General features: G+C 32.0%; 7 protein-coding genes across 8 annotated transcripts in view; 2 read left to right on the top strand and 5 right to left on the bottom strand.

Moving 5' to 3' along the window:
- Nucleotides 1-3,250: 3,250 nt before the first annotated feature.
- LOC100782179 (homeobox protein knotted-1-like 7-like) lies at nt 3,251-8,696 on the top strand. Its single transcript, NM_001255349.3, has 6 exons — nt 3,251-3,590; nt 4,092-4,212; nt 6,992-7,182; nt 7,307-7,438; nt 8,158-8,294; nt 8,385-8,696. Exons 1-6 carry the CDS (start codon nt 3,309-3,311, stop codon nt 8,398-8,400), a joined length of 879 nt encoding a protein of 292 aa, NP_001242278.2. The 5' UTR covers nt 3,251-3,308; the 3' UTR covers nt 8,401-8,696.
- A 2,836-nt stretch (nt 8,697-11,532) lies between these two features.
- LOC100781643 (bifunctional dTDP-4-dehydrorhamnose 3,5-epimerase/dTDP-4-dehydrorhamnose reductase) lies at nt 11,533-12,877 on the top strand. The gene is made up of 2 exons (XM_003549820.5): nt 11,533-12,161; nt 12,249-12,877. Exons 1-2 carry the CDS (start codon nt 11,709-11,711, stop codon nt 12,702-12,704), a joined length of 909 nt encoding a protein of 302 aa, XP_003549868.1. The 5' UTR covers nt 11,533-11,708; the 3' UTR covers nt 12,705-12,877.
- A 17,154-nt stretch (nt 12,878-30,031) lies between these two features.
- LOC100781096 (transcription factor TCP9) lies at nt 30,032-31,610 on the bottom strand. The gene has a single exon (XM_003549819.5). The coding sequence runs from the start codon at nt 31,240-31,242 to the stop codon at nt 30,220-30,222; it is 1,023 nt and encodes a 340-aa protein (XP_003549867.1). The 5' UTR covers nt 31,243-31,610; the 3' UTR covers nt 30,032-30,219.
- A 4,080-nt stretch (nt 31,611-35,690) lies between these two features.
- On the bottom strand, nt 35,691-40,580 carry LOC100780554 (hydroxymethylglutaryl-CoA synthase). 2 transcript variants are annotated; one of them, XM_003549818.5, is made up of 12 exons: nt 40,260-40,580; nt 39,694-39,800; nt 39,011-39,143; nt 38,426-38,569; nt 38,076-38,234; nt 37,782-37,855; nt 37,620-37,695; nt 37,392-37,447; nt 37,217-37,304; nt 36,886-37,026; nt 36,642-36,791; nt 35,691-36,186 (listed from the first exon to the last, which is right to left on the bottom strand). In XM_003549818.5, the coding sequence occupies exons 1-12, from the start codon at nt 40,320-40,322 to the stop codon at nt 35,995-35,997; spliced, it is 1,383 nt and encodes a 460-aa protein (XP_003549866.1). In that variant the 5' UTR covers nt 40,323-40,580; the 3' UTR covers nt 35,691-35,994. The 2 variants fall into 2 exon arrangements, with proteins under 2 accessions (XP_003549866.1, XP_040867126.1); XM_041011192.1 differs by having other exon boundaries at nt 37,217-37,447; nt 40,260-40,508.
- Nucleotides 40,581-46,407: 5,827 nt separating this feature from the next.
- On the bottom strand, nt 46,408-48,914 carry LOC100779853 (molybdenum cofactor sulfurase). Its single transcript, XM_041011191.1, has one exon. It carries the CDS (start codon nt 48,395-48,397, stop codon nt 46,523-46,525), a length of 1,875 nt encoding a protein of 624 aa, XP_040867125.1. The 5' UTR covers nt 48,398-48,914; the 3' UTR covers nt 46,408-46,522.
- Nucleotides 48,915-54,922: 6,008 nt separating this feature from the next.
- On the bottom strand, nt 54,923-60,289 carry LOC100780028 (protein HOTHEAD). The gene is made up of 6 exons (XM_003549817.4): nt 59,920-60,289; nt 57,572-57,911; nt 57,031-57,332; nt 56,162-56,547; nt 55,489-56,054; nt 54,923-55,259 (listed from the first exon to the last, which is right to left on the bottom strand). Exons 1-6 carry the CDS (start codon nt 59,999-60,001, stop codon nt 55,190-55,192), a joined length of 1,746 nt encoding a protein of 581 aa, XP_003549865.1. The 5' UTR covers nt 60,002-60,289; the 3' UTR covers nt 54,923-55,189.
- Nucleotides 60,290-69,229: 8,940 nt separating this feature from the next.
- LOC102668195 (uncharacterized) overlaps nt 69,230-72,089 on the bottom strand; it is a 4,052-nt gene continuing 1,192 nt past the window's right edge. Inside the window, exons 2-3 of the mRNA XM_006601385.3 lie at nt 70,596-70,725; nt 69,230-70,467 (exon numbers count right to left, since the gene is read on the bottom strand). Of these exons, the coding sequence (XP_006601448.1) occupies nt 69,914-70,467; nt 70,596-70,725 (684 nt within the window). The 3' untranslated portion in view covers nt 69,230-69,913. The remainder of the gene's footprint in view (nt 70,468-70,595; nt 70,726-72,089) is intronic.

The raw sequence follows: 72,089 nt of genomic DNA, 5'->3' as shown, positions 1-72,089 counted from the left end.
TATATATATATATATATATATATATATATATATATATATATATATATATATAAAAGAAAATATGTAATGCACACTTATTATTTTTTTATCTATCAATCAACTTTAATTTAAATATTTTTTTTATTTTTTTACTCTTTCATTTAAATTAATTCCTTCTTCACGGCCAAACACAATGTTAGTAAGATTTTGTTGATGGAGTTAGTATTTATTAAACACTTCTCAAGTAATAAGTGCTTAAATAAGCACCAATTTTTTTAATCTTTTTTAATTATATAATAATATTAAAAATAACTAATAAAAATTAAAATATTAAAAATAAAAAATGTAAAGTAATTTATAGAATTTATTTAATAAAAAATTTAAGTTTTTAAATTGAAGAAAAAACAATTTAAAATATAAAGAATAAAATTTAATGATATGTAATAATGATATTCGATTAAGATGTATTAAAAAAAAATACAGAGATAAATGAAAGAAAGAAAAAAAACAGAAACCCTCATGTCACAGACGCAGCTTTATCATCTCCTTTTCCCGAGTTCGCTTCCAGGCGTCCCCTTTGGTAGTAATTTATTTGTTGCTTCGTCGCTCTCCCTCACTTTCGCTCCGAAATCTTGATAAAATAAAATTTAAAGAAAATAATGTTTTAACTTTATTTTAGTTTAATTAATTATTAATTTCTATATTTCTGTTAACTTTTCATTTTACTTTAGTCTTTGAATTTAAAAATTGTACATTTAATCTATATACGAGTAATTTTAATGTTTCAATACTTGTTAGCTTTTTATTGTGTAAAATTGTTATAAAATACAGTCATAAAAGACTGAAACATAAAAAAAGAGCACTAATATATAAGGGACTTTTTTTATATAAGAACATTAAGTTGATATTTTATGTTTTTTTATATTTTAATAGCATTTTAATTAATTATTTATTTTTCATTTTTTATGAGAATAAAATATTTAATTATTTTTATAGATTTTTACACGATTTATCTTATTTTATACTCCTTCAAGTCTTTTATGTAAGATTTAAATTAGAAGTTTGGCTTATTCTTTTTTTTTATATAAGATTTAATCTAAAATATCTTTTATATTAATTACTTTTCTTAATAACAATATTAATTATGAATTATTTTTTAATTCAATAAATTGTAAATAAAACATATTAGTATTTTAAACTTTTAAAAAGTCTAACTTTATCTTGTACTATAAAAAATATATTTTAAAACCCTAATTTAACTGTTCAGAAGCATAGTTAATAAAAATTAGATCAATAAATATATTAATAATGTGACAGATTAAAAGTATTAAAACTAATAAAAAAATTTGAAAATAATTAGAGTATGTTGCATTAATATTAGGAGTAATTTTAAAAAATATATACTTTTTTTAAAAAAATTCGATACAAAATTAATATATGAACTGAATTATTATTATTTCTAGTTCTGATAAATTAATCAATTATGTCTTATAAAAGAAGACATTGTATTTTATATTTCTTTTCACTAAAAATTTATTATAAAAATAGGATAAATGATTTATTTGATCCCTAGAAAATGTACTTGACATCAATTTAGTCCATAAATATGTAAATATTACAACAAATTAGTCATATCATTAAGCCAACATCATCTCTTTTCAGTGACATGTTGTTACTAAAGAGGAAATTTTCCACATGCAAGGAATTTTTTATGTTAGTAAATGGTATTTTGGACTAAATTGTCAAAGAAAAAGATTATGTTTTGACTGTTGCATTTAATGTTAATGAAGGTAACAACTCTTTGAGTAGGAAATATAAACAAGTTTCTTCTTCTTCCTATCATTTAATAAGCTTCTACTTTGATTCTCCTTCATCCTTCGTCTTCTCCGATTTAAAGTTCAGTATCCAAAGCAATTGTCATAAACCATATTGAATGGGTGGTAGGTCAGACTCAACAAAAGTTATAAATATGAAGAAAATGAAAGGTGAATACAAGTATGCTTCTTCTTCACACGACAATGGTGGTAATGTTGTTTATTGTAATTGTGAAAAGACGAAGATTGTGATTCAAACTTCAAAACAGCTAAGAATCTAGGGAAGTTGTTTAAAACATGTTCATTGCTAAAGTTTTGGAATTTTTGGAATGAATGTCTTTGGTTACCTTCCAGATTTTTGCTTTTTTGTTTTATAATATGCAACTTTTTTAATAAAAAAATCAAAATAATGGATCATGCAATTACTTTGAATGGGTTCATATTGGTGATGACGAGAAGTGGAAGGAAGACCTTATGATGTATATTATTTTGTTAGTCTCTAAAGTGAAAATTAAGAAGTATTATTTTTGTTCTGTTTTTTTATGTATTTGTTAAATGAAATGTTATCCGTTGTGGTTAGATGCTCATAATGTGTTGTGACTCCATGAATAATGTTTTGTAGTATTGTATTCAATTGAATAGAAAGAATGTTCCATTGATTTCAATTTCAAAGATTAGGTAGGGCGGATTGTGATGAAGATGGTCTGATAAATGAAAATCAAATGAAATTGGTTGAAAAAAAATAACTTTTGCAAGTAATTATAAGAATGATCTCAATAAGATATAATTATCTGACAAAATAGTCCACATGATTAATAAACGTGTATCAACACAAATTTGTTGTTCGTCTTCAACGAATCATTGTCTTTTATCTTCACACAGCGGCCAAAAAACATTGACACCGACCGTAGACACATCGTCGTATTTCGCTACTCGCAATGCAAAACACAAAAAGGAGTAATGATCAAGTTTTCTCCTATTGTTGTGAAGGTTAACAATGAGTTAATTACCTTCTATGAATGGAGAGATTAAGAGGTATAAAAAAGAAAAAAAAGAGAATATTTCATCGACAAATTCATGGTTTCGTCACCATTAATATTAAAAGAAATAAACTTAATAAAGATTAGTTATGACAACATTTACATTTATGAACTAAATTGGCGATTTTCAAAATTGAAAGATAAAATTAACACCAAATACATCATTTATCCTTAAAAATAGGGAGTGAGAACATGATTAGTTATTAGTTACCCAAGCTCAAATTACCCTTCTCTCCTCTCTAAAATAAACACATCATTTTCAGTGCTTTAGCTTCCCCATGTCTCCGTCTATGTAAAATCATTGTTCCTATCTCAGGGGGTTATAAACACATGCCGAAAACGAGAGAATACAAGTGTCAGCTCTTCCATCCTACTTCACCCTCTCACAATAAAATCATTGCAATAGAGAAGTCCCTTAAATAAATCTGAATTTCCCTGCTTTGCTTCACCACCCCCCTTGCTTGCGTGGGTAGAAATGCAAGAAGCAGGGCTGGGAATGGGAATGGGAATGATGAGCGGAGAAGTATCCGCCGCCGGGGACCACCACCGTCAAGTGAAGGCGGAGATAGCCAACCACCCACTCTATGAACAGCTTCTATCTGCACACGTGTCATGCCTCCGCGTCGCCACACCTATCGATCAGTTGCCGCTCATCGACGGACAGTTATCGCAGTCCCACCATCTCCTCCGCTCTTATGCCTCACACCATTCCCATTCCCTCTCGCCCCATGACCGACAAGAACTTGACAACTTCATGGTACATTTTTTTCCCCACTCTCATCTCCTTTTTGTCCTTATATTCCTATTTGTAATTATAAAAATAATAACTGAGACTCTAATTTCGTTTTAAAAAGATATATGAGCAAATCGTGTTTATATATATATTCACTGATCAATTTTTTAAAATTTTAGAAACTATTTTTATATTTAAACAAAGATTTATCCGTTTGCAAGCATCGAACTCATTTTACAAGAACATGAATTTGAATTCCTTATCCAAAATTTTATTAAAAATACCGTGTATAAAAAGTAATTTATGAGTTAATTTTATATAATTAAGAAATACTCCAAGAATTAAACGTGATATTATAAAAATATTATTACTTAGAATGTTGCCAATTATCTCGGTACGTTTTGATTTTTAGCTTCAATTCTTCAGAATTTATTTGTTTATGCCAACAAAATGCAATAATGAAATAAAAGTTAACGAATTGATGTGAATTTTATGATTATTGTGACAATTTAATTATTACTGCAGGCACAATATTTGATTGTGTTATGTACGTTCAAAGAGCAGCTTCAGCAACATGTGAGGGTGCATGCCGTGGAGGCTGTGATGGCCTGCCGTGATATTGAAAGTACCTTGCAAGCTCTGACAGGTACTCTCTTTCGTTGGTTTCTTCTCTATGCAGTAAATATTTATTATGATTCACAACATGGTCTCAGGAATTTTTTTGTTCAATTTAGTTTTTATTTGTTTTCTGACTCTTTTGTTGGCTTTAATTATTATGCGAACAAGGGAAAGGCATAACTTTATAGCATCATCACTAGTGTATTAATTAAAAGCAAATAAAATCGTTAGGCATGCAAGCTATTCCTGGTAAGTGGTGCGGTTTCCTTTGGTTATTTCTTTCTTGTGTTGGAAGCGATTTGAGAAAAAGGAAAGATGCTGTGTAATACTAGCATTAACCGATATGTGTTTTCTGGGTGGGTTTAGGCTAATATTAAGAGGAATGAGAGTGGTTGTGTTACTACCAGTTGTCTAGAGAATTATACAGAAATAGGAATATAAAGAGTCGGTTAGTTTGGTGGAGGGTGGTACTCTCGCCCACCATGCCATTGGCAACAACAACCTCTGATGCCGTAACCAACTCTCTTTTCTTTTTCTTTTTTTTTTTGTTCCGAAATCGAACCGTTATATTTGTATAATTTTTCTAGTATTAAAAACTTGGAATCATATATATAATTATAATTAGTTTGTAAATTTTTTGTTAACACCAAAATACAACTCTTGTATATATAATGATTTAATTTCAGAAACCAAAATAGATAAAGATACAAAGTTAGTGGCAAGATTCAGTGGAGTCTCTCAATCAATTCTTTTATTCATAAGACTCTAACCAATATCAATACTTTTTTTTTTTAAGAATTTAAGTTTATTTCTACTCATACTAACATATTAATAATTAATAATATAAAGTGAGTATAAAATTGGAGTGTGAAGATTTTAAAATTGTTCATTTTATAATAAAATGGGTTAAGTTTAAAAGTATACTAGTCAAAATAGTGACTAAACTTATACTGTCAATTCATAATATTTTGGACAATAATCAAAGACAATTTTTAGTATTCATGATCAAAAGGTCAGGGTATTTTGGTAATCCTAAACAAAAATCTAGATAGTTGTAGAAAAAAAATCAAAATTATTTTAATATTATAGTCATATTCTAAGTGTAAAATAAGTATTGTTTTTGCAATTGTACTTTGGCTTAAAATGAAATTCAGATTAGTTTGATGTCATGGGGGGCATTTTGGTAATTTTAAGATCTTGGTCTAAAAAAACATTTAATTTTCATATTTGAATATATAGTAATTGACAATCTGAAGTCAATAGTGTGTGTTAGAATTATCAAACTCAAATTAGAGTGTTTCATATTAGTCCCTATTGACATGAATGCAAGAAGAGAAATAAAATAAAAGATATATTTTATTCATTATCATTTTGGGATGCAAGAAGAAATAATTAAAAAACTATTATTATCACTTTAACCTTTAAAAGTTTCATTTTAATCTTTATTGATGTGAACTCACATGACATGCCAACATAAATATGACATGATAGGACACTTAACATTTTACTTCATTTGTTAATAGTGGCACTAAAGATCCAAATGTAATTTTGGGAATGTTCTTGCTAGTTTCCTGCTTTTAGGGAGAGAAAGAAATATTACTAGTCGTAGTTTTGAAAAACAATATAGAGAAATTTAGAACATTTATTCTTATCAATTAAATTTAATTATTTTCTTTAATCTTGATAAATTAGTTAATTAAGTCTTATAAATGAGACTCAAAGAAATATTAATTATAATTGATATAGGTTTAATTTGGTAAAAATTTTAACAAATACCCGTGAAGAAAATAAGTAGGAAAAATAAATTAAATCACTTTTTGTGAATAAGATAATTTGAAAAAAAGTTGAATAAGGTAGTTGAAAAAAAGTTAAAGCATGTAAATTAATTTTAATTTATGAAAAAAGTTTGATACACTTTATTATTATAAGAAATAAGAAATTTCATCATCACTTGTTCAATAATCTTTGAAGACTAATTTGATTGGGACTAGTGTTGGAGGAAGCATGAGACTCTTCACTCTTGTGAGAGCTGGAAAAGTCTGAGATAATAACTGATAATAAGGTCACTAGTACCATAGATAGGCAACCTCAATGACCCCATCTTCCCACTGGTAAAGTCTACTTACATCTTCAAGCATTGTCGCTTCCACTACTAGGGATACGAGGAAGTCTCAGTCTCATTTAAGGCTATTAGAGATTAGGATAATTTCGTCTTAAAAATTGCCTTTAAATTGACGTGAGTTATAAATGGTTTAAAGTTGACTTATAGTTTGGCAGGAGTATTTACAACCTCTTTGGACCCTTTCTTAGTGTGAGGAGTTTGAAACTAAGTTAATGAAGACCTCTTTCTCGAGTTGTCTCGCTTGTAATTGTAACAATGATTGTAATTTTCATACCATTCTTTACGCTATCTTCATTATAAAAATAGAAGTAAAGAAGATGAGGTGAAATTGTTGTAGTTGATTAGTTAATTTTCAACTTCTAATAAAGACAGCCACGAAGGGGACCGTATTACTACTTTTCATAGCAATACTTATTTAAAATGAGTTATAATCTTTTGTCATATTAAGGCAGCTTCTAAAGAGTTCGTGCAATGTGTAGTGTTTATTACCACAAAACTAGCATCTTGACCTTTAGTATTGAGATTAGTTACATCAATACTTAATCCTTAATATTCAACGGTTAGTTAATGATGATCATACAAGTATGTATGTGCTCAAATCTTGCTATTAAAAACAAAAAATTGGAACACCTTTTTCCCCTAAACTTTTTCAAACTCAACCTATCTGATTCACTATGTGACTCAGGAGTCAGTTTGGGAGAAGGAACAGGTGCAACAATGTCAGATGATGAAGATGATTTGCAGATGGATGGCTCTTTAGATCAGTCTAGCGCTGACGGGCATGACATGATGGGATTTGGTCCATTGCTTCCTACAGAATCTGAAAGGTCCCTGATGGAAAGAGTTCGTCAGGAGCTTAAGATTGAGCTCAAGCAGGTCATTCTTAAAAGTCAATATAATCAATGTGCATGCTGTTAGTGCAAGTGTGTCATAGTCATTGACAATTTCTGTTTTCCTTGGCTTTGAATCACAAACCAGATTTAATATCTTATATCTGCAGGGTTTTAAGTCAAGAATTGAAGATGTTAGGGAGGAAATATTAAGGAAGCGGAGAGCTGGGAAATTACCAGGTGACACAACATCGGTTTTAAAGGCCTGGTGGCAGCAACATGCTAAGTGGCCCTACCCAACTGTAAGTAATGAGTAAACCATATTCTTCGTGAGCTATTGAGCATAAATCATTGTGTAAGCCAATTAACTTATTTCTGTCCCTTTATCTTTCGTCAATCTTATAATTTATTTGTGTGTTTTGGTGAAACCAAAACTAGACTATTAAGGTTTATTATTGCTGCTGCATACCTTACATACACATTCACAAAAAAAACATGTTTATTATAAGTTAACAACAATAGTAACAACAGCAAAATCCTTATCACACTAAGTGAGGTCAGCTAGCCAATGGAGTAGCTCTAAGCCTCAAACTCATTTAACATTGTACTTGAACCATACAACGAGTTACTTTCAAGTAATGACCTAAAATTAGTAAAAATCTGTCTTGAGTGATTCATGTTCAACATGTTGACCTTGACCAAATTTTATATATGGTGGTTGCCAAGGGCCTAATACAACCCTTCTCCTTTAGTCGGGCTTGGGACTGACTATGAAACCATAAGCAGAGTTGTTTCTCATAAGTTAACGATTGATAAATTATGCTGTGAAGAATTCATTCTATTATGATCCTGCTAATTAGTGTGACGTACGTATGCTTCATAATTGGTGGTCATTAATATTATTGACATTGTGCAAACCAAATCATAGTGTCTTTTAGGTTTTAGCTCGCGACACACTGATCATTTGATGATATGGTACCTCTGGCTTAATTAGATTGTCGCTAAATTGTTATTCTTTCAGGAAGATGACAAGGCAAAACTTGTGGAGGAGACAGGGTTGCAGCTGAAGCAAATCAATAATTGGTTCATCAATCAAAGGAAACGCAACTGGCACAGCAACTCTCAATCGGTTAACTCTCTGAAGTCCAAGCGCAAGAGGTAGAGAGATTTAGTTCCAACCTGGTTGGAACAGATATAGCAACATTTATGTATATAGACTTTTAATTACTTTATGCTAATTGCTGACAGAGAGTATGCCCACTAAGGATTCCAGTCTGGTGCAGAAGATAACAGGTGATGCACTACAACATAAGATGGCTTACAATAGTGATGGTTGTAAATTCTTGGAATACATAACGGATACAAACTATTCTTGTTGTGCACGGTCGCCTCCATTTCTTTCAAGTGTTTTTTTATTTGTAAATTTGTTTGCTATGATTTGACTGGCTGAAGAAGTATTTTTAGCAGCTGAAAGCCTGAAAGTGTTTCCTATACTTGATATGTTTGCATGTACTATTATGTATATTTTGTGTTGTGCTTTATATCAGTTGCATTTACAAGTACTAACATCTTCATACTTTGGAGGAGATAACTATAATTTGTGAGGATGCAAACAAAGGAATTTTAAAGGACGAATCGACTAATGAAATCAAAGCGTTTTGGTTTCCCCGCTCAGCGGTTACATTGAGATACAGATATTTATCAGATATATAAAAGCCGAGACAACCAATTAAGCATGATAAAACTTCTAAGAATTACAGGAATCATACAGGGTGAAAAAGATGATATTTGAGAATTTAAAGATGGAATGTTCTGCTTTTAACCTTGAAACTTCTTTTTCAAATTCAGGAAAATTTTAGTCAAGTGACAGTAAAAATAGATTTAAAAGATAGAAATGCAGATTACTTTTACCAAGTAAGTTTGATCCTCTTTCGTGACAAAAGTTAAAGAACTATCTTATGGAATACAAGATGTAAATTGTAAAACGAATAAGAGATAGAAAGACAAAAGATAATAACGTGGATCCAAATTCCAAAATATAAATATATATTACTATGCATGGTAACCGGTTTTCTTATGTTTCGTTTAATGGGATATATATGGTCAATTTGATGGCAGTAATTTTGGTTGGCTTAAGCCTACCACTGTGGTTTGTCGGTGGAAACAACAGAATGTGATTCTGAGGTTTATGGCACTGCTGCTTTGGTCTACTTGTTCCTAATTCTAGGGTTGATGTTTGATGTGTATATTTTACTGGTCGATTAAGACTCCATCTTTTGATGCATGCTGTAAAAAGAACAGAGATATAAAAATAAAAAAAAACTAAAAGAGAAAAAAGTGAGAAATATAACAGATGATGAGATGAAGCATAAAAAGGAGAGAGAGAAAATGAGGTGAAAGAAAAAGTAGAACTACTATTCAATATATATGAATATGATTATTAATGACAATTAATAGCCATTAACCGTGAACAAGCAAGTGCTTGTAGGTTGACAGGTTGATGCCACTTTGGAGAGAAATTATTAGATGGTTCATGTCTAGCTATTTCATATGATTATTGGTGGGAAATGTGGTGATTCCGGATCACCTAATAATTTCTCCACCTTTGATGAGCAGCTTATAAGAAAATTGCAACAATTGACAAGTCAAGAAAATTAACATCAGCGCTATATAGCAATTTTTCTTTTCGTATTTTATAATTGACCCTCTGTTTTGTTAAAAAAAAAAAAAAATCATACTGAAGAATGTGGTACCATCTAGCAAAAATTTGGTACCATTAAACTGAAGAATTTGTTACATCCCTCAAATCCACATAACCAGAAAATTGAAACAAAGCTTACTGGTGTACTGTGTATATCGTCGTTCCTCTGTGGCTTACTTACTAGTTACTAGTGTATTGGAAATATGCCATAAATGATGAGGCATAAACATGTCTGTGGCAAGAAAAATATTTGGATAGTTGGTTCGTATTAAAATATTGATCTTAACTGCGAAGCCAGGTAAGAGCCCAGGTAAGAGGGTGGTAACATGCTAATTGAGTGTCAGGCACATGCACATAGTTGTTCCCGTCAAGTGGTTAATAAACTAATCACATATATTTTGAGATTATATTATTTTACTATTTGTAGATTATCTTCTCTTAAAATATTTATAAGAATATATAAAAAATTGTTTAAAATTTTCATGAAAGATTTAAATATTTTAGTTATCTTGAAATATAATATAATAAAATAATTCAATTATCTTACCTGTATATTGTAAATATTTTTTTAACATTAGAATATTTAAATATAAAATCAATTAAATTAGATATTCTTTTTATAACTCAGTGTCGCCTAGAGTTTATGAGACTTTGGCCCACAGTATTCAACTAAATCAAATGTAATATACGTTCCAAACTTCATGGGGGTTCTTATTCATAGGACTCTCTTCTCTCTTTCATAACGGTCACCCCCTCCTCTTTGTTACTCATTAATCCCATTATTATTGATGTCTCATAATGGTGCTTTTTTAATGATTATTTTGACCTCATAAAAGAGTGGTGTTACGGGAGTGATGTGAGTTATTATTTCTCAACTGTTGATATCTGACCACAATGAAATATTTTAATTAGAAAACGTGTAAATAAAACTAGTAGTAGATGAGGATCGGTCAATGGCGATTGAAACGGTATATAATCCTTTAGCTTTGAGTGCTTAAATATTAAGAACATGAGATTGTCGGGGAGCGGCCAAAACGGTACATATATAAATTATTGAAATCAAATATTGCTTAAAATAAATAAATTATTATCTTCAAGATGTGGTTATAATATTTTAGACATTTATGCACAATATTTCACAAGTTTTTTTTTTTTTTTGTAAAAGATGTCATTGTGATAAATTTTCAATTGAACCAATAGACAAATCTATAATATTACCAAATAACGAAGATAATAAATTCAAACATGAGTGTCATTGAGAATATGTTAATACATGAAAGACTAACATAACTTTAGATATATGAATAAATACTACATAAGAGAACATAAATCTATAATGAATCAGCTTCCTTTGAAAAAAAATATTTAATCAATTATCTATTAAAATATTAATAAAAGTTGTGATGATTTTAATTTTTTTTATTCATCCTTTATCATTTATTTATTATATTTTTTCATGAATTACTGTACTTTTGAATGTTTTTTTAAGAGTGATGGAAAGACAGTCTAAAATGACAAAACCATTAAACATTAAAATAAAATCTTATTAATCGTAATATTTTTACATAGTTTTTTTAAAATTCAAAATACTTGGGCTATATGTACAAAAAAAACATATTTGTCAGCTGAAATTTCCGAAAACAATGATTTTCCAAGTAGTTATACTCTGAGAGCAATTTTGCAAAAATATAAATGAGTCTGAAAAATTAAAACGGAATATTGAATATTGTGTGTGTTCCATTGAGGCACACATGCGTGGCAAATAAATGGGACAAGGGACGAGGTAGAGGGAGAGGCAGACACAAGAGACAGCAGAGCAGAGATCTAGCGTATTCTCTCGCTCTTTCTTTCACTGTCACAGAGCCACATCCATGGGCTTCCCAGCCAACGGCGCCTCTGCGGCCCAGCCCCTAAACTTCCTCATCTACGGCCGCACGGGCTGGATTGGCGGCCTCCTCGGCTCCCTCTGCCGGGCCCAGGGCATCTCCTTCCATTACGGCTCGGGCCGCCTCGAGAACCGGGCCTCCCTCGAAACCGACATAGCCCTCCTCAAGCCCTCCCACGTCTTCAACGCCGCCGGCGTCACGGGCCGCCCCAACGTCGACTGGTGCGAGTCCCACAAAGTCGAGACCATCCGAACCAACGTCGTCGGAACCCTCACTCTCGCCGACGTCTGCCGCGACCACGGCCTCATTCTCATCAACTACGCCACCGGTTGCATTTTCGAGTACGACTCCGATCACCCCCTCGGATCCGGTATCGGCTTCAAAGAAACCGACTCTCCCAATTTCACCGGTTCTTTTTACTCCAAGACCAAGGCAATGGTAGGAGTGTATAAAGAAGCCACAGTTTATTTATTTCCCTTGAGATTTGAATAACACAATTTGTATAATAATTCTGATCTGTTGCAGGTAGAGGATCTGCTGAAGAACTATGATAATGTGTGCACATTGCGAGTGAGGATGCCTATCTCATCCGATTTATTGAACCCGCGCAATTTTATCACTAAGATCACTCGATATGAGAAGGTTGTGGATATTCCGAATTCGATGACTATATTGGATGAACTGCTTCCAATTTCAATTGAGATGGGGAAGAGGAATCTGACTGGGATCTGGAACTTTACTAACCCAGGAGTGGTTAGTCACAATGAAATCTTGGAGATGTACAGAGATTATGTTGACCCGAACTTCACCTGGAACAACTTCACTCTCGAGGAACAGGCCAAGGTGATTGTTGCTCCGAGGAGCAACAATGAGCTTGACGCTGCCAAATTGAAGAAGGAATTTCCAGAACTGTTGTCTATTAAGGATTCTCTTATTAAGTATGTCTTCGAGCCAAACCAGAAGGTTAAAGCTCAAGTCTAAAGGTTCAAGCTTTTCTCATTTTTATCATCATCATTATTATTATTATTATTATTGTCCTCGTTTGATTTAAGTTTGTGTGGATTTTGTGTAGATGTCACTCTCCCTTATTTTTATTTGTATGTTGTATTTTTACCGCTCGTGATTGAATAAATTTCTTGTCGTTTTTAAGTGCATCTGAGTTTGAGCATGAAGATATTAAGGAGTTGGCAGTTATAGTTTTTCTCATTCCAAATCTGATTTTGTACTTTTCAAGGGGTTGTCAAACACACAAACTTAAGGATTGTAATCATAGTAACGATGACCAAAAGAAGCGTTAGTACTGCCTTCAAAAATTGAAAACCAATTAGTTGATACTTGATAATGCCCATAAATATTGAGGTTTATAATGGTTACATTACACATTGCGTGCTCACCAAGTGGAATTTGATTTTCTGCGGTAAGACTTGGAAATCTTCAGTCCCATAATAACATAACATGACGAGTGAAAAATACCCTATTCTTATTCTTATGATCTTTAATTATATTCTTTCGGGTTCCATAAGGGTGATGATGCTTGTCTGGATAGTCTCACGGGGTTTGTTACTGAGAAAGTGAGAAAGGGAAAACCATTCAGTAGGAAGCGCCTGCACACCTTAATGCTCAATAGTGTTGTTATTCACTGGGAAATATAAGTTGAGTTGGATAAAGGAGAAAGAAAGAGGAAAAATGTTGCTGAGTTTAATTTTTATTACTAACGAAAATTAACATTTTAATAAATTAATATTTGTCTATTAAAAAAGAAAATAGTGATATTTGGTTATCACTTATCAGTTCAAAGTTCAGACCAAATAAGCCCATTGTCAATGCCAATGATACAGGGTTCCCAAACATGCTTTAACCCGTCACCACACGTCCACGATTTTCGTTTCTAATTATATTCACACTTCATTCTTTTTAGATTATCATTTGTAAAGTTACCAACATTTCCTGATTTAAATTCACTTGGGGCGTTTCATACCCCTTTCTGCACTCCCACTCCGGAATTAAGAAAGGGAAAAGACCAATTTTTGGTATTGTTAAGTTAAAATGTGTGCTCTACTTTTTGTTTTTGGTCCCGAATATATTTCTATTGTGAGAGACTAATTTCTCAAAGTATCATAAGGAGTTAAATCAGGGTCCTTTCCACCATTTTTTTTCCTATACACTTGAATATTAAAATCAAATCAAAGGTTACATCTTTAAGAAAACTCAGTTTTTCAACCAAAACAACACGTTCGTATATGTTCGCCAGTTTTGACTTTCAATATTATGCAGACCCTTAAAACCTTTTTTTTTATTATTTTTTTTCACGTTTAATTGTTGACTTGTATTAATATTTGAATTGAATGAATGATGCACGTGTAGGAAATAAATTAAAGAAAAAAAAATCATCTTTAAAAAATCTAATTAAATGTTCTCGTAAAGACGTAAACAATGTCAGGAAACGAGGGCATAATTTGCTATTTTACGCCCATGAACAGATTTATACGCGTGTAAAGATTAAAAAAAATAAATTTTAGTGATTCTATTTTATCCACTATGAAGTCATTCCATTTTTGTTTATCACTCAAATAATTAATGGAAACCAATGTTATGAAGTTCTGAACACAACGACTCGATCGAAGTATTGGATGAATGAATTATTGGTTTAAATGTTTACCAATAAATTATCGATTATAGAGTAAGTTGACGAGGCTCAATCACTTCTTGTGCTCTTCTTGTGGGCATGAAATTTGGGAAAGCATCCAAAATGTATAAGTTAAGTCACTTGATTCAACAAGGTAAAAAGAGCTGAAAAACACATCCTATTTAGAAAGCCATTCCAGGAGGGAATTGTATGAAGATAGAAGAGTATAGAATAAAGAATGAGAAGACCAAAAAGAGTTCCCATACAAAGTTAAGTATAAGAGAACTCAGCGTAAAGGGGGATCTGTCGTGTAATTTACCTCACATTGCTGAAGTTCAAAGAAGCCTAAGGAAGGGTTTCTTATATAAATAATAGGAGTCAACAAACTCTGACACTTTTTAAGTACAAAATTTCTTAGAACATGGACAATGCTTATATTAAGCAATTCATTTATGAGAGAAGTTATTAGGCTTTGAAGAAAGGAGTTGCTACGTGCACCCAGCATTATTGCTGAGGCACCCAGCAAACATTGAAGTGGCAAAATTGCCCTTCAATAATTCTTCTTCCGGAAGAAGTATTTCCGGAAACTTTTCGGAAAAAGCTTTTCCGGAAAGTTTCCGGAAAAAAACATCTTCCGGAAGAAGAATTTGTGAATTCCGGAAGTACCCACAAACTACTTCCGGAAGAACGTCATCCGGAAGTTTCCGGAAGAACCTTCTTCCGGAAGTTAACTTTTTTTAAAAAAAAAAATTATTTGATAATATAATTTACTTTTAATGGATAAACTAAATTATAAAATAATTAATATTATTATACATAAATAATTAAATAATTAGTGAACGTATGTAACGAAATAAGAATTTTCATTTTATAATAATAAGTAAAAATAAAATAATATTTAATGCGTATGTAATGACGATTTTGCCCTTGTGTAATTTTCTTTAAATTAACGCGTACACGCTTCTTTCTACTGCGCTTTCGCTTTTTTCGCTTCTTTTTACTGTCTTTCGCTTTCTTCTGCTTTGTTTCTTCCGGTTGCTTGGTGTTCTTTCGGTGGTCCCTTTTGCAGTTTCAATTGGTGGTCCCGTGAAGTATTTAGAGATTCGGTGGTCCCGTGTTCGGTATTCGAAGTTTTGTTAGTGGCTGTACTTCCTATTTTGTCGGAGGTACGCTTTTATGGGTATTTTTTTTCTTTTCCGGCAAGTTTTTAGAGAAGAAAAGCAGTAAAAAAAAGTGTATCCGGAAGAAATTTTAGGCACTGAGGCCTTTTTCAGAAGAAGTGTTTTCGGAAAACACTTCCGGAAGAACTTCTTCCGGAATGGGTAACTTCCGGAAGACCTTCTTCCGGAAGTTACTGAGGCCCATTCCGGAAGTGTTTTCCGGAAACACTTCTTTCGGAATAGGTCTCAGTAACTTCCGGAAGAAGATCTCCCGGAATGTTAAATTATTAGCATTTTTTTTATTTCTGTTTTATAATTTATATATATTTCTGTTTTATAATTTTTTTTTATTTCTGTTTTATATATGTTGTGGATTATTGATTTAATTAGGTATAATGGTATAATATTAAATGATTTAGGTAACTTAAATGTATAATGGTACAAAAATGTTTTATTAGTTGTTTATTATAGTGATAAGTTTAGTTTAAGTAAATAATGTAGTTATAAATTTAGAATATATTTGTATTAGTTGTTAGTTAATAAGTAGTCAATTTATCGATGTGGTTATATGATAATTTTAATATAGTCGTGTATGATGCATATGTGCTATTAATATATTTGTTATTTAAGGTGTAGTAAATTTTTTGGATGTGGTTATATGATAATTTGAATGTACTTGTGTATGATGCATATGTCCTTAAGATGGACGAAGATCAATGGAGGTATGACTTTGCGATGTCACAAGAAGTTCATATGGATTATGATTATGATAATCAAGAAGAATGTGGAGTGAATGAACCACATGTCGATTGTTCAAATGCTTTTAATACATCTCAGGTAATCATAGATAATTTGAGTCATTGGTTTAATTGATGATTTGTATGAAAATTAATATGTTAGGGTTGCGTTGTAGGTATTCGCTACTCGAGATGATGTTTTGCAATGGGCTCGAACAGTTGCCCATGAAAATGGATTTGTTGCAGTGATTATGAGATCTGACACAGAGACCGCTAGCAGAGGAAGAAGTTCATTTGTATTAATTGGGTGTGAAAGGAGTGGTACGTACAAGTGTAGAAATAAAGAATTCGTTAGAAAAGACACCGGGAGTAGGAAATGTGGTTGTCCCTTCAGGCTTCGTGGGAAACCAGTGCGTGGAGGGGAAGGTTGGATGGTGAAGTTGATCTGTGGGATTCATAATCATGAATTGGCGAAATCCTTAGTTGGACATCCATACGCCGTGCGATTGACTAAGGAAGAAAAGAAAATTATTGCTGATATGACAAAGTTGATGGTGAAACCGAAAAACATCTTGCTAACGTTGAAGGAACACAATGCCGACAGTTACACCACGATAAAGCAAATTTACAATGCAAGAAGTGCATATCGTTCTTCAATAAGAGGAGCTGATACCGAAATGCAGCATCTGATGAAGCTTCTCGAACGTGATCAATACATTCATTGGCATAGATTGAAGGATGAAGTTGTGGTGCGTGATCTGTTTTGGTGTCACCCAGATGCAGTAAAGTTATGCAATGTATGTCATCTGGTGTTTTTTATAGACAGTACCTACAAAACAAACAGGTACAGACTCCCACTACTTGACTTTGTTGGAGTGACACCAACGGCGATGACATTCTCTGCTGGGTTTGCATATCTGGAGGCTGAGCGTGTTAATAATATTGTATGGGCTTTGGAACGATTTCGAGGCCTATTTTTAAGACACGATCGCCTCCCTCTTGTTATTGTCACTGACAGAGACCTAGCACTGATGAATGCAGTGAAAACTGTGTTTCCCGAGTCTACTAATTTGTTGTGCAGGTTTCATATCGATAAGAATGTGAAGGCGAAGTGCAAATCTTTAATCGGGGAAAAAAAATGCGTGGGACTATGTAATGGATAGCTGGGGTACTTTGGTTGATTGTCCGTTCGAATACGAGTTCCATGAGTCACATCAGAAGTTTCAAGTTGCTTGTTCGCCTTGGCCGATGTTCGTTGACTATGTTAACGACACATGGATTATCCCCCACAAGGAAAAATTTATTACAGCATGGACGAATAAGGTCATGCACCTAGGCAACACAAGAACAAACAGGTATTAACAACTGATTTTATTTTTTAGTAACGATTAATATTAAATGGTATTTAATTGTTGTATATTTTCATGTTTGTTGTGTATTTTAAATATAGGGTTGAATCAGCTCATTGGGCTCTCAAAAGAGTACTACAAAATAGCGTTGGAGACCTATGTAGTGTTTGGGATGCCATGAACAACATGATCACGCTGCAACACGTCGAAATTAAAGCATCCTTTGAAACCAGTACGCATGTGGTTGGCCATGTATATAAAAAAACCTTATACAAGAGGCTTCTTGGGATGGTTTCGAGGGATGCTTTAAATCAGATTGCTTCTGAGATTGACCGTCTACGTTATCTCGGCAACAATTTCTCTTCTTGTGGTTGTGTGATGAGAAGCACGCACGGGCTTCCTTGTGCATGTGAGCTTTCTAGGTATACTGCTAGCAGCATCCCATTGGAGTCAGTCCATCTTTTTTGGAGGAGACTTTGCTTTTCAGACCAAGGGTTATGTGAGATGGAAGTCACCATCAAGGAAGAAATAGAGGTCATATCTAAAAGGTTTTATGAACTTGATGTGGCTGGCAAAGTAACTCTGAAGAGTAAACTTCGAGAAATCGCATACCCTGATCATAACTCTATGTGCCCTCCTCCGTCAAAGGTGAACACTAAAGGTGCACCGAAGAAACCGATGAAAAGAAGTCAAACATCCACAAAGCGTGATCCGTCTTACTGGGAGTATGTTGATGCTTTTCATTCTGTTCAAAGCAGCAACTCTCCAGTGAAACGAAGTGCATCATGTTCTCAACCGCGTCAGCCAGCAAGGATCATCCCGATGTTGGATCAATTTGCGTCATTCTTTCAAGGTTTCATTCGTGACGTTGTGGATGTGAAAGCGGACGGTAACTGTGGATATCGGTCCATTGGCGCTTTATTAGGTATGGGGGAAGATTCGTGGCCGTTAGTGCGTAATGAATTGCTTAAAGAACTTGGCAGGTGGTCGCATGAGTACATCAACCTCTTCGGTGGCACAGAGAGATTTGAACAATTAAAGTTGTCCCTACTTGTTGATGACTTTTCAAAGGTATGTTTTTAGGTTAATTTTTTTTAATAACAATGTTTAAATTACTTACATGTGTATGTTTGGTTCATTCAGGTTAGTGTGGACAAGTGGATGGATATAACAGACATCGGATATGTGATTGCTTCACGGTATAACGTAATCCTTGTATCGTTGTCCCAACAACAAAGCATGACATTTTTTCCTCTTAGAAGTCAACCACCACCTGACTCTTCTGGCCACCGCATCATATGTGTCGGTCACGTGTTTGGAAATCATTTTGTTCAGGTACATTGAATATAGTTAGTGTAACAATTATGCAATGACTTCGCTGGTTCGTTTGGCACGGTCAGCGCATGATATAATGTTTGTTCATGTACAACAGGTTTATTTGAAAGACCATTGTCCGTTGCCGCCCCCAGCGCTGTTGTGGTCAAGCAATTGTTATTCTCAGGCAAAGCAATGGGCAATTCCATATATTAGTAGAATGCAGCAATACACAAGCTTGATGTCATTCAAAACACACTATATAGACCTAAATGAAGACTAAACATTGTTTATTTAATTGTATTCATTATGCGATATAATTTGTTGTAACCCGTTACTAACCAATTAATATTATCAACTACTCGTTTGGTTAAGCAAGGAAATTGTTGGTCCAACAAAAATCATTTACGCGTGCAGCATACATCATTGTCATAATTGACAACACATAATGACATGCATGCGTATTACAGTTTGAGCGTGACAACACATTGGCTGACTTCAGTACACATTTTGAAACTAGCAGTCGCTCGACAACACATTGGTTGACTTGACTACACATTAGCGACAACACATTGGCTGGCTTGACTACACATTTACGGGTGTCTATTTTTTTGTAAACAAAGTTAAACAAAGGCTCGGTCACAACCATCTATATATATGGCAGACTAGGCTACTAAATCACACAATATCTTGCTTTCAAATAATCTCCCAACTGATACACAAACTATGACATTTCTAGGAGAAACTAGCAGTCAGACGATTGTCAACTCAAGGTTGGCTTTCATTTATCCAAATGGATCGATTATTCACAATGATACTGGGGTTTACTTCCAAACTTCAACTCCAGTGCCCATTCGAGTACCAAATAAGTGTGATTTTGCAAGCCTAAAAACCAGAATACACAATACCCTTCAGCTATCCGACAAACAATTTTTGGATGAAATTCACTACCGGAAGCCATTCACCGATACAGGTAACCAAATTCGCTTTGAGTGTATCAAATTGATAAATGATAACGATGTCAACACAATGTTAATGTGTAATGATCAATTTTCTTGTGTTGGTCCGATTGAGTTATTATGCACCGTTGGAAGAACACCAGATGGAATAATAAACTTACTTGAACGCACTATGCCTCGTATTCATGACGCGATCCTGTATTACAACGGGAAATGGAACATGCCACCGCAGAACAAATTTGTTGGATGCGCGTTCACAGGAAAAAATCCTAAGAAATTTCAAATTCCTTCAACATGTACCATCGATGAACTGAAGAATTTAATCAAGCAAGTTGCACCTAAAGGGATTCCCCCTCTTGGAATTCACGAATCACAAACGGTAAGACGATTGTTTTTCCGCCAACCAGCTCGGTTTGAGTATTCAGATACGGTTATAAAATATGAAATAAATGAGCTGATCACCAACGAAGAACTGCTGAAGGTGTTAGTACAATCTAACTACTGGAAAAAATATGGACCAATAGAAATTTTAGCTGTCTTTACTAAATATGTTGAAGACGAGGTCAGTGGGACGTCGCTAAACAACTGAATGTGATGTTTAATTTTTTGTTTTTTCGTTGATGTAACCTTTATCTGTTTACGGCGTGTTTAATTCCCATAATAAAGTTGAATGTGTTGTTTCAGTGGTCCAAAAAATAAATTGTTAAAAGGGTTCATTTCCTATTTTTTTGGATTTTGAGGCTTTGTTTTGACGTGTTAGTTGATGGAACCGGGGAACGAGACTATTTTTTTTGGATTCTTTGACGTCCAAACATGAGAAATGACCGCCCTCCATTGTCTCAGGGCACAGGCACACCCACACAAAAAAATCCCAAACATGAGTACTTGAACATGGAAAAAGGGTTCATTTCCTATTTTTTTGGATTTTGAGGCTTTGTTTTGACGTGTTAGTTGAAGGAACCGGGGAACGGGACTATTTTTTTTGGATTCTTTGACGTCCAAACATGAGAAATGGCCGCCCTCCATTGTCTCAGGGCACAGGCACACCCACGCAAAAAAATCCCAAACATGGGTACTTGAACATGGAAAAAGGGTTCATTTATGTAATTCTTACAAACAAAACTCATGATTCTAAATACTTATGTTTTTTATGTAATTCTTACAAACATGGAAAAAGGGTTAATTTATGTAATTCTTACAAACATGGGTACTTGAACATGGAAAAAAGAATTCACTTATGAATTATTAACCATTTTAAAAACTTTTATTTTTTATGTAATTCTTACAAACAAAACTCATGATTCTAGGTTCCCTTTTTTTAAAAATAAATTTAAAACAACCGTAAACTTCGCTTAAGGACCACAAACAATCGGAATAACAAACTATATTATAAAATAATAAACTGTGCAAAACACGTCAACTATATTAAACAAAAACTGTAATAATTACAAATATTCATGTCAACTACAACACAACAAAATAAATACAATGATCAATGGTCCGTGCGGCGTCTCTGACGAGCCCCGACCGTCCCATCAGCACTGGGTCCCCCTCTCGCGATCGTCAGGCAGTCCTGCATAATTTCATATAACTTTGTGCCTGCAGTGACTATCCTAAGGTTGAGCACACGCTCCAACCTCTGTGCAATCGCCTCATATCCCTCGTAATCATCCTGTCAAAGTCAGTAAAATCATTTATTATGAAATTCAAAATAAACAACAACTCATAAAACATTAAACGCGCAAATAATCTTACCACATATGGAGGGGGGTCAAATGCCACTGGAACCTGGGGGCTGGGCGGCTGTATGTAGTCCTCAGGGTCTGCAGCTGGTGCATCCCTCTGCTGGTCAGCTGCCTGGGTCGGTGTCATGAAAGGGTGAGATATGCGGAAAAACCACTCAATGTAATCCGCAGATACTTGCTCAGGCACTAGACAAGGCTGACCCGCAGGTAGTAAGTGATCCGCAAACTCCATCCACCTGTCATATATCTGATCGTGTGACAATCGTGCACTAACAGGCGGCGGAGGGATGCTCTGGATGTAACCGAACTGGCGTACCACCCTCTCCGGTCGAACTGTGACGATCATAGGACCCCATCTGAGCTGACCCTGGAACGATGAAATCTCCTGAAATGCCCTAACACCCCGATGCTCCGTGTACGGCAACCAGGATACATCTGTGACGGTCAAACCATCACAACGTGCCCTGTAGGGTGCTCCTGTGATGCCCTTCATGTGCGTCGTCGACGTCAACCACCGGGAAGCACATGGGGACGTCTCCTGGTATGTATCGTCAGTCACGCACTGATGCACACTAGGGAAGTGTTCATAGATGCAGCACTACACAATAATTGAGGTTAACATAACATAAAAACATGTTTAAATCATAATCGAACCTAACATATTAATAAACACAAAATTTACCTGAAGTAGCGTCAAGTACCCCGCAAGCTATCGGGTGGTGGTCCTACAAGCCTCATCTAACTGGTCATACATATGAACCAGCGCGGCAACCCCCCAAACGTAACCACCACTATGAGCGAGGTCCCGAAAAGCGTCAAGGTGGACCACATGCACGTATGTTGCACTCTTATTAGCAAAAAGAGTGCAACCGACAAGGTGCAGCAGATAAGCGAGAACTGCGACAATCCACCGCCGGGCCTGACATCTGGTCTCATAAATGTCACGAACCCAGCCTAATCGTACATATGCTCCACGTGTGAGTGTTGTCTCGGCTCTGGCCTCCTCCTCAGACACTTCCAACAACTCCGTAAGCCAGAATCTGGCCTCCTCCGTAGAAAGAGCGTGGAAACTGTGCAAGGCGCCAGTGATGGGCAAATGTAGAATGGACGACACATCATCCAATGTGATCGTCAGCTCTCCTACAGGAAGGTGGAAGGTGCTAGTCTCACTGTGCCACCTCTCCACAAATGCGGATATAAGTCCAGGATCGCCAGTAATAACTGAACAATCTATCAGTGGACTTAAGCTTGTGGCAGCCACCAGGCCTTCAATCTCAGGCACTGGCCTCCCAATCAGTGTCACCTTCCTCCCATGTGACACTAACTTCAAATCATGACGTTCCTGATTTGAAGTACAAATTATACAATTATTAAAAAAAATTAATCATAAACAAATAAATAAACAATGACAAATAATTAACAAATTAAAATACCTGTCCACTCCACACGGCATGTGCAACATGCTCGGCAAATGATGTGAGCACTGACGGGTCACGTGGACCACCAGGGAATCCCTCTGCAGCATCATCACCATCTGACCCCTCACCACTATTAGCACCCTGTGCGTCCGCACGCATCTCAAGTGCCTCCGTAGACTGCTCAGGGACATCATCAGTCATGTCAGCGACGTCCTCAGCCATATCACGTCCCTCCGTAGTCATCTGATGAACGCGTAGCCTACGGGCTGAGGCAGTGGGCCTACGCCTCTCGGGAACATCGCCAGCATCCTCGTCAGCAGCTCTATCTCTGCCTACAACTCTACCTATGGCACGACCTAAACCTCGTGTTCTGGCCATGATCTGTAAATCATGTCAAACACGTATTTTTTTCGGTCAAAATATACACAATTTTCTTTATAAAAAATCAACTTTATTTATAAACAAATAAGACTAACTTAAATCAAATTATTTTCACACATACACGACCTAATTTTAAAAAAGAAATTAAACAACTTCATTTATATAAAAAAAAACAACTAATGTAAAAAAAATTATTAATAAACATGCACAACTTAATTTTAAAAAAAAATTAAACAACTTCATTTATAAAAAAAAACACAACTAATATAAAAATAATTCATTACTAAACATCCACAACTTAATTTTAAAAAAAAATTAAACAACTTCATTTATAAAAAAAAACTCAACTAATGTAAAAAAAATTAATTAGTAAACATCCAACTCTTAATTTAAAAAAAAAATAAGAAACTTCATTTCTAAAAAAAACACAACTAAATTACTTAGTAAACATCCACAAGTTAATTTTTTTTTTAAAAAAATAAACAACTTCATTTATAAAAACAAAACACAACTAATATAAAAATAATTCATTACTAAACATCCACAACTTAATTTAAAAAAAAAATTAAACAACTAATGTAAAAAAAATTATTTAGTAAACATCCACAATTTTTTTAGTAAATAAAATACTTCATTTATAATAAAATAAACTAATTAATTATAAAAAATTAGTATTTTTATAAAACTTCCAAAACACACAACTTTAATTATAAAAATAGACAACTTCATTTTTAAAGAAAAAACACTAATTTAAAAAAATAAACAATAAACAAAAACAAACACAACTACTTTTATATAAAAAAAATTAATTTACAAATTAATATTTAGTAAAAATACACAATTTAAATTATAAAAAAAATATGACATCAAAAATCCAACCTTCATTTTTCATAAAATCTAAAAAACAAAATAACCAAAATAAATAAAATAATTCATTTAAAAAAAAAAACAAAACAATTTCTGTTTAAAAAAATTTTAAAAAAAAACACAAAAAAAAACAAAAAAATCACTTCCGGAAGAAGTGGTTCTTCCGGAAACATTCCGGAAGAAGGGGTTCTTCTGGAAAGGTCTTCTGGAAATTTGAAAGTTATTCCGGAAGTGTGCGTCTTCCGGAATTCTTCCGGATGAACCACTTCTTCCGGAAAGTTCCCGGAAGAGGTTTTCCGGGAGTCTTCCGGAAGAAGTGTTTTTCCGGAAGACGTTTGGTTACTTCCGGAAGAACCCTTCTTCCGGAAACTTTCCGAAAAATGTTCTTCCGGAACTTCCAGAAGAACCCCTAACGGGTCTTCCAGAAGGCTCCGCCGTCAGCCTCCTTTCCCCATTTTTTCCGGCATCCTCTCCTCTCGTCTTCTACCCTAAGGTTACTATCCTAAGGTAACTATCCTAAGGTTCCACTGCTACAAGCTACAACAATGTTGTATCATACAAGCAAAGGGGAGTTAGGGAGACTAATCTCGTTCGCGGAGAAGAAGAAGACGAGGTTCGCGCTTGCCTTGCGGAGAAGAAGAAGCAGTTCACGGAGAAGGGAGAAGAAGCTTCGCGGAAGGAATGAGCAGGAGCAGAAAAGTTTCTTCCGGAGAGGGGGGGCTTTTTATAATTTTTTATTAAAGGGCAAAATTGTCCATTCATAAAAGTTGCTGGGTGCACCAGCAATATTGCTGGGTGCACCTAGCATCTCCCCCGAGTTTTTACTGCTCCGGACCCATTAGCAACGTAGAATATTTTTTATTTTCCTGCCTCCGCAAAAAACACGCGGAAGTTATTTTATTACGCCCATTATTGTCACCGTAATTGACATTTGACTTTGAGTTTAAAAACATGGACAATGCTTCCGTCACGCAATAATTAACAGAAATACAGCATATAATCGAGATTACCTCAAAGAAAAAGAAAAAGAAAATTCGGGTTCGATTGACTTTAGAATTTGGATATCCAAAGAATATATTCTCTATGCATAACTATGGGTATACCGATTGATACGACAGAAATTGAACTTGAAGACTACATAAGCAATGACAACACATATATTATTTAACCCACAAAAAAAATACAAATATTATTTACTTTTGCTTTTTTTTATTTTTATAATAATTATTATTATTATTTAAAAAATTAAATTATAATATTAAAAAAATTAATGGGCCAAGTAAAATAATAAAACAATAACACAAAAAGAAATTTAATTTAATGAAATAAATGAAATTAAATGTTTGTATAAATAAATTATAGTTTTACTATTATTTTAATCATTTTAGTGATATGTTTTGGTATTATTTATTATTTTAAAGTAATATCATATTATAATTATTGACTCTATTTTCTTTTCTTATGATATTAAGTATTTAAATTCTATGAATTCTACTATATATTAGGTTTCTATAGTTTAAATTATTATATTTTCCATTTCAATAAGTATTACTATTTATTTGAAATATGTAACTACCTATTTGGTCTCTTGAACATTCACTTGGCTGGCACCAATTTCACTTTTTAAAGGTTTGTGATATCAAATAAATGTTTCAAAAACAAAAAGACTAATAATATTGCATCTATGTATTCTTCTATCCTCATGGTATTAAAAAAATAAGAATACAAATATATTAAATATATAAACCTAAGAAAATAAATTATATTCATATTATTTTCTAAAATGATTAATTTGTAATATGTGTTTTAAGTGTACAGTAATATAATAATGAAAGTACAAAATAATAACAAATCAAAACAATATAATAATGGTTTTTTAATTTATATGAATATAAGTAGAAGTATAATTATTTGCACATTTCTTTTGAATTTGAATATTGGAAGAATCATTAAAGGAAACATCTGCTTTTATCTTATCTTGAAGTTCCACGCTTTTATCTTTGTAATCAGATTTGTAATCAAACATGTATTTACTTACTCTATTGTCAATATTTTGTAAATAATTATCATTCTTCTTTTCGATATTAAATGTTAATAAAAATGTTGACTTCTCACTTTCTTTGCCATGATAAGATGGATCTTTTTATAATATCGGTGGCTATACACTCTTAAAAATGATCATATTTATGACAATTATAATATTTATCATTAGATTTATCATACATCTTTTCATTTGTTCTATCAAAATTATCTTTATCCTTTTCTCTTCCACGATCGCTAAGGGATAGTTGACTCTTTTTATTATTATCAAAATTGTCTTGGTCTCTTCTTGCTTGACGACTTTTGTATCATATTTCATGATCATGGTCTTTTTTATTTCTTTCTCTTAAAAAAATTTCAAAGAAGATTTGGTTTTGGGAACTTACCCCAAAAGCTTATTATGTCTTTTCTTAAACCTTAGTATGCTTAAAGTGAACTCATCACCCATTAATTGGTCCATGAAGATCAAATCTAAATCCTTTAACTCTTTAATTATACAAATCATAAAATCACTTTTCATGGTTAAACAATGAAGAATCTTTTGTATCATATCACACGAACTTCTTCCACCTTTTCTTCATTATGTTTCCTTGATTTACAACCTGTTGGGAAATTAACGTTTTGATACCACTGTTGGGTAACCAACACTTCCTCAAATAAAATTATCTACACCTACAAAGGATCGTGAGAACACACACAAAGATTACACCGTAGAAAAATAATAACAAGCACAATAATTTAACGTGATTCGACACGTCTTGCCTACATCCATGGAATCATCTCAAAAATAATTTCACTAACACAAAAATGATTATAAGATTATAACTCATCACAAATAGTGTATTACTCTACAAACTCGAGTATCTCACTCAATGGTTACAAGAAATGATAACACTCTCACACAAAGACACTTTTCTCTCAACAAAGTGACTTTGTTTCACAATCTCTCTTCATGTGTTGTGTTTTTCCACTAATTATCTTCTCTATTTGTAGTGAAGATTGTCATCAACTATAATAAAAAGTTATCTTGAAAGTTGAAACAAAAACAACTTCCAATGCATTCATTCAACTAAGGTTCATCTAGTAAAATGCAATTTTCTAATTACATTTAAGTCACCTAAACCTTAGTGATAAAAATTTAATTCCTAATATGCATGCACATTATCTTTTAACTTGAAACTCTACACAACCTTCATCAATTTATGTGCAAAATCAAATAGAGTTGAAAAGGAAACATTTGCCTTTATCTTATCTTGAAGTTCCACAATTCTATCTTTGTAATCAAACATGTGTTTACTTGCTCTATTGTCAAGATTCTGTAAATAATTATCATTCTTCTCTTGGTTATTAAGTGTTAATAAAAGTGTTGACTTCTCACTTTCTTTGCCATGATAAGATGGGATCTTTCTACAATATTGGTGGCTATACACTCTTTAAAATGATCATATTTATGACAATTATAATATTTATCATTTGATTTATCATACATCTTTTCATTTGTTCTATCAAAATTATCTTTATCCTTTCCTCTTCCACGACTGCTAATGGATAGTTGATTGATAACTGCGAAATTTGAGTTAATTTGATAGTCAATTTTGGCTAAGAATAATTGTAATTTTTTTACTTTATTGTTATTTTTAATGAAATAATAAAGAAATTAATATATTTGTAGTTTTTGATTAGCATAATTTAAAAGAAGAAGATTTCAAGTGCTTTGAAGGAAAATTGATGCAAAAACTTAAAGAAAAAATTGAAGATTGGGACAACTCGCTTAGCACGTCTTCTTGCTTAGCGCGAAGAAGGCTCACAAAGAAGCCTAAAGGCGCGCGCTAACTAAGCGTGAGGTCGCGTGAAAATTAAACTATCTTAGGCCTATAAAAGGAGTAAGAAGCAAAAGGAAAAGATACTATACACTAAGATATCAATCAATAGACCACACCAGAGAGACTCAGAGTTCTCTAATGAATACATCTTAAGTCTGAACATCTCTAATAGGAAAAATCTTCCTTCTATGTCTATTATCCCTTTTTCTTCCCCTATGTGCAAAATCAAATAGAGTTGAATCACTTTAGCTCAAGGATTTAAACTTCACATAGAGTTTGTAGGAATACACTCTTTTCACCATCATAACACCTTTAAGAGAAGTCTTCAAAATCTCTCAAACTTCTTTGGAGGTAGATGCATCGAAGGCATGTCATACCTCCATAGATGAAGGTAAGTGCTTATTTGTTAAGTATATAATTTAAGTTTATCTCTCCGTTCTTATACCCTAAACTTTGAAACTACAACTTTTAGCAATTAAAGAGAAAACTATATATGCAAATTTAAGGAAGTTTGTATCTTAATGGATTAATAATGTGCGTGAGTTATTCTAACATTTTAATAAGAGTTAAGTTGATCCTATTTATAATAGAATAACCCATCATCATTGCATAAATTCTCAGTTGAAATACTAAATAAACACAATGTGAATGATAAAATACTTAATAGTTACATAAAAAAAAAAACCAATACCCTTTAAACAAAAATACAATCCGTTAATGTATAATAACTTACAACCGTACGTTCATCTTCAATGAATGTAAAATTAATGGACTCTGGTTCTAGCAGCAGGGTAAAGAAGGGATCTGTCTTTGAATAGTTTGCAATTACAATGATTAGCAGCGGTTTTGGTCCCAGCTAGCAGAATGAGTGACTGGTCCTGTTTTGCTATATTTTTATTTGGCTGCTGAAATCAATATTTTGACTTTATTTTCCTAAAATCTTTTAAAGACACCACGTAGTCGCAATGGTAGTCATTTTTATTAGTGGTCCAGTGGCGAACTTAGAGGGGCCAGGCGTACGTTGGCCATGCCCCCCTTCCCCTCTTTTAGTGTTATTTTTTTTTATAAAATAATTAATGTAAGTAAACTTGTTTAGGCATTGGATTTGGTATGGACTTCTCCCCCTTCCCCTCCTTTATTTCATTTTGGTCTTCTCAGGAGGCGTGGGTCATACCCCTCCCTTTCCTTTCATTTTTCTTAGAATAATATGTGCTAAGTTGTTTAGGCATTCCCTATTTAATTTTGACCTTCTCTTCTCATGCTCATGAGTAAATAAAAGGTGGGCTTTCAAATATGTTATCATGTTATGTTTGAAAGAGGTTAAAGTTGTAAAATTGTTTGTTAACAAGATTTAACTGTTTTCCCATCGCCCAGAGGCTCCTTACCATATATAAAGAGACTGTTTTCAGATTCGAACCCATGACCAACAAGTCACAAAGACATAACTTTACCGCTACACCAAAAAATAAATAAATGTATAAAATATTAAATTAGCATTAATATAAATTATGAGGTATTTTATTTTAATTAAAAGAGAAGTTGAAGTTGGGGGTAATTGGAGGGCACTCAAGCCTAGAAGAGAAAAGAAGCGCGTGGAGCCAATGTCTGGAATGCAAAACAGGATGGGACGTAATGGACACACTCAGACAAGTAACTGTGTGCGCAAACTGCAAGAGCAGCTGCCGGCTTTGAATTTTAGGCCACCCACCCGCTACTATTACAGAGCCTTCAGAAATTCAAAAAAATGAATTATTTCTATTCTTAGTAGCTAGAGTGAAAATATGAAGTGGTTTTTTTTGGGGAGACCCATCTCCATTTGTAGGTGGGCCCCACTCCCCACTCCCTCAGTCCCCCCTCACCACACGTGGTGGTCGAAAGATGAATAAATCTGCAAATATTCAGCCAGAGCAGTTCCGGACTGATACTATTTCATTTCCCATTTCCAAATGATATTATCACACATGACATCTTTCATATCTTCCACAAGTCGCAAAAACAGCACAGACATTTCTCGTTTATTTGCACATGGTCACATTTATTGAACTGGACATAAAATAAATAAAAAAGTTGCTAGCAGCTAACTCTGCGCGTGAGTCCCAGAGCGGCCCAAGAACTGCAACTCTTGCTTATCGTAAATTTGGAGCGAAAAATCCCTTAATAGCCGAGTCCTGGCACTCTTGGTCCCACTAGAACTAACACTGGGTGCCATGCTGGACTCCGTTGCCACCTTAGCCCCCACCGTGCTCGTGCTAACGGCGGAGTTGGAGTCGTTACTGCACGCCGTCATAATGGGCCATGCTTCTGGAATATTTGTTGTGACCAGAGGCGATATGGGCCTGGCCGCGACGTTGAAGACGGAGGGAGATAAGGCCCATAACTGATGCTGCTGGTTTGCGGGTCCCATGGGGGGGTTGGGTGTCATCCAGAAGGCGTTAGCGGGGACCACCATGCTGGGGTTAGTCACGGCCCAGACCGGGACCAGGCCATGCGCCACATGAACCGGGGCCAGACCGGACGACTGCGAAACGCTGTCGTTTATGTTTATGTCCACGAACTCGCTGTTTGAGGGGCGTTTCCGCTTCTTGTTTGAGGCGTCGGCGACGGCTTCTTTCTCGTTCGATGAGGTGGTTGGGATTTTGAGCGTGCCGCCAACGGAGACCGCGATGGCCGGAACTGTACCGGTGCCGGTGGCCTCGATGATGGCCGGCTCGGCGTGCTCCAGGAGCCACCGGACGGTCTCGCCGTCGGACTTGTGGCCGAGCTCTCGGGTCAGCTGGAAGATCCGGGCGGCGCAGGTGGCGGGTATTCGGATCCTGCGGCCGCGCCCTTCCACTTTCGTGTGGCGGTCCTTCGTGGAGGAGCGCTTTGCCGGTTTGACCGGAACCTGCATCGCGACGGGAGTAATCCCCATGTTCGGGTCCGAATATGTTGGCTCCTCCTTTTTCAGCGGCAAGACTTGAAACCCCGTTGTTTCTTCTTCAAACGCGTTGTGCTGTTTGGGGACTCCATTGAGGTTGGTGGTGGTGGTTTCGGCGTCGCTGGTGCTGAGGTCGGTTGCTCCTCCGTCGTCGTCTTGATCCATCTCGTGGTTCGACGCCATTGAAGCACAGAGTAACGGAAGGAATTGGAAATGGTTTTTCTTGATTTGTGAAAATAAAATAAAAAATTGTAGTAAATGTGTTCGGCTTTATGGCTTCAGTGAAATTCAAGGAAGGAGCCGGGAACTTTTTTAAGGTGTGCTGCTGGCTAGAACACCCAAGTGCAATTCAACAAAGGGAATGTTATATAAATAATGCTAATTAAATACACGGATAAAAAGGTAACATACTGCTTATTCAAACAGTGGTTTGTTAATTATTGAATTAAATATAGAAATAGAGTGATATTTATCTTTAGTTTTCAAAAAATGAGTTGTCTCTTTTAATAGTATTTTATTTATGAAAATATATTATATGTAGTTCTTATTTTTATAAATTAAAGATTGAAAGGAGGTTTTTTTTTATATGTACAAAAATTACATTTGATATATTTTTATTAATGAGAAAAAGCAATTTATTTTTAGGGACTAAAAATAAATACTACATGTATTAATAATACAAATAATTTTTATATTATTATTTAATTACATCATGTCATTTATAATATATTTTTTAATAGACTCCCATAAAAGACAATCTTATTTATCTTGTTTATATGGAATAATATCACCATGTATCATATATATATATATAAATTAAACTCTTGTTTTATTCCCATACACTGAAAACAAATTTAACCCTCAATTATTTATATTATATCCTCTCTATTTCTTATCTTTGCTGGTTTTATAACTTTTATACAAAATTTATATACTAATACAATATCTTAAAAGATACTTATGTGTTTGTTGATTAACGTAAAGTTTCTACTTTATAATATCATCATCAAATTGTGTGGTAATATTATTAGTTGACCTGGAGTTCTTGTTACCTGTAATTTTTATTTTCATAATTCGTTGTATTTATAATTTTTTTTAAACGATAGTATGAATAAGGAAAAAGAATTTTGGAAGGTGTGGGGACGAGGTATAAATGTCCAAGTGGGAAACTTATCCTTTGCATCACACGATTGTAATTTGATCAAATGGGTCAAGGTAAAATAATGGGGTGACACGTGTTGAAACCTGCATGGTGGGTTCCACCATTTGTCATCCATCTTATTCGTGGACCACTGGCACGGGTGGTCTTATTTTTAGACCAATAAGGCCACAGGATGATGTCAGGGGGGGGCCTGGAAAAGTTGGGTTTTCTGCCTTAATAAATGGTTTTCATTGGTAGGCACCACTAGTTTATGGTGGTTCATACACCATCAGAAAAAGTAGAAAAATTAATGTAAAAAAGTGGATCCTTAGCAACATACATTTCTCTCTTTTTTTCATTTAAAAAGAAAATACACAAAAAAGAAAAATAATCTATAAAACTTTTCTACACTTCAGTTTTCTTTATACTTTTTAATATAATAATTTTACTTGTTAAATATAAAAATACTACACTAACGTATCTCGTTACTCTAAAACTGTTAAATATGAAAAAAAACAGTGTTTTTTTTAAATATTTTTAAAACATTAAATATACTTACTTGTTATTTGATATTTTTACAAAGAATTAAGAACGATTATAAGAAGATACAATATTATTCTCTTCATTATTATTTTTCTTAATTATTGGTTAGTTTAAGTGGTTGAGACTTAGATCCCTTAAAGGTGTGATCAAGAATTTAAATTTTGACTAATGCATACAGAAAAAAAAAAAGTCTACATTTAGTGTAATATTTTGAATAATATTGTCTCTAAAGGAGCATAACTTTGATTAAATAAAAAAATAGGAATAATAACATAAGTCAAAAAATAGAAGTTAATATTTGTAGAAACAAATATCACAAGAAGGGGAGTTAAATTGTGTTTTTTATAAATTTTAAACATTTTTTTAAGATTATAAAATATGTTTATCATTTGATGAATATAAAATATCAGATGATGAAAAAAATAGTTTTCTTTAGACAGACAATATAAGATCTAAAAATAAATTTAAAATCCTTAAACAAAAAACACATAGAGAATTTATACTGAGGGTTGTCTCAATCTTAAGACTATGTTCAGTTAGATAAGAAGATATAATATTACTTTCTTTATTATCATTTTTCTCAACTAACAATCATCAGTTCAAGTGGTTGAGACTTAGACTCCTTAAACATGTGGTCAAGATTTGTTCAATGTTAGTTCTAACTCTTACACTTGCAAGCTCTACCCAAGTTTCACTTGAACCAAATATTCTTTGTCCTACTAAAACACCATTGATTCTAAATAAATTGATAAAATTTGTTGGAAGGTTGCTCAATGACTAAAGGATGATTTCCTAACCGACGGATATATCACTTAACATTTTTAGTTTTTTCTCTCAAGGTATATAAAGTGATTTGAGAGCTTTGTATCTTTACAAAAAACTTTACAAGAAAGATTGATTCGCGTAGATGATTTATATCTTGTTTCTTCAAAGCTTCCCCTATATAATATTCATCTCCAAGTATTTGTTATTTCTCAACTATTGGATTCTTCACTTTATTTTTCATTTTATGTCTCGAGTTCGTTGGAGCATTTAATTATTGTATTAAATACACATCTTTTTTTCATGCAAAGTTCATATTGATAAGATAATTGATAAGATAATGTGTCTTGTAATTAAACAGGAAAATCACTTCTTTTATCATAATAAATCTTCAACAACAAAACACGTCTTTTGATGAGAATCAGTGTCTTCCAGACTCTGGACTACTTTTATTATTCATAGAACTTTGATATATCTTAAGAGAATATTTTTTACATGAAAGAATTTCAAACATAAAATATTAAATATATTACTTACATGTTATATCATATTGTCTGATGAGTGCATCGTTTGACAACTTTTGATGCGCAGTGACAGGTCATGATCTGATAACATATCAGATGTAATTTTTATCATTTGTATTTATTTATATTTAATCAAAATAATTAGAGTTATAATTCATCTTTAAGACATAAATATCTTTTAACTTAACAATATTAAACTTAATTGTTATTTTGGTCTTTCATAATAAGCTTGTGGGTGGAGTTAGGTCAAGTTACAATATTTTATGAGCCATAATCGAAACACTAAATAAGTTTCTCTTATATATAAATATTCTAAGATGTAAACATATATAACATAAAAATAATAAACACGTAATGTTATTAAAAATATTATATTTTATTACATTAAATGTATAACTTAATTTCAACAAATAAAAAAGTATCATATTCTTCATTCAATTTTTTTCCATTCTCTGTCATCAACCAAATATTATCATCTTAGAATAAATATTACATGTGATTTTATAGTTTATTAATATACTATATTTTATCGTATAGAAATAATAAAAATTGCAGTTTATTTTTTATTGTATTCGGAAAAAAGATGAAACTTTTAATTTTAACTAATATTTTAGTTTGTAAATTATACAAGATAAATGTTATTTATGTAGTTAATATTATAATTCATAATAAATATTTTTTTAATATATAAATTATATTTAAATTTACAAAAAATAATTTAAATTGTAAATTAGTATTATTTAAATTAAAATAAATAGACAGTTAAAAAAAATTTGCATACACATTCACATGGACACACATTTTAATTTAGATATAAAAAATGAGATAATAAAAGATAGTGATTTCAATCTATTTATAAAAACAACACAAATTAATATTAAAAACATCACATGTAAACTATATAGATTTTTTAAAAAAAATTGAACCCTTCCTAGCCTTGGGTCCTGGGCTGTCACCATCTAAGCTAGGCCCAGAAAATCGTTTTTTATCTCTATTTTTATAATAATAATAATAATAAAAAGATTATTGAAGAGATTATTATACTTATTTATATAAAGGTTATTAGACTCTTTCCTCTCAATTCAGAGTTAGAGAACATAGCAAGCCAATTGTCATGTAACAGTGTAAAAACATCCCGTGATTTCAAATCACTAATTTGACAAATCAACAGTGTAGTAGAATACACACGATTGTGTTGGGGTTTCATTGAGTAAATTACACCAACTTTCTTACATAATTACACAAACATCCTGTATCTTTTAACATTTACACTAATCTTCTTTTAGGAGAGTCCAAATGTAATTTTTTTAAAATAATTAAGAGAGGATCAGTGTATATTTTTAAGTAACTAAAAAGAGATAATGTGATATATAAAATCATAAAGAAATGTCAATATATATTTTTAAATAATTGAGGAAGTAAGTATCAATGTATACTTTACCTAACCACTGGAATGACCTAGTGGTGGAAGATTTGGAATAACATGTATGAGATTCCAGATTCAAATTTAGTGCGACCATTGTATAAAAAAAATTGTATACTTTATTTTAAAAAAAGTATCAGTGTATACTTTTTCGTTTATAAAAAAAATCACTAAATTTGAAGAAGTGTTTGTATAATTTATTCTTTCTTTTTTACGAAATGAAAAGAAATAATCAGAGTAACTGTAAACTGCGACCCCCTTCGTTAACAGAATACCGAGTACTCAAACTTATAACGTCCAATCCTTCACAGTGCTCTACATATTCAAAAGCATAATTGCTAGAAACAATTTTTGGTGGAATCATTTAAACTTGAAGAGTTTCGGAAAATTTTTGAACTAACAACACCTGGCTCCTACAGATTTCATAATTGTTCGTTTGTCTTCCCTTAAGAAGAAACTAATCCAAACGAGAACAGCCTTCTAAATGCTAAGCACAGTTGAATTCCTGGTTTCCAGGTATTACACGTTCTCTAAGTAAAACGTCAGTGACCATTGGTGACCAAACCATTTTCACTAGTTTTCTTTGCATAGAATCTCCTATACATGGAGTCAACTTCAGTGAGATAGAATGTGCCTGGAGATAAAAGGCTGGTGTCCTTGCTTGTTACAAACTCCTTGCCACCATACCTATGTTCCATTAGCTTCATGGTTTCAACAAATTTCTCTGGTGGAAACTGCATAAAGAATTGCACTCATCAAAAGTCTAATAAACTGTATAACCCACAAAGTGTTCTGCTTTCAGCGTCTTGTTGAGCATTAAAACAATATGGTCAACAAGAAAGTCTGGTAAACTTCAGTTGCTGATATGTAATTATGTAAAATTATTGATCCTCAAGCCAAAGTCCAGGGGGTTTAAAGAGACGAATATTCCCAAGTCATTAAAATTACTTGAGGTACACGACTAAAAGGAAGAACAAAAAACAAAGAAATTTTCCAAAATCTGTCTTTATCAACTTAGACACTAGTTAATCGAGTAATTATAAAAAAAAAATCACATGCTTTCTTTATGGTCAATAAAAGATGCATTAATGTATTGCTGGAGCATGCAGCTATATATTCAAAGTAAATCTTAAATCTGACAGCACCTGTGGAATACTTCTATTTTTGTAAGAGTCTTGAAGATAAATACCTCATGTCTTGACTTCAATTTCCCAGCAACATCCATCATTTTATCAATGTTTGACAGGCTAAATGGATGTTGACCTTCACGTAATAGCAAAGAGAACATTGTGGAAGTTAAGCCACTTCCATACGAGAACAATATTACCCTCTTACCATCCTGAAAATTGTAAAATGTAAATATTATATAGAAAGCATGAACCTTTGTTGAGAAGGGGCTTATATTTGACTAAGAGAGTGTTAAGAATATTCACCAATGTGCTATGCTTGTTGTGAATAAGTGAAATAAAGGCTGCATAAAGAGATGCGGTGTACATGTTGCCAACTTGTTTCGGTATCAAGGTGGTTGGCTGCACCTTTGCATCGTATTGAGGCTTTGCAACTTGCTGGGATGCCTGGAAATCAAGAATAGTTCACACCATTAGCAAAAGTTTCAAATTGTCCATTTTATTAATAGTTACATAAATGGGAAATCACATTTTGCTCTCCAACCCGAACGAAAAATGGAAAATAAATGAGTGACTAAAAGAAAAAGAAGAATATTGTTTTACTTCCAAAACTATACTTAGAACTCTGCTCTCAGACCTTTTCTAGATCCCGGCTTTGATAGCTCTCATCACCAGATAATGTTGCAAAAGGTTCCAGCTTTTCTTTGGCAGCCTCATCCACAAAACTGTAATCATAACGAACTTTTAAACGCCAATACATGAAGGAATTAAAAATGAAAAGGTTTCCAGATGATGGAAAAATAAAAAAGAACCTGGCATTTTTCAAGAAGTCATTGAACACCAAACGAGCAAAACTTTTTTGTACAAGCTGCAATAACTCAAAGTATTAAAGAGATATATAAACAGACAAAAAAATACACATGTAGATATCAATTAAGGGAGATACAATCATATGAATGATTATTATACAAAGCATTCTTAGAGGGGGTGGGGGGGGGGGGGTTAAGATATTAAAAAGAAATGCTTATAGTCTAAATTACCTTGTTGTATGGAGAGTGAAATACAAAGTATTCTGCATCAGAAATAGAAAATTGTTTTCCCTCTTGTTTCTCATATCTACAAAAAAAAGCAATGTCATAAGGTGCTTGGTTTAAATTTACAGACTAAATTTCAGAAAAACTATATTAACAATAGAAGCCTACTTGTGACTTAAGTGATTATAGCAAGAATCAAGGGCCATAAGGTAACAAGTTTGAGAAAGCTTCCCATCAACCACCTATAAAACATAAATTACACGGATTAATTGTAGTTAGTCAAAACTCAAAAGTAAAGAATGAACACTGTCAAATGCTATCCGTCAGCACTTTCTCAAACCAAAAGAAAATTGCAATGATTGCTTTCACATTAGTAGGGGAAATGGAAGTTAGCTTTCAAAACATAGGATCCCATAGTCAAAAGTTCTATGACACGAAATGCAAAGAGGCAGAACATCTTACTGGATATTCACTGGCAAGATTAGGCTTGTAAAAATCATAGGCATGAGCCATATGACTTCCCCTCAATTTGCTTTCAAAAGAAATGGGAGCATCAGGACCAATTAGCATGGCAACAGCAGCGGCTCCACCAGTAGGCCGAGCAGGTCCTTCAGCATAGACCTGAGAAAGGAACCCATCAGTGACACATGCTTGAGCTGAGACTAACCTCATTGTACAACAAAATCTAGGAGAAGCATCAAAGTTCATAACTTGTAGCTGTTCTTAGAATTTCACATTTAAAAGGGAATGCGAAACATGTCCCTGTTACTAAATATATAGTCCAAAGGCCGTGAATATGGAAATGATCTTACAGCACTGTCAGTGCAGACAACAAGTCCATAGCGTCCATCCCATGAGCTGCTCTCCACCCAATTGACACAATTGAACAAAGCAGCAGTTCCTCCATAGCATGCATTAGTTGAATCAACGCCCTCAATATCGGTATTTCCATATTTCTGCGTGTTTCAGACAAGTAAATGAATATTGTATTTCAAAGCTACAGAAATAGATAGTTTGATCCTCAAAGTTATTAACAGAACCAAACCATTCTGATTATTAACAGTACTTATTATATTTGAGACAGTGGAACATTACTTAATGAAATTCCATTGAAGAAACTAGTATCCAATCTGGGTATAGAATCAAAGATGAAAAGAGCCCAGATAGTATGAACCACTTCAGCTGTACTCTCTGTTTGATTGCCCAACATTGACCGCTAAAGATCTCCAATCCAACATTAAATACTTGAATCTAAGGTTTAATCATTCCATATGTATAATTACATAATATGAATTTATATCAGTTAAGTTTTTAAACTACCATCACATTGTGAAGAAAGTCAATTTACTTTGACAAGGAGAATCATCTATCCATGTAGTTTGACACTGAAAGGATACCTCAAAGATTTGCATGATGAAAGTTTTGATGGATTTGCTTTTGTCAATCACAGTCTCACTGCCTACTTCCAGACGACCAATTTGTTTAGGATCAATCGCATACTTTTCAAGAAGGGAAGAAACTACTGTCAAACTGAAAATGCCAGAGTTAGTCCTCAACAGCAAAGTCTTATCTAAATCTTAACACAAAAGAAGCAAACAGAGCAAAATATCATCAAGATGGCTTTGGTGGGTATGTCTAGTGTTATACAAGCAGTAAAGTGAAAACTACATCAATAATATAAGACTGTAGAAGATTAAAATAATAATATGGCATTGAAATATTTGCTGTGTATAATGCAATAAACTCATATCCTTTACATGGTTATAAAGGATTTATGATGGAATAAAGATGGATTCAGACGTTACATTCTTCCTTTCAACACTAGGTAGTATTTATTCATTGCAAACGAAAAAGAAAAAAATATAGAAAAATAAAACAGGAAAAGAAAAGGGACTTGTTTCTTCATGTTATGATTGTTATATATGTTTTTTCTGTCTCCCCTCAAACTAAATTTCTGGCTCAAGGAGCAGCAATAACAATAATAATAGCAATTATATACAATGGCAGGTCCAAACATAGTAGCATCTAATATCTACTATTGCCTAAACATAACTAAACAGATTATCAATAATATTGAAACCTCATCGAGATGACATCTTCTACTTCTGTACAAAACGCCATGCAATCTTGACCAAGTCCAATAGTATATTTCCCTTTACTGGCACCATCATGAGCCTCCAGCAATTCCTGCATAAAGTGAAGAAACTGAAAACACTATTTAAAGGGATAAAAAAAGAAAAAAGAAAAAGAGCACATAATTTCAATTTACATCAGTGAGATAATAAAACAAATGGCATGACCACATGAGATATAGCTCCTAATCGTATAAGCCATAATAATCATAATTTGGATTTTGGATGCAGTTTTGGGGGGATCTCATGATTTTTTACACAGAGAAACACTTTTAATGATCTTCATTTATTCAATCATACAACATAAAACCGAAAACGAAATCCGTGTACCGAACTAAACTTCTGTGTCAGTTTTTTTTTTCTTCTTTTTATTTCATTAATTAATCGACATTAATTAGCAAAAACAAACTCGCATGTGGTCAGCGTTGTGCAAATCATGGGATTTTCGAAACAAAGAAAAGTCAAATTAAGGAAAAGAAAGTGGATTTAGAGAGAGAGAGAGAGATGTGGTAACCTGCTGAATACAGGTGGGAGGGAAGTAGATGTCGATAGCGAGAATCCCCACATTCTTTGCCATCTCAGAGAGAGAGGGTTAAGTTGTGCGAAGAGGCTTTACGTGCATATATGTATATATATATATATATAGGAGGAAGAAGGAGGCACTTAGCAGCAGCGAGGACCTTATGTGATTTTGACGTCGCAAAATGTGAAGGTAGAGGTCGTTAGCTTCGCAACTAATGCAGAATTGGCTATTTTCCTACAATAATCTAACCTTTGATTTTCCCTCTATTTACCGGGTCTTGCCATTCCTTCGTTCCGCCAGACAATCGCAACTTGCACCAACTGACTTGTACACACTTTTTCCACCATATAATCACAATCAGTGTCTCAAATCTCTACTACTCCACTCATTCTTTTATCTAATTCATACTCTTTCACCAAATTTAATAATAATATAGTTAATAACATTGAATTTATAAAAAAAAATTATATTAATTTATTAAAATTATTAATTTCATTCTTTTCATTTAATTAGTTTTTCACCTAATTAATTAATATATTTTAATCTTTTTATTCAATTTTTATAAAAAAGAAAATGCATTTATCTTTTAATATATAAAATTATTGTAAAATATTTAAGAGTATTGAGAAAAAAAATTATAATTTTTCCCGAATAATTCTTGTCTTAAATTTACAAATTTTAGTCCAAAATTTATTGTTTCAAAAATTATTTTTAGACTAAAAATATTTATAATTCAAAGAAGATATAAAATGTAGTAGCAAATAATTAGAAAATAAAGGATTGTCAAAAATATTTTTAGTCTAAAAATTATTATTTGCCACTACATTTTATCTATTCTTTTCTTATGGATATTTTTAATTTAAAAATAATTTATGCAAGAAACATATATAGGTTGTGTCTAATAAAAAAATATCATTTTAAATTTGTGTCTTAATAACAACATAGATACAAATATAAGATGTTTACTAAGCGTAATTTTAGTTTTAATTGTTTGTTGTATTAAATAAAATACCATTGTTGAAATGAATAAACAATGTAATTAAGTAAAGTTTTAATACAAAATATTTATATTTTCTTATTTAAATTTAATTTGAATTTTGATTTTATGATTTTTAATTCTTTCTTGCCAAAAAGAATTTATGGTTAAGTATTAAAATTCTTAATTACAACATATTTATCTATAATTATTAATTTATTACTATTAATAAAAATAATAATCTCCTTTAATATACATTTTTTATTTTTAAATTGCTCTTTAATATATAATTATTTCCATTTCTTTTCTGAATCTTTAAAATATAACTACCATTACACTTTTCAACTATTTTTTATTTTTTAATTATTTAAAAAAACATAGACATAGACACGAACTCTTTCAACTGGTTAAATATTTTATCAACGATATTAAAGTATATTTATTAAATAGTGCTTTTAAAGAGCCAAATATATTCGCAGATTCGCACACAGTCTGCTCACGCACATGACTGAATCTGGTACTGCCAGCCACGTTGTCCCCAGTCCCCACACAGACTACGTCCCAAGAACCCGGTTAATAGGACAGGGACTAGTTTGTTTAATGTTATATTTTAAAAATAAATGTTTTTTTTAATAAAAAATATTTTTATGATTTTTTTGATATATTTATCTAAATATTTTTTATTTACAGAAGAAAAAAGGCTAATTTTACTTAAAAAATAATTTATTTTCTATTTTTTAAGAAATAAATCTTATTTACTTCTTTAAAAAATATTTCTATAAAAAATATTTATTTTAAAATTATTTTTTAAAATTTAAATTAACTCACCCAGGATTTCATGAAACTTTTTTTTTCTTTACCCCTATTGAATTGATTTCATGCAGTTTTTTAAAGGTGTAATAATTCTGCAAGTTCTATACTTTTATAAAAAAAAATCAAATTATTAATTTTTTTAATTACGTATCTGAATTTTTATTTTTTCATTTGAACTTTTCTGGTTTATTTTTTTATTATTAAAAATTAACTATAAACATTTAATTAGAAATACACATAGTGAATTGATGTTTTTGGAGTATGTTCTGAGCACAACAAAATTAGGTATGTGTACTTAATTTTTCGTAGAAATAATTAGATGGGAGAATTCAACTAAAAAAAGAAAAAAAAATCCAGAAATTCAATTAATAAAATCATTTTAAACCAAATTAAAAATTTGGTAAAATTATAGAGGCCCATAAATCAATTTAACATTTTCCTGATTGACAACATCTTGCACTGTTCGTCCTCGAGCTTTGGAATATTCATAATTCCATTCCAAATACGACAAGTTGAGGGGTGAGATTTTCTAATTTAATATTTTAAGAAAATTAGTACGTTAGCTTATGTAATATATATATATATATATATATATATATTGCTGAATGAAAAAAATATATATTTAGTAATATATAAGATTAGTTAAACTAAAAAATTAAATTAAATGTTCAATGAGATTAGGATAGATATGTCACTCAATGAGAATGATAACAATTCTTAAAAACATTGTGGCTTAAGAAAAACTCCTAAAAATGATCTTAAATAACAGTTCATAAAACCTGTATAAAAAAGTAGTTCATAAAAGCACTCAATCTCTCTTAAAAAAAACACTCAACCAATATAAGAATTCAGATTTATAATATAATAATTTATTATTTATTTAAACTAGCTATTGTTTTAATTTGTGCATTTTACAAGTTAAATTGTATGCCGCATATTAGATCTTATCATAAATGTCACGATTATAACATATAGGATATGGGTTTGATATGTATTACGGTACAAGACAAAAAAAAAAATCATACATGATAAATACTTAAGTTACTTGATAATTTTTTATGATTTACATTGTTTATTTGATGAATAATGAACAAAATAAATAAAATAATACAAATTCATTTATTAATATGTCGTTTTAATATTAATTAACTTAATATAATTTACTATTATTATATGTTACGTGAATTCAAAAAGACATAATATACAGTAAATTAAAAAATACACTTGAGTAAAAAGTCATGTAAATTATTTAAGTAATTACGTGACTTTAATAATAATCATGTAAGAGAATAAGCTAATCTTACATGTGTAATTCAAATAGATAATTAAGATTAAAACTAATTAAAATAATATTAATTATCTTTATATGGTTAAAATTAACTCCTCATACCTCTCTCTCTCTCAAACTCACTAAATATTTCCTACATAAATAATAATAATAATAATAATAATAATAATTCTTAAATTAATCATATGGAAAATCAAATTCTACTGTTTTTATAAAGGAGTTAAAAAAATTAGATAATACATAGTAATGAGCTAAATTGCGAGCAAACTTATGATCTCACTTAACTTGTAGTATATCATGAGTTATGGATCTAGGACCCTAAGTTAGAGGACAATTTATTTAATAAAATTAATTAATAATTATTATCATGAAAAGAAAAAAAATTAAAGATAAAGAATTCAAATATACTTAATTAAGAGGGAATAAAATATACATATGTATTAAAATATATATGTATTAAAATAAAATGAGAGGATGCATATGCACCCTTTCAGGTAAGTGTAAATCCGCCACTCCATCCATACATATTTAATGTTATTTTCTAAAAATTAAGAAATATAATAAATTTTCTTGATTATAATAAGATAATTGTAGGATTTCCTATTTTATCCTTTTTATTATTACTCCACAATATAAGCATGTATGAATTAATTAAAAATTAAGAGACAGTTAAACTGTAAAAGTATAATTAATTAAAAAAATTAATGTGATGTTAAATTTTGCAAACAACAAATAAATATTTTTTTTCTAAAATCCAACAATTAAAAACAAAGAGGGTACGTTACAAGCCCCATGTACATGATGAGTTGATTGTATCATTTAGAATAGGCAACTCACGATTGCACATCGAATTAAGCTTCCTTGAAGTGGTCATAGATTCCCATTTATTTTGTATCTAATCTGTCCTAGAAATGACAAAGCAATTAATACGTTTTTATTTACGTGGCTAATAACCTTTATAATTCATGATTACTTAAATAAATTATTTATTTTTAAAATTTCTAGATCTTATCATGTCATATAAACTTAAAAACTCTTTGTTCTAAAATTTATTTTAATGTTAAGATTGGTAAAGTGACTATTTAATTTTTTTCATCCCTGATTTGAAAAATATCTTATTTATTAATAGAAATAGTTAAGCAATGTTAACAACTATGCTTATATATGGAATGCCACAACAAATACTCTAATGACAAAATAATACTTCATTTGTACTTAAATATAAGAAACAAAAAAATTTAACTTAAATATAAACAAATTTTAACTACTTTAATTCTATTTAATAACAATATCTAAAAAAATATACTTTAATTAATTAGATTTTATTTTCAATAATTATTTTTTTATTCTTAATATCAAATTGTAATAAAAAGACACTTTAAATAATCTAAAATGCAAATAGAGAATTAAATGGTGTTGCATTAACTAACTTTTTTAATTAATGTAACAATTGATTGATTTAGTTTATATTTAAGTCCAGAGAATATATATATATATATATATATATATATATATATATATATATATATATATATATAAAATCAATTTACACAAACAACTGCGTTATATATAGATGCTCTAATTTACCTAAATTAAATAAGTGAACTACTTTATAAAAAAAAAAGTGAAAAACTTTGTCAAAAATAAAATAAAATAAATGAACCACCACCAAAATACTTTAACTAATGTGGGTCAAGTTTGAGAACATTGCAACGAATTGAATTCCTGCTAAATGAAATAAATGAACAACTACCGAAATAAATTGATGTGTGTCAACCGTCGAGTTTGAAATCCATTACAATCTGAATATTGATGATTGTATACTACCACTTCTGACACAGTACACACATAAAGAGATCGAGTTACATGTAGTTTAGCTAGTAAGAGTGCCACTTATTCTTTTATTTTCAATAGTAGCAAAAAAATAATAATAAAAATAGTATGTATAAAAGATATGTATTTTTATTGATCCGGTAACTAAATTATAATTTTATGTTATTTCCGTTTTTTTTAAGAAATACATAGGTATATATTTCTTGACGGTAAAAAAAAGGTATATTTTTCTTCTAATTAATAGGAATATAGATGTATTAATTACTAACTTATTTTTATAACATTAATTTATTGTGATTGTGAAGTACTTAATTTAAGACATACTTCTAATTAAAAGGCTGTTGGGTAAAAAATATTTGACTGATTACTTGGAGGGGCTTAAGAAAAATACTACTTGGTATTGAACTTGAAGAGATTTATACAAATAATACTTTGTAATTTGTGTATAAATTATATTAAAAACTCAATTGTGTGTCAATATCTGAACATAATCTTGGACTGGAGTGAGACGAATCAACATTAATCTCTTGAATGATTTTCTCTTGTATCTTATTTAACGTTGTGTTTCAAATAATGATTTATATTTGTTTTTAAAAAGGTTTATTTTAAAAGTTGTTTGATACCATCTGATTAAACAAATTATACATAGTCTTTCAAAAAGATTTGCAATTTTTTTTTAAACACAATTAATTGCTCCTTCTTGTGTTTCCTTGTGTTTTGAAGTTTGATATGAGAGCTCAATCTGTAAGGATTGAACACTTAATAATGTTAGAAGACAAAGGTCTATGATGACAAATCTTGAAGGACAATTTATCCAAAAAAAAAAAAAAATTCCTTGTCAAGGCCTCCAACCTTCAATGGAGAAAACTATGCTTATTAGAGAGATTGGACGAAGATCTACCTTAAATCCACGCAATACAATGTCTAGGCAATCACGTTGATCAAGTGTTTAGTAATTCTCTTATGCTTTGTTACTTGCTCTGATATTTATTTGTTTCTGTATGATCTGATATCTCTTTGAACATAGTACAGCATTACGAGTTTACGACTAGCTTGATTGATAACTTTGTTGTAAAAGTTGCACTTTCAAACTCATATTTATTTGTTATCATAAAAAAAATGAGAGAATATAAAGCCATAAAACGAATTAAAACCCTCAAGTCACATGAAATATTTTAAAAAATATTGATCTTACAAATTCTTTGATCAAAAGTGAATGTAGAGATAGATTTATCATACAAAACTTGGTACAGATGCTCAACATGATTCTAAAACAATGTAACCATAAAAAATGTTAATTATTGAGAAAAATAACGAGCTGGTGAACAATAGGAAGCAACGCATTCATACTTCAATAGTCTTTTGGTTAAGAGCCATGTATCTCCACCTCTCTTTCTCCACAAAGTCAGCATCCAGGAACCTAGAAAGAAAAGCCCATAATCTGTAGATATCTTCGAAGTTTGTCAAGAGGCCCAGTGCAGCAGTGACAACAAAAATCCCAGGCTCATGGCTACGTGTCTTTTTCTTGGACAGGCCCAATCCTTCAACCTCAGAACAACCTCTTGTTGTTTCTGAGGCCCAATGTCTCTCCTCTTCATTCTTGTCAGAGAACCTTATATTTCTCAAATATGAGCTCCCTAAAGAGATGTTGTTCCTATCAGCAAGCTTCTGCACAAGTGCAGGATCACATTTCTCCCCTTTCCAGTCAAATACATTAAATGCCACAGCGGGTCCTCGGATAGAACTTATCTTCGGCCCATAAATCCTAATTAGGGAAATACTATTTTCATGATGTGGATGTTTAAGACTCATTAGTGCATTAACCAGCCAATTGACCAAGTACTTGGTCCTGCTACTAATTAGTAATAACCCCACCGAGTCTGCATGGTCTAATCCTCTACAATGAATCTCAAAGCCTTCATTTTTAGTACCTAATCTGTTTGTATCTCTAGATGAGTCAAAGGGTATTATGTTTAACTCCTCTATTTCTGTTGCAGATGATGCCCCATCTTGCTGCTGATGATCTGCTTCATCAGTTTCAATAACTACTTGTTCATCAGTCTCATGTCTATATGCTGGGACAAGGCTTATGATTCCTATGCTTGTGGCATAACCAGGATCTTTCAAAGAAGATACACTAGACTTTTTCACAAACAAGCACCCAAAACCAGAAGGATTTTCACCAAAAACTTTGTAGAACGAGCAAACCATGAAATCAGGCTTAAAAAGTGACATACCCAAGGTGCCCATTTCCTTAGGTTTCAACCCACACACATCAAGCATAACACGCCACCCATTTTCTTGTGCCATGGACATCCAAACATAGGAATATGGTGCTCCTGTGACCCTCGAATGAATTGGGAAAACAAATAAACCTCCTTTTGATCTCTTTTCCCTTTTGTTCTTCGTTACCATCTTCTTTAGTTTCCTCCACTCCAATCTGAGGTTTGGCCAGGAGAATTCTGCTGACAAGACATGCACCCCTTGCTTCTTGCAGCTCTCAATCATCACATCCAAAGCCTCGCTGCTATGGTCATACACTGTGAGGAGCTGTCTATTGTTTTGAAATTGGAAAGAATCAGCTACAATTTTAAAAGCAGATACCTCATTAGCAATGAAAACAAGGGTGTACTCAGCTTCGGAGACATTCATGAAAGACATGATTCTCTTTCTGATTCTGGATTCTAGTTCTGACTCGTGTCCACCGTATAGAACCTGCGACTGCAAGTTCACTGACTTGTATGATATATCAAAGAAGGATGCATCTGATCTGAAGTAAGGAAATGAGGATGAAGAAGAAGAAGCAATTGTGGGGTAAGAATAAGATATTCTTTGTTGCTGATAGTAGGAGAAAAGGCCATAACCGGTGTAGTCGAAGCAGGCGTTGGAGTGGTTGCTCAAGTGATGGTATTCTAGGGCTCGAATTTGATCGACTTCAGAAGTTGTTGTGGAGAACTGAGGGAATGCTTTGGTGAAGCTGATGTATGAGTCTTGCAAAGATGGGAGGGACTCGTGGTTGGTGAAATTTGTGTGTGGGTGAAGGGTGGAAGATGTGGCTGCGACGAAGTCATCGTGTGATGAAGTTACATTATTATTATTGACGACTTTGGGCTTGGAAGAAGTAGTTCTATGGGACTTCTCAGAGGCAAGAAGTGGAGATGGGAAACAGCCATTAAAGCAGGGTTGTGATGCTGCTGCTTCGGCACGAGATGGGTGCATTTTTGGTTCTTTGGAAAATTGGACTTGGTCTTCCCCTCCAAATTTCAAAACATTGACTTAAAGGTTTTGTTTGTAAATGGCTTAATAATTCATGGTACTTCAACCACCAAAAAGTCTTTTTTTTTTTTTTTTTTTTTTTTGTAGAAAGCGGTTAATTATCTTCAACTTCATACAATTCTGATTGAGGCAATAAGATCACTGTAATGTAGAGTTGACTACTGGTTATGGCAATACTTATTTTCTTAACCAACTAAATTGGGAAGTTCGTGACGTATTTATTACCGAAGGTGTTGATCTATAGATTCGTTCATTAATACTTTAATAGGGTTAGAAATTACCGGTGAGGATCATTGTCCACTACAGCTACGTTTGGAAGGGGCTGGTCCATATTTATGTGGTGATCTCAATTCTCATCTGAAGGTCCATACCATACCATTAGAGCCCATCTTAGTCAAGATGAAAAGTGGTTGTGGTGCTTTTCTTAAAAGGGACAAAAACGGTATTGGAAACTTTGGAACTTTGTAGTCGTAAATATGAGGATATCATAAACAGCAAAAGTTAAAAGGAATTATATATATATATATATTAGGGTGGGTTTTCACAGTTATATAATTAGCACCCAGGAGTTAGCACAATCATCAATCATATAGAGGCTAGTGGTTTGGGATAATGACATTGACAGTGTTTTAGACGTGAGTTATGAGCTTATGGTACATGTTGTTTGTTATCCTTTTTTATGAGTCTCTTACTTGGAACCGGTCCACCACGTGACGGTTTGAGTGAGTCAACTAGAATTAATATGCAGCATCTGATAAAAAATTGACGTGGCCTTTTTATGAACGTATCCTTTGGTGGTTGGACCGGCCACTTTGACTTGCTTCATGATTTGCCCCCACCATTTGGCTTTAATTTCACGTTGGTGGAGTTCAAATCCTTTGTCCGAGCTACTATGGATATATACTCAAATACGAGATTAATTGTTACCATGTGCAAATCCTTTGTCCTAGTATGGATCCTCAAATACAACTATACAAGATTAACTATCGACGTTGTGATTGGAATAATTATCTTTGAATTTTTTAAGTAAATTACTGGGCATGGCAACAGTAGAGTTTTTTTTAGCACATGTACATGTAATTGTGGGGTTTTAAGATAATGTAATTGTGTTTTCATGTCTGGCTGTGGGCAAGTAAGCTCTAAGTCAGTATCTCTTTTGTTTAGCTGTGGGGATGTTTCCTTTTCTATCTTGGTAACATCTTTTGCCAGGTTTTGTTTTATTAATAAAGGTTTAATCACTCATTTAATTTCTATATTTTTACTTTTTATAATTTTAAAATATTTTTTTTAATTCTTATAGTTTTAAAATAATTTTTTTAGTCCTTATAATTTACATTTCAATCATCTTTGTAGTTTGAAATTAATTTTTTTAGTTTTTATAATTTACATTTTAATTCTCTTTTACTCCCTATAGTTTGAAAGTGATCTTTTATTTCCTTTTAGTCCTTATAATTTGTATTTTAATTACCTTTTAATTTTTAACATCAAGTACTATTATCAATTACGGTCAACTATAAAAAATATCTATAAGTAATTCGTAACTAATTTATCACAAAATAATTTATAATAAAAAAATAATTAATAATTTATAACTAATTTGTAACTAATTATTTTTATATTTTTTTGTAGTAAGGACTAAAAGATAACTAAAATACAAATTATATGAACTAAAAAAATAACTTTCAAATTATATAAATTAAAAGAGAATTAAAATACAAATTATAAAGACTAAAAAATAACTTTTAAATTATAGGAATTAAAATATAAACTATAAGAACAAAAAAATAATTTTAAACTATAAGAACTAAAAAATATAAATCGTGAAACTATACGATCAAATAAATAATTTAACCATTAATAAATCTGGCCTTTGAAAAATAACTATGAAGAAATATCAATTTTAATACTACCTTTGGTCATTATTGTCCTCCTAATCATACTTCACATTACACCAAAGCATCGAGAGATGAGAATATGACAAAAACGAATTTCTATCATATAATTTTAATAGATGAGTTAAAATTAAAATAAAAAATAATAGTTTTGACTAATTATGTAATTAAGATATTTTCTCTCACCCTTCTCTCTTTATAAGAATTATTACTTTTGTAATTAATGAGAACTATAATATAAATATAGATTATTATTATATCATATTTAAATAATCAATATTAGAAGATAATTTCAGATGAGAAAAAAAGTTATGTACTAATAATATAAAAAATTTACATGATCATTTAATTATAATTTATTATGTATGATAAATTTATTAATTTTTAAAATAATTATTTTAAAATAATTTAAAGGTGATTTGTGATAAGATGAAAGATATTTTCTTTTATACTTAATAAACATTAAACTCAACTAATAAAATCAACATTTTCTTTTATATCTATCTATGATATAAATGTCGACGTTTTAAAGTGCAAGTATAGAATTGCAAATTTATACAATTATCACATTGTTGACCATTAGTAATTGCGACAATATTTACAATAGTGAGTAATAAATTAATTAACAGTTAAATATAAAAGTTTCTATGTTAAAAAATTGTTGTAAATAGAAAAAAATAATTGTTATATATATATATATATATATATATATATATATATAATATTTTCATTTCAAATAACCAAATATCAAATATGATGGTTATACTTTATAGAATTTTATTAATATCAAATATCAAATAGAAAGTATGAATTTCGTTTTGAAAAATTAAAGAGAAAGAAGGTCAAATAATAGAATGATTGCATTACTCGTTTTATTTATTGAAAGTTAAATATTAAAATAATTTATTATATATAAAAATTTCTAAATAAATTTGCAGTCAAGTTAGAAGACTAAAATAAGAAAGATTTAATCATACAATTTGTCACTTAATTATATTTTAAGGTTCAATTGTTTAAAATAAAATAATTATACATTTTTTTGTCAGATTTGTTAATTATGTGACGAAAATTAGAATTTTTTGCATATGTTGTACACATAATTAATGTAAAACGTTTGTATTTTTTTAAATTGATCGTTTGACAATGGATGTAAAAAAAAGTCCTCAACTTGACTCAAACTTAGTCTTTTGTGTCGATTGTCAAACAACCGATGCAAAAAATATCGATTTACATCAAATAATTAATGAATCCGAAAGAAAGGATATATTTGTTTTATTTTAAACATTTGAGGGATCAAATTGAACCTTAAAATATAAATAAGAGATCAAATATATAATTAAACCAATAAAAAATGGTGATTAACTATACATTAAGAGTTAAGATTATGTTTAGATAAATTTTTCCATAAATATTTATATGATAAAAAATATGAAGATAAAAATAAAATGTATTGAACTACTTTTTATACTAAAATGAATTTATACATTTTAGTTTTGGAAAAGTGAGAAGAAAATAACTTTTATAAAATTTAAGTATTTTTAGACATGTTTGAGTTCTTATTAAAATTGTAGTGACATGTGTTCATTTGAACATCTAATATACGAACACAAAAGATAATCTTTAGATCCGTTGACAAACATAATTCTGGGAACTACAAACATTTAATCAAACATGCACTTCATCTTATAAGAGAAATTCAAATCATTTTATCTTTTTATATAATATTTGTAGAAAAGTTTATTCAAACAAAATCTAAGTTATTTGAAAAAAATTGTCTTAAGTCCCAAAACTTGTAGACACAACCTTGCATGGAGTATCAGGTGACACATAAGTGAGTAGTAAAAATTGTGTCTAGACCTTCATCAATAAATTGTCCTAAAATCTTTTTTTTCTTGCAGTGATATATGCATTACCCTAATGATTACTCATTATTATATTTCTGGGAGTCATATATATATATATAATAAAAAGTGAGTGCAACACAATTAACGGTTAGTCTTGGTTAAACTAGAGAGATCATTTTCTTTTTAATAGAATACACAATTAAAAACTTCATCCATATTATAAGATGTTACAATAATTCAAATAATTGACGCAACAGTGTAAGGTCACGTCATGTTCACATGAGTGAAAATAATCTATCTAGCGAAAATCTGTGTTCGGTGTGTAAAATTTTCTTGGATCAAAGATAAATATACACCGCGAACGAGTTTAATTTCCAATCAAGTGGGTTAGAGAACACCCATAATCTCTAACCTAAGACCAAAAAAATATATGTTGCGCTGATGTGCATTAATTTACACATAATAAAAATCAACAACACATAATTAATTGAGAATATAAAATAAAAACTAAGTAAATATATATATATATATATATATATATATATATATATATATATATATATATATATATATATATATATATATATATATATGAGTGTGTGTGTGTGTGTGAGATTTGAAATCAATGAATAATATCCTTTGATCACATCAAGAAAGTTGTGTTTGTTTAACTACATATCCATTAAACAAGAATCACTTGCAGGACAACTCTTCTTTGGCGCATCATTTGGGAACTCGAGTGTGTGCGATGTGCCAAAGAAGAGAGGTCCTGTAACTAATTTGCTTATCGTTCTCAAACTCTACTCAATGAGTTAGAACATCTCTTGTGTTGTGTTTTTTCTTGATAGTAAGCCAGACAGCTCCTAGAGGAATTTATAGTGAGCTAAAGAGGCAGCATATGCTAGCATATCCTAGAAGAACATGTCTTGTGTTGTCTCTGAAAAAAGGACCACCAATTCTTGCTCCAATGTTGACATATTCTTGGATCGCTTTGTCTTGAATTCTCTATCACTCCAACCATGTTTGGGAGATCATGGATTGAGGAACACTGGAAAAGGTAGAGATGCTTGCTTACTTTTTTAAACGTATAAAAAACTGGCAACAAATATCGTGGCCGATGGAATATTCCATGTTATATTATTCTTGATGGAGTGTTTTTCTTTTCCTCATTTTTCTTTTTCAAACCTAAGATAGCAGCAGTTTGAAAGGTATGTAGATACACATGTGTAGATGCGTACACAATTATATCTTTGGTTTTTTAGTTGGTAAGCATCTGTAGATTTTACGAAGATATTTAACATATTAAAAATAGAAATTGAAAAATATACATTTAAGAATAAATAATTTTTTGACTCATATGTCATGAAGAGTGAACCTACCTGTAGAAATTAAGGAAAGGGGAGATAAAATATTAAATAAATTTTGCCATATATGAATAAGTTATTTATGCCTTAATGTTAAATTTAGATAAAATTTAAAAATATAAATTAATGAATAATATATAAAAATACTATCACTATCAAATAGTTAAGGTAAAATTCATATATATATATATATATATATATATATTATTTTATCACATTTTTTAGTTTATTTCATTTTTTATTTTTTAATTTCCCTCTATCTCTTTTACTTTAGGGCTATAATGTTGATATTTATAGGAATAAAGATAAAGTGTATTATGAGAGACTCAACTCAATCTATACATTACAACTTAGTATTTGGATCCCGAGAGACTAAAAGGAAAGTGAAAGGAAGAGAGAGATAGAGACTAGAGAGGAATTGTGCTGGAAAGGATCTGAATACCATGGCTTAACTGATAGAGGTGACTTGATAAGACGAGAAAATGAACTTAATTAATATAAAATTACTATATAATAAATACAATGAAAATATAAAATAATACTTTAAATTACCTAAATTTTTAAAACTCACTGAAAATAGTTTTATTGATTAAAGATTTGTTTTATTAATGATTTTTTATATTTTATTATATTTATCGTAAGTATAAATTAAAGAAATAAGAAAAATAAAAATTTAGTTGATCTGGACTTCAAGTAATTAATTAAGTATAAAAATATTAATTTGAACAAAAAGGTTTTACTGATCAATATTTTTTTTCTGATTCAATTAAATTAGTCACATGACTAATAAAATATTCAGATGATGATAATACAAGTATTATTACTAATAATAATAAACGTGGAAGCAGTATATCATATTTCATGGATACCTTGCAAAATGCTTTTCCCAAGAATAATAGAAAAAAAAGTTGTGCACTCCTTTCTACCTTAAAAATTGTCTAATGATTAAAATCTTTGCTTCTTTAAGAGCTCATTCCATAGGGTTATATACTATAGAATATGCAGTCTTTAGTATTTTTATTCTACGAGCATATATATGATCAATTATTCTAACAAAATTCGTTATACTAAATAAATAATTGGTGATATATTGCGAAAAACTTACCTTCCACTAGAATGGCTGCCATAGTTATTATTTAACCATCCTTACAAATACCCCGTCAATATCCGTCCAATTTATGCAAACCTCCCCCTTTACAACTGGTAATCTGGTATTGTTTACAATTGTTATCAACTGTTTTTTATATATATATATATATATATTATTCTCCAATTAAAATTAAAATTTGACCTCAATAAGATATGTAATGTAAGGTGGTTACTAATTAGGATTTTAAATAATTAGTTCTAATTATCGAAATAAATTTCTAATTTTAATTTTAAAACCTCAGAAAATACTTAAATAATGTTATACCTAAATTTTATTCTTACAAAAATAACTCATCCACACCACGGTCGTAATCAAAACAAGAGAAGATCCCTCCGTCCCTCTTCTAGTTTCACTTCATCGATTACAGGAACAATGTTTAATTTGTTATTTTTCTCATTGAAAGGTTACTTCACAAATCATTCTCACAAGAATTTGTTTTTCCTCAGTGACACGAAGACACTTTGTTGAAAGGAAAACTATACAACTTATTGCTCTGTTTCAGCAGCAGCAGCCGCACCACCTAGTCTCTCGCTCAATATTTTCACTCCCATATACCTGCATCAAATTGAAAATGCCAACAATCAACACGTGTTAAAATCAAATGGGACAAATGAATGGTGAAATTAGTCTTAAAATTGCAATTTGCTGTCACTACGTAGTCTTTAGATTTGATGAAATAAAAAAACATGTCCTTGAAACTGTAATTCATTTGATATAAGTTCCTAAATTAAAGTCACATATTACATATTATATGAAAATATTAGGAGTATATATACATACATACCTGCCAAGCATCATAACAGTGGCCTGAGGATTAGTTCCAGGAGAGTAGTTAAAGGTGGAGCCATCAATAACACGCAGTGCATCCACACCAAGAAGCTTGTAGTCCCTATCAAGAACCTTCCCTACTTGGCAGCCACCGTGGTAGTGCCAAATGGTCATGACAGTGTCTCTGCAATACTGTTCCAAAGAAAGTGAAGAATTGGTGTGCTTGGGCAACAAGTTAACGGGGGCACTTGCGGTCAGGTTGAGCAGAACGGGCACTGGCATGTTGGGGTATCTGAAGGGAGAGAAAGCTTTGGACTCGATTATCTTCTCCACGGTGCTCAGGCCCTGCACGCATCGCTGCAAGTCTCGAGGGTCCTGGAAGTAGTTGAAGGTCACTGATGGGTTGTCGTTCGGGTCGCGGGTTCGGAGCTCCAAATGCCCGCTTGAGATTGGACCCATGATTTTTTCCAATATGAATCCTCCTCTGAAGGCTGCTTGTTCTAGAGTTTCCATCAGTTCTGTTGCCTTGGCCAGGGCCTCTGGGGTCCTTTCCTTTGGAGGCACCGTGGAGAGTTGCCCAATCTGCATTTCGGAACCTTTTGTGAGTAAATTCAAATCAAAGAGATGGTTTGTAACTTGTAACTTGTAAGTAACCTTTCATTATGCAACAACAACAACAACGTGTATACCTTGGGGGAGAACATTCCGTAGTCTTTTGGAGAACCACCGGCAAAGTTTTCACCACTGGCAGCTTCAATGTAGCTGCCAAAACTGGTGATGCCCACCACCTCAATCAGAGAGACCTCTACGGGGACAGGAGAAGGGACAAAGATGGCGTTCATGGGGTTGTCAGTCATTCCCTGTCCTACTAATGGCTGATTCAATGTTATTCTGATGTTGTGGGCTTTAAGGTGCTCTCTGGGTCCAATTCCACTCAACATTAGAAGTTGTGGGCTTCCAAGTGCACCGGCTGAAACAATTATCTCGTTCCTTGGATCGGCCTTCAGGTACACTTTGTGTCTTCCACCCAATGAATCTCTAAACACCACTCCATGGGCCGTTGGTTTTGATCCCTCTGCTCCATTTCGATTAGGGAAATTAATGAATGGGTTACTCAAATAACAAGAGAAAAGAAATGATAGAAGCATATTCTCCACACATTTCTTTAAATACGCTTTTCTATTGTTTTAAATTTATAAAAAAAAAATTACTAGATTGTGTGAGCCATACGTTTTATTTAATGATTTTTATCATGATTTTGTCATTTTTAATATTTTTTTTGTTAATAATAAAAAATGTGTTAAAAAATATATAACGGAGAAAGTGTTCACTAACACTCCTCATACAAAATACCAGTCTTCAAAATAAATTTGCATATCTGCTCACTTCAATTCTCTCAAAATTCTACATATTCTTCCTTAACACATTTTCGATTATTATTTGAAATTTGAGTTTCAAAAATTGTTGAAAAAACTGTGCTATCATTTCTATTTTCTGAATTTCATCTTACTAAATAGACTAAAATGAAAATGGGGCCATTGGAAAGTATGGAAAGCACCTTTGACTCTAAACAAGATCCTATGCACAGTGGCATCCAAAAGCACAGTAATTCCAGTGGGTTTGGCATATTCCAGAAGATCAGCAGCGGTGTGTCTGAAGCCATTCTGGTCAAAGATGGTGCCCCCTACCTTAGTCCCATCAATATGGTCATAAGTGAAGCCATTATTAGGCACCACACCTATCTCTATTAGTCCATCCCGCACAGCTGACTGCCACTGCTTCAATTGTGGTTCAAACGCCACTATCTTCTCCACCCATTCGTACGACTCATTCACTGCCCTTCCATCCCACCCCGCTTCCCTACCCATAAACAATCAATTCATATCATCAATCACCTATGTGTACACACACACAATGCACCATTCATTATCTCCAAATTTTGTACTAAAATATTATTTTGTTCTTTATCTAATAAAACTAAATCAACAAAATATGATGCATCATCATATACACTTTTGGAATATTATGCAGATATTATACGTACACCTTATGCATACATAAGAAAAGTGGAAGGCTGCATAATTTTGTATTGCGTGTACCTTACATATTGAGGGCTAGCGCGAGTGTAAAAGCCAGCGTTCAAGCAACTTCCACCACCTAGGACGCGGGCTCTTGAGTTGATGACACCGTCTTCGGAGATGAAACGCTGAGCGGGGGAGGTAGGGGAGGTGTCGGAGAGGGCAGCACCGAAAGCAGCTAAGTCGGAGATGTTAGGGTTGCCGTAGGGCGACCCACCACGTTCAAGGAGCAATACGCTGTAATTTTGGGACAGTGTTGCAGCTAAAGGGCACCCTGCGGTGCCGCCGCCAATTACGATGTAGTCGTAGTATGATACGTCTGGTGCTGTTGTTGCATTGTGCATAAATGTGTAGTTCGGAACTGTAAACATAATGAGCAACACCCAATTCGTTAGATTTTCCAACGATTCTAAAATTTTATACTGGTTTGAAAGTTGAAAGAATCATAAAAGGAGAAAAAGGAATTGATGAATAAAAACCTTCTTAACTAGGATTGTAGCCACGAGAAAATGTTTACGGTTTGTCCAAATCAAGAAAATGGATGATGCCGATCGATAAATTTTCAAGAAACTGCTTGGTGTTTTCGATCAGCAGATTAATTACTACTCTCTCTTAAAATAAATGTATAAAAGAGTGTAATAATTTTATAAAATTAATTTTAATATTAATAAAAAATTAATATTATATTAAAAAGTTAAATATAATATTTATTTTAAAATAAAATTTCTCTCAAATACAATACTTATTTTAAAACAGAAGAAATACATGACACTATATTAACTATATTTAATTACTTGAACTAATAGTAAATTATTTATTATTTATTTATATTTAATAAATACTTTTTTTTAATAAGTAGTGTTATTTTAGTTATCCTAACTTTAACTTTCTTTATCTTTCTTTTGTAAGTGTTTCTGAATATATGTGAGAGAAATTAAGCTCATTGGTGCATCTATCATTATCTATGATTTATAGTCCTACTTAGCTAATTAATGGCCATGTGCTAGTTAGTTAAGGGAATTTACTTTTATTGAGTTTCTCCTTGCCGCAATTATTATACTTCCTTAACTAGTTAGCCAAAGACACAGCAGTAATTTGGTGAAATTGTATCTGGCTATACGATAACTTCAAATTAAATACTGTTTCACGTATTAATACATGTGAAAGTTTATTTGATGACTGGAAACATGTTATAAGGGTTTCCCCTCGTTAAGCAAGCTCCAGGTAGGGTTGTTCAACTGATTATCTAACTCAAGCTATAAACTAAAATGAACTAGGAGTTAAAAAAACCAAATCCTTTTTAATAGAATACTGAACCAAAGAAACAATTCAATTTGGGAATAATTATTTTCCGGTTTAATGCGGTTCAGTTTAGTTTTTTATTTTATTTTTATACCGAATCAAACTACGGTTGTTAAAAAAATATCAATAAACTAAATTCAACCATGAACTAAACTGAACTCAGGAGTTCAAAAAATTAAACCATTTTTAGCAGTGTATTATCGGACCATTTTTTTATATTAATTTCGAATGAACAATTTTCTAGTTCGGTTCGTTTAATTTTTTATGCGGAACCCAACCATAAATATACCTAAATACGGGACGTGTCCCGCACGCTCCGCATAATGCCAAAAAAAAAATCATCAACCATTACACTAAGGTAAACATTGCACGCTCAAAAATCCACAACATCACTAATTCACTATTATTATTTTTAGATTTTTAAATAATCATAGTTTAGTGTTTTAATAAGTATTAAAAGTTCTATATATTCTTACCGTTTTTAACATATAATATATTTAATTAAAGGATTTTGCTAATGGTACTTGTTAAGAAATCAAACCGCAATGCAGTAAGAAGTTTGTACTAAAAATCATGTTGGGAATGCATTAGAAATTACAATGGAGTGAGTGTATTAATAAAATTTTAAAATAACAAATTATACTTTTAATTTCTTAATTAGTTTCATAATGGGACTGGTTAACATTTATCTTAATTAGGTTTATCTTTTTTTCTATCAGGACAGGCTGAGCTCATTTGCAATAAAACCATGCAATATTTGATTGATCTACACAAGTAAATAACAATTCATTTTACCGTACCGCACCATCTAGTAAAAATATCAAAAGATATATATGAATAAAATAAAATTAGTATATATCTTAATGATTTTTTAACATGACAGATAATTGGAAATAAATTAAAAATTTCAAAATAATTATCATTATACTTCGAAATTTTACTAATTAATTACTGACCAAACTCCATTGGACACCATATTGTACCTGTTTCTGCCTGCAATGTACTACACTATAATGTAATCTAACTAACTCCAATCTGTAAATGACTAAAAGAGAGTAAATAATTACCTTTTTGGGAAGCACAATGTTGGGTTGAGAAGAGAATCCCAGCAAGAGCAGCAAAAAACAGCTTCCACCACAAAACACCCATTGCAGGTATACAACTCAGCTCAATTTTGAGGCACAGAAGTATATATATATATATAGCTAACCCTTCAAGTGATGAGGCCTTTTGAAGAACCGAGCTAAACTGAAATAAACTCTTGTTCCTATTTACATACAGTTGAAACCACAGCGATCATGACGGCCATATATATTTGAGCAAAATATAAAGATTACTGGATGTTTATGTCGCCGAAAACTAATTGAATTGCGGGGACCCACAGTGTATAAATACTAAAGAAAATGAAGAGATTTTGTAGTGGCATCATTCAAAATCACCTTTCGATGTCCTTGCCTTGCAAATATATACACCAACGAAATTAAAATTGTGGAACACATAATTTGGAAAGACAGTTGGGTTTTATTAATTGCACCTAACAGTTGGGTTTTATTATAATTGCACGTAATATGAAGATACAAGAGAATTTTCAACAAGTGCACTAAAATGTGCTACAAATAGTCAAATCAAAATAAATCCTAATTGGTACAATAGAGACAAGAAGATATAACCCCAAAATATAGAGCAGGTAAAGCAAAACACTTATCTCTCTCTACATATATCTTTTTCCAGATCCAACCGGACAATTTGAAGTATCACGTGTGTAGAACCTACTGTCTAAAAATCAGCCCGATCCAACGGGTGAACAAATCTGCAGTTGCAATCTAAAAAATGCTCTCGAGTGGATATGCGAAAATCACAATAATTTTTCCTCTCCTTCTTTCTTTCTCAATGATTTGTAACTGTTTTTCCCTCTCAAATGAGTCTCTCTCACTGTATCTCACTCTCTAATTTGACCCCTCTTCGCTTAAATAAGTGAGACATACGGTTCTTCTCATTTGGGCCTTTATTCCACATAGGAAGAGAGCCTAAAAAACCTCAAATCGGCGATCTCATAGCAAGTTTCAAACTTCCCTTTCTTAGTAATGCCTTAGTCATATCAGCACCACTAAAGGATTTCACCTTCAAAGGGCCACAAACATCTAAATGCACCAATCAAGCAACTCAGATTTTGTGGAGGGAGGATGCTTCTTGAAGGATACTCTGGTTTGCTTACCAACCATGCAACGAGAATATTTCTCCAAATTTGCATTCTTCAATCCTGGAAGTATATCCTTCTTGGCTAAACAATTCAGCCCCTTCTCACTGATATGACTAAGCCTTCGGTGCCACAAAGATGCCTCTATATCCATAGCATTCACATTGTCTCTAGCAACCAAAGTTTTTGCCCAATACAACTTTGAAATTTTCTCCCCCTTGGCCACAACCAGGTTACCCTTGGTGAGTTTTCACTTTCCAGACCCAAAGTGGTTATTATAACCAACATCATCAAGTACATGCACAGAGATCAAATTAAAGCGGACATCTGGAGCATGTTTCACTCCCCTAAGTAGCAACTGCATTCCTATGTTGGTTTGCAAACAAACATCACCAACATCAATCACCTTGGACACGACATCATTACTCATCTTCAAGACTCCAAAATCACCTAGAGTGTAAGATGTGAAGAACTCCTTCCTGGCTGTAACATGCAGTTTAGCACCACTATCAATTATCCATATATTCTCATCAGATACAAGATTAAGCGAATCATGGTCATGGAGAATAACAAGATCATCACTGGTAGCAGTAGTCACACGGTGATCATCATGATCCTTCTCTTTTTGCTTACCCTTCTTGTCTTTATTCTCCTTCTTTCATAGAAAACAATTCCTCTGGATATGCCTTATTTTGTGACAATAATGACACTCAACATTCTTGTACCAAGATCTGAACTTGCTTCTGCTCTTGTCTTTACCACCCTTCATATGTGCCTCCATCGTTCAAGCAAGTAGAAAAAATAGTCCCTTAACCAAGAGCTTTGATACCACTCTGATGGGGGAAATGAGCCAATACAATAACAAACTCTATACAAAGTAATAAGTAGCGGAAATAAATTCCCCCAAACTTGTAAGAACCTGTAAGAAGTACCAATAAAATATAGAGGGCAAAATAAAAATTAAAAAAAAAACAAAGACACTATTTGTTTAATGTGGAAAACCCTTCAATGCAAGGTAAAAACCACCGGTCGTCCAGACCAAACAAATAACTCCACTATAATCAATGAAGATACAAGAGAACCTCCAACAAGTGCACTAAAACGTGCTACTAATAGTCAAATCAAAATAAACCCCCAATTGGTACAATAGAGACAAGAAGATAAAACCCCAAAATATAGAGCAGATAATACGAAACATTTATCTCTCTCTATAGATATCTTTTTCTCCATCTAACCGGACAATTTGAAATATCACGCACAGAGAACCTGATGTCCAAAACTCAGCCCAATCCAACAGTGAACGAATCTGTAGTTGCAATCTGAAAAATGCTCTCAAGTGGATATGCGAAAATCACAATGATTTTCTCTCTCCTTCTTTCTCTCTCAATGATTTGTAATTGTTTTCCCCTCTCAAATGAGTCTCTCTCACTGTTATGTGTCTCTCTCTAATCTGACCCCTCTCCACTTAAATAAGTGAGACAAAATGAGCCTTCTTATTTGGGTCTTTACTCCACATACGAAGGAAGCCCAAAGAACCCAACAAATCTCCCCCTCACAACTATGTGGAGGTGATCGCCAAACCGACGATCTCACAACAAACTTCAAACTTTCCTCTTAGTAATGCCTTAGTCATCATATCAACACCATTATCATCAGTATGGATTTTGGCCAACTCCAACAACTTAGCATCTAAAGCATCTCGTATCCAATGATACCTGGCATCAATATGCTTAGACCTTGAATGAAAGGTTGAGTTCTTACCAAGATGAATAGCCCTCTGACTATCCACAATAGTAGATATTTATCCTCAACAAAATCAAGCTCCTGCAAGAATTTCTTCACCCATAGCAACTCTTTGCATGCTTCGGTAATGGCAATGAATTTTGCCTTTGTAGTAGACAAAGCTACACACTTTAGTAGCTTGGACTCCCAAGTCATAACTCCCCCTGCAAATTTAATCGAATAGCCCGAAGTGGACCTCCTGGAATCAATGTCTCTAGCCATATCTGAGTCTGAGTATCCCACCAAAGTAGGCTTATCACCATCAAAAACAAAGCCTCATATCAACAGTACCATGAAGATACCTCAAAATCCATTTCACAGCATTCCAATGCTCTCTACCTGGGTTTGACAAGAATCTACTGACTGTACCAACAACATGTGCTATATCTGGTCTTGTGCATACCATTGCATACATCAAACTTTCCACCGCAAATGCATAAGAAACCCATTGCATATCTAATTTCTCAGCTTCATTTGATGGACTCTGTTTAGAACTCAACTTAAAATGAGTAGCAAGAGGAGTGCTCACCACCTTAGCCTTTTTCATCTAGAATCTCTGCAACACTCTTTTGATCTAGTGTTCTTGTGACAACCACAACTTCTTCTCTTTTCTGTCACACATGATTCTTATGCCAAGAATCATTTTAGAAGCTCTCATGTTCTTCATGGCAAATGGCTCACCCAATTGCTTCTTCAACCCGTCAATCCTGGAAACATTTTTCCCAAGCAAGTAGAAAAAATAGTCCCTTAACCAAGAGCTTTGATACTACTCTGATAGAGAAATAGGTCAACACAATAACAAACTCTATCAAAGAGTAATAATCAGCGGAAATAAATTTTTCCAAACTTGCAAGAACCCGTGAGGAACACCAATAAAGTATAGAGCACAAAATAAATGAAAACAGAGACACAATTTGTTTAACGTGGAAAACCCCTTAATGCAAGGGTAAAAATCACAAGTCGTTCAGACCAAAAAAATAAATTCACTATAATCAATGAAGATACAAGAAAACCTCCAACAAGTGCACTAAAACGTGCTACAAACAGTCAAATCAAAACAAACCCCTAATTGGTACAATAGACACAAGAAGATTTCCCCAAAATATAGAGCATATAATGCAAAATACTTATCTCTCTTTACAGATATCTTTTTCCCGATCCAACCAAACAATTTGAAGTATCACATGCGTATAAATTTTTGTCCAAAAATCAGCCTGATCCAACGGTGAGCGAATCCACAGTTGCAATTTGAAAAACACTTTCTAGTGAGTATGCGAAAATTTGAATGATTTTCCCTTTCCTTCTTTCTCTCTCAATGATTTGTAACTATTTTTCCCTCTCAAATGAGTTCCTCTCATTGTATCTCACTCACTAATCTGACCACTTTTCACTTAAATAAGTGAGACATACGAACCTTCTCATTTGAGCCTTTACTCCACATAGGAATGAAGCTTAAAAAACCCAACATATGTATTATAGTTTTAGTTTGACCGGAGGAATATGAAAAAATAAAATACACAAAAATGAATATCTTATTTTAGCCATTCTTGAAATGGATGTTGTGATTAAATGCAAAATTAAGGGCCTTTAATTTTCAGATGTAGATTAAGGAAACACATGTCAACAATAAATATTTTCTTTCTTTTTCTTTGTACAGGTAACTAGAGCCGGATAAATGGGTTTCCACTTGTTGATCACTTGTAAAACCCGCAACCAACATGGTATAAGGACTTTAATATTTTGAGTCCATTTAATTTGTGAATTTTTTAACCTATTCTGCTTAATCTGCATGTTAAACATGTTTTACCTGTCGGGCTTCATGGGTCTACATGGGCTTTTTATATTCCAATATAAAAATATATATTATACTAATAAACAAGAAGTGTAAGTAAAGTAAAAAAAAAGTATAAAATTTAGGTATTTTTTATATGATTCATGGTGAATAATAATATAATATTTTGATTTAATATAGAATTATATATTAAGTAAATATAATGTAAAAAAAAATTTGGTAACTTCAAATGCAAATTATGTTACAAATATTTTTATTTATTTATTATTAGATAATTCATAATTAGTTTTTAAAATGATTTAAAATTGGTAAATTTTACATATTAAAATTTAATTTTCTTTTTTAATTTTTTTTTGTCAAATGTGAATTGACCCGCTAAGCCCATACTACGCGAGGCAAATGCGGGCTTAAAAAAAATGAATTTGTTAAGAATGTAGGTTTCTTGGGATAGACTTCAAGGGTTGAAAACTTTGCAAGAGAAACTTATCTGTATGTCTAACTATACTTGTAATATAAATGAAATATTAAAAGATATTTAAGTAAAGTTTGATTTATTTCAGGGTACATATATTGGTTTTTTTTGTCAGATCACAGAAAATAGTTTGATCATTAATATATATAAATGTAAAAATATCAGAATTTAAATTTTAGTTTTAGAATTTTCCGAAATTAGTATAATTATAAGAATTATTTTAATAATTATTTATAAATATATATTATATTGAATGTTGATTGACGAGATTTGAGTATTAAATAATTTTTAAATAAAAGGTCCTACTGTATTTCTTTTCCTCAAACCTTGAATATATGACTCCAATAATTAAGATTAAGATACAAAACTATTTTAATTAGAAAAACAAAGACCCAATTATTGTTTTTCATTTTTTTTATACCATCATTGTATTGAGATTTTATTTAATGACTTGGATTGTATTATAATTTCATTAAGTAATAAGGTAAGACAATAGAGTATTTTTGACGCTCATTGCTGAAAGAATTATTTATTTTAAAATATCATTTTTTAGTTTCTTTATTATTGTAGAAAGTCTACGTGTTAGGTTGTTTAAAATGTATATAAGTAACAATTGCTGAAATTTTATATACAAGTTCATTGAGAAAAAGGAAAAGAAAACGTTAACAGAATAAATAAAAAATTAAAATCTAAAGAACTCAAAATTTTGTCCATTACTGCAGAGAAATACAAATGCGGTCTATGCCAATTGCCACAAATTAGTGTGACGCTCTAATTGGGAGACTCATCAAAGCTTTATAATTATAATGTTCAATCAGCAATAATAATTGTTTGATAGTTTCAACTTTCAACTATCTGAGAGGAAAAAAACCATAATGAGATCCAACGACCTCAGTACGTAAGAGTAGTTTAATAATATCTTATTTTTTATTATGTAATACCTTACGTATCTTTTAGACTGATTAAAGTGAAGTATACCAAAATTCAGGTAGCTGCATTGATCACAGTTCGAATGGAAAATTGGAAATACTTGCCCTAAATCGTGCCTGGCTTTATTCCTTTTGTGGGGAGAGGACAAAATTTGAGCCAAGTCTTGGCCACATTATCAGAGGATAAAGTTCACGGGATTCGATTTTTAGCTTGTTAAATAAAGTAAGTTTCACATATTTTTTAAAAGGGGGGGGAAAAAAAAAGAGAGACAATAAGTTCTTTAATGGACACAATTGAATACGGTTAGAGTAGCCAGGTTACAGCTGGGTAATGGAATTAATAGCACAATAATAGCATATCGTTGTTTTGCGGCGATTTAATGGCTTTATATTGTCTCATGTATCAGTCAATTGTCATTGGTTATGGATATTTAATACATTCTATTAAATACTCTCAATTACTAGTACTTTTTAAAAATCCTGTACTTTCAAATAACGATTTTAATTTGTAATTACTTTTTACTTTTTACTTTGTATTTTCTTTTTTTTTAGGAGACTTTTTACTTTGTTTTCTTAACTTGTGTCTACTGTCTAGTGTATAGTTGATACCATTTCTTATTTCTTATGTAAATGGCCTCGACCTTATCTCATAGTAACTACTGGATGAATTGTGCACAGTATATTCTACACAAATACAAGTTATAAATGTTTAACAAAAAATAGTTTCCTTGTTTATTTTCTAGGATGTAATAATTGACAGGAAAATTCAATTCTCCTTTTGGGAAACTAAAGTGACAAAACACTCATATTCCCTATCAATTTGTGAAGAGTACAAACAGACTTGTACGGTTATAACAGATCTCCAGCAATAGATCTTTTGTCTAACTTCATATACCCTTGGATAGACTCAGACATGCTGCAGAAAAAGAATATAACTTGAAAGCAAAAGAAAACAAAATTAAGGTGTAAATTGAACCAACAATTCAAAGTTTCTAGAAGGTAACTTAATTTTTTGGTAAATTTTCAACTTCAGTTTTGTATAATTGTATGGCCTTTGACATATTGAAACACTGAATAAATGTTAGAAATTCAAAAGTTCAACACCAAAGCAAATACAGACATCTAATTTGGTGGGCTTTTAATTAAAGGCAAATACAGATTTCCAGCTGCAAACGGAATTAAAAGTCAAATACAAAAGGTCTAATATTGTACAGTACAGTATTAAGAATATAACTGAACATTCTGCACGTACAGCCCTTAACGAAATTTATAGGGGAAGTATTACCTTTTAACTTTCATTTAACGCTCAAGAGTTCAAAGTTTTATAATATGCATGGAATCATTAAAATTGAAAAACTCAAAAAGCAAATATCTGGTGTCCTATATACACCAAAAACATTCTTTGAACTTCAACAATGGTTGATGGAATTTCCCAGCCACCTGCTTAAAAAGGCAATTCTAAAAGGCTCATGTATGACTCATCATAGGATACTACAAAATATCATTACTAGATCCATAAAGAGGGATGGATGATTCAAAGGGATATTTTTTTTTTATCACAGACTAGCTACCACTTATAGTTGTTCTCTACAGGGAAAGGTATCATAACAAGTCCCAAACAACATTGGGTGTAAAGACTTCTTAGTTTTCAACAACTGCAACAGTGATGCACTATTAGTCTTCCTTTTGTTTTTCTATACAAGTATATTCACCTTCCTTAATATATGTAAAGTACAGAACACTTCCGGACATTTCATTATCCAAGTCAATCAGGACGGTAAAACTTCAAGCAAATATATTTAATGCAGATAAAGTTAGATAGGTAATACAAACGATGAATATGACATTGTCTGTCACCAGTCACCACTATCATGCGGTGTCCTCTAATTTATTCGGCAATAAGACATGAAAACACACACAACAGACAACATATTTGATCATTGCCAATTAAGCATTTAAGGTACTAAGTTTGCATATCCATTAAGTGAAAGGGAGCTTAATTAACAAAAGGAGGAGTGTGACTCGTGGTGTAACTTGTTATGGACCTCTTTTAAGTTCAATTTTTAAATATTTTATTATATTATTATGAGTTTAATTTTGATACATTATTAGTATAAAGATTTTTACACTTTCCAATGGTGGAACTTCTAGCGCACTAGTTGGTAGGTCACTCATGGAAATTTCAAGCATATACAAAATTGAACTGTCAGTGAAATCAAACACACAATGCAAAGGAGAACAGGATGATCTGTACATCAGTACATGCAATGAAGTAATTGCTGAAACGTTAAAAGAACAACTAACAGGGACAGCAAAGGGAAAAAGCATCCACTTCTCACCATCACCCATATCATGTCATCTGAGGGGCCATGGTTAGAGGGAACAGAGCTTTGATTTTCTATAAAAAATAATATTAGGCAATTACTTCCAACATATCCATAATTGTTTCATGCACCTTTTTAAGCTTTCAGAAAGGCTATTTTGGAATCCGGATTAGCCTTTCTAGAATGCAAACTTTTACATTCCCTTCGGAATGTAATTTTTCATTTCGGATTAGGTGTAGGAAGCAAAGACGAAGATGCAGGAAGCAATTGCCTAAGTATTACTCCCGAGCCCATCATTCATACTGACCTAAAGTTGCTTGTATATAAATTATGGGCTTAGACTTATATGGACACCTTCTAACTTGAGTTGTCCCGTTTTGATGAACTAAAAAAGTCTTAATTGGTAAAGAGTCCAATTAAGTCTTACTTGGTTTTTCAATTAACTTCGTAAGAGAAATTTTAATCCCAGCTTTGACTTATGGTGTGATCATATAACTTTCTATTACATTGAAAAGAATATTAAAATCTCAGAATTGCAAGCAACAAACAGTATCTAGTAATATATTGCTGACACATAAATTATGAGAATGCTAGTGAAATTAATATAATCTATTCAAAACTAATTTTATCATGTAGTTCAAACTCTTTAATTTAAGTATCTAATATATTATATAATTTATTTTGCTTTAGAAATATAGGCATTTATTCAACTAAAAAATATTTACAATATGATGAAATTAAGTCCACCGATGAAATTTTATATATATATATATATATATATATATATATATATATATATAATATGCAACTATTAATTATTTTTCCAGGAAAGTTCCAAGCATAATTTATTTTATTTTTTAGGGCATAGTATTATTTACTTATTTCATGTTGGCATAATTTTTACATATGAGGCCTAGCCCCTTTTGTTGCACCTCAAATGGTCTAGCTTTTGCCATGTGCAAATGTCAAATATTTTTATATTTTCAATAAAAAAACATTTTATGTTTATTTAATACTTTATATTCTTGTACCTTAACTAATATGATGATGGTTTGCTTGCATATAATAATTATAGAAAAAGCTATATTATTTATAAATAAATTGATACATAATTTTTCATATATTTTTTTATTTCTTTTTGTCACATTAACTTCCTCATCTTACATTTCTTTTTTCTTCTCATTTTATTTCTTTTTATTTTATATATTGTTTTTGTACAAATGCAATTTCTCAAATCTTTGAAAGTAATTAAGTTCCTAATTAGAGTTCACGTATAGAAGTTGGGAAGATTTTCTCTGCTTGCTGTTGGAGAAAAGTTAATTGGTTTCTCCCAAGTCTCGTAATAAACTCTAGATGTCAAAGCAATATTCATGTAGGATATGAGTAAGAAAAACATCATATATAACTAAAAAAAAAATCAAAATTTCCCCTAATAGTTCCTTCCAAAATTTAGCCTCCCGTGTCCCCAAGACAGGGAGAAGAGGCTAATACAATTAATGTAAAAAGAAAAAAAAAACAATTGAGGAAGATACTTGCAAGTTGCAACATCTCATCTTTAGTGGCTACTAGCTAGCACGTGTCGTGAGTTCAAATATGAACTCATTCACCAAATTAGTGAATACCTCGTTTGCCAGCTCCTGACCCAATTGTTGTATTTCTTGATACGAGTTTTTCCACTCCTCACACTTATCCATCTCTCTAATGTAGACACACTTTCCTCCCTGCACTTCCCAACCCAAATACGGTTCTTGGGGTTGCCCATGTATCCAATCCTCAGCTACCTTGCAAAGTTGAAGCTTCTTTGAGTAATCAATGTCTTTGTTTTCCTCTATACTCTTCTTGAAGAAATCAAACAGCAAATTCTCTGCCTTTGTTATCAAAACGTTGGGTGCAATTGACCTTTTAACTAAGTTGAGAAGATCGCGAGCATTCTCCTCGATGTTGTTATTGTTGTCACGACGAAATGTTGGAGCTAATACGGTGGAACATTGTTTCGTAGAATGCTTGTGTGGTTCATCCTCCAGCTCTAACCGCGCGAACTTTTTCTCCAAAACCACCGGCTCCAGTGGAACCACGCTTTCAAAATGGCATCTTTTGTGCATGTGCTTGTGTTTCCTTCCTGTGATTACATCATAAAATATACACACTTTCATTTAATTTGTCAGAGAAAAAAACATGTATTTATGCTGCAAAACTTCATCAAATTTTATGGCATTTTGTTGTTGAGAGGGAGAGAGGGGGAATTACCTTCAGAAAAGGAAAGAATAATGGAAGTGGAATTGATATGAGACTTGTAATTATCTTCTTCATCTTCAAATGGGCAATCTAGTATTGATACAGGGCTAAATTGTTCCTTCTCGTCATTTGGCCAATATTCCTGTTTCATGAGAACAGGTTCACTTATCCCGTATTTTCATTTGATAAAAAGATATCAAAGCTTTTTAAATACAACTGATCGACGTTTTATTAAGGGAAGAGTTCAAACAATCAGAGACAAAATGAACAAACTTCACTATACAAAACCAACTTTTTGAAATTCAATTTTTACGTGAGATTCATTTTGGAGTTTAATTTTATATACTATCAAATTATTAAATTAAGCACATCACTCAATAAATCAAACTTTTCTTTTATGGTTTATTGATATATTATTTATACACAATGTAAGAATTTTTGTGAATGCATAAAATTTACACTCTTTACTTTAAATTAAGGATATATATTTGTATAGACCAGATAATACTATGATTTGCTTATATATTAAATTTCGTTTATGTTCATTTTATTTTTTAAAAGTCGTTGATTTTGTTGAAATCAAGGTCAAAAAATGTTTGTTTTCAAGTATGAAGCCTCTCAAAATATTCATTCTGTATGACTATATATTATAAGAAAATGCGAAAAAAATAGAAGACATGTGGTTCACGATAATTAGGAAAATGAATCAGCCAATCACAGGTGCAGTTAGCCAGTTTATTTTATTGTTAAATCACAAGTCCATTTATTAATCATTTCAGAAATAAATTAATTGTATTATAGGATAAAATGATTGTTCCTTAAGTTTCATAGCTTACAAAGAAAAGCTTTAAAAAAGTTAACCAGCGTGTGTGTTCTTACTTTGGAGTACTTTTTAAATACTACTCAATGTTAGGTGAAGACGTGAAGTGAAGCAAAGCCATGGTTAAAAATATTCCACATTTCATAGTATTAGTATATTTAATATTTGAGGAAGGCCAGCGACATTCTATCTATTTTGATTCTCTTTTTTTGATATCTTTTTAATTTATTAAAAATCATCAATTTTAATAAATTTTACTTCTCTTTTAATATAAATTAAAAGGAAGAAATATTGAGAAATAAAACTTATTAAAATTAATAAATTTTAACACCAATCACATAGAATCAGAAAAGTATCTGAAAAATAGTGTTGTTAAGATTCCTCTTAATATTTTTATCAATAATTTTTAGTAAAAGTTTTTATTAATTCAATCGATTTTGATTTAAATTACCAGTCCTTAATTAGTGTCAGTAATTGCAGTGAGTTTCAGCGCCGCGGAAGGCGCTTAGTGGACAACGAAGTCCTTAATACGGTGCCTCTACAGGTATACTATCCCCACACCCTGCACGTGCAAACCACACTATCAGTTGTGCTCCCCAAGTTAGATTTGCACATGCATGGTTTACAACAATCCTCAAATCTTTAACATTTTCAATGATTTACCAAAAAAAAAAAAGGCCCATGCA

The sequence above is a fragment of the Glycine max genome, chromosome 17 (genome assembly GCF_000004515.6).
Source record: "Glycine max cultivar Williams 82 chromosome 17, Glycine_max_v4.0, whole genome shotgun sequence".
Classification (NCBI taxonomy): Eukaryota; Viridiplantae; Streptophyta; class Magnoliopsida; order Fabales; family Fabaceae; genus Glycine; species Glycine max.
This window is presented reverse-complemented; position numbering and strand designations above follow the sequence as displayed.

Bases quoted from the DNA above. Each gene is read 5' to 3' on its own strand.
- LOC100781096 (XM_003549819.5), bottom strand. From the start codon at position 31,242: ATGGCGTCGAACCACGAGATGGATCAAGACGACGACGGAGGAGCAACC.
- LOC100781643 (XM_003549820.5), top strand. From the start codon at position 11,709: ATGGGCTTCCCAGCCAACGGCGCCTCTGCGGCCCAGCCCCTAAACTTC. The intron at 12,162-12,248 runs GTAGGAGTGTAT...GATCTGTTGCAG, and splicing joins ACTCCAAGACCAAGGCAATG to GTAGAGGATCTGCTGAAGAA.
- LOC100782179 (NM_001255349.3), top strand. From the start codon at position 3,309: ATGCAAGAAGCAGGGCTGGGAATGGGAATGGGAATGATGAGCGGAGAA. The intron at 4,213-6,991 runs GTACTCTCTTTC...TATGTGACTCAG, and splicing joins TACCTTGCAAGCTCTGACAG to GAGTCAGTTTGGGAGAAGGA. The intron at 7,183-7,306 runs GTCATTCTTAAA...TTATATCTGCAG, and splicing joins TTAAGATTGAGCTCAAGCAG to GGTTTTAAGTCAAGAATTGA.
- LOC100780028 (XM_003549817.4), bottom strand. From the start codon at position 60,001: ATGGGTGTTTTGTGGTGGAAGCTGTTTTTTGCTGCTCTTGCTGGGATT. The intron at 57,912-59,919 runs GTAATTATTTAC...TTATGTTTACAG, and splicing joins ACATTGTGCTTCCCAAAAAG to TTCCGAACTACACATTTATG. The intron at 55,260-55,488 runs GTATGTATGTAT...AATTTGATGCAG, and splicing joins ACTGTTATGATGCTTGGCAG to GTATATGGGAGTGAAAATAT.
- LOC100780554 (XM_041011192.1), bottom strand. From the start codon at position 40,322: ATGGCAAAGAATGTGGGGATTCTCGCTATCGACATCTACTTCCCTCCC. The intron at 39,144-39,693 runs GTTTCAATATTA...TGGCATTTTCAG, and splicing joins GAAGATGTCATCTCGATGAG to TTTGACAGTAGTTTCTTCCC. The intron at 38,235-38,425 runs GTAAGATCATTT...TTCCTTTCTCAG, and splicing joins TTGTCTGCACTGACAGTGCT to GTCTATGCTGAAGGACCTGC.
- LOC100779853 (XM_041011191.1), bottom strand. From the start codon at position 48,397: ATGCACCCATCTCGTGCCGAAGCAGCAGCATCACAACCCTGCTTTAAT.